Below are 72,089 nucleotides of genomic sequence, written 5' to 3'. Positions count from 1 at the left end.
ATAACTATTTTTTTAAACATATAAAGATTGTTCAGAAAAATTAAAAATTAATATTTTGTTGACAAAATATTAAATATGCATCTCATCTTTATAAGATTTCAAAGTTTGATCAGTGTTTCATAATTATTTTGGTTATTATTGCGACCGTAAATTATTAATTAACAATTGAATTGTTGCTAAAATATTCGTTTAAATTTTACCGGCTTCTGAAACTATAATCTAAACCAAAAAACTTTTATGTCACTGAGTTATTTAATTATTGGTAGATAATTACTTATCTAAAACTTTATTTGAATTTTAAAGATTTTGTTGGGAAAAAACATGTCTTTATGCAGATTTTAATTTCGGTGAATTTTTATTAGGGTGTTTTTGGTGTAAAGTTAAAATGTTCGGAGTTATGGAGCAAAAATTAAAAAAAAAACACGATTTGGGGGCGCAAAATGTAGCACACTATCTGCGGACTTTGCATACCTACCTATATTATTAATACATATATACATATATATATATATATTAATACATATATATATATATATATATATATATATATATATATACATATATATACATATATATATATATATATATATATATATATATATATATATATATATATATATATATATATATATATATATATATATACATCCTACTATCAATTTGGCATCGATACATTATGCATTTACCATCGATTTGGCATCGTCTTGCAAAGTGGCATCTGTATATCGATGCCACTTTACACTACCTTAATAACTTTATTCCTGTACTTGCTACCAGAAGTCTAATCAGCTCGGTAGTTAGAGATTTGATTCCTTGATGTTACTTTAATATATCAGCTTTCCTTGTTTACCTCTTACTAAGTTATATAAGTTTATTCCATAAAATGTTTGAGTCCAAAATGATCGTACAGTGAAAATATTATATACATTTAGTTCAGTGTTTTACCGTTTTGTCGCTGCCGTTATATACATGAAAACGTATATCCCACTTTCATTATCAATCATTTTGGCATCAGAAATTTGGCATCACTGTTGAATACAATATTATTCACAACGAAAAATAGACAATTTGAGAATGTATATATTATTTTCATAAAGAAATCAGTCTGGCATCATGTTTTATTGTTTTCACCCAATTTTGAAAAAATGTGAAAACTTTGTATTATCCACGTCCGTCTGTCCGTCTGTCTGTAACCACAACTCCTCCGTCAATATACCAGCTAGAATGACAAATGAGGTATCAAATGAAAGCTGATAATCCAAGGATGGTACTAAAGGTGAGATATTTGACCTTGGCGGTCTCTCCGTCGGTCTTTACGACCGCGAATATAACTCCTCCATCATTATACCAGGTAGAATGACAAATGAGGTGTCAAATGAAAGCATATAATGCAAGGATGGTACTAACGGTGAGATATTTGACCTAGGCTGTCTTTCCGTCGGTCCCTCCGACCGCAAATATAACTCCTCCGTCATTATACCAGGTAGAATGACAAATGAGGTGTCAAAAGAAAGCTTATAATACAAGGATGGTACTAAAGGTGAGATATTTGACTTAGGCGGTCTGTGACTCGGTCCCTCCGACCGCGAATATAACTTATCCGTCATTATACCAGGTAGAATGACAAATGAGGTGTCAAATGAAAGCTGATAATCCTAGGATGGTACTAAAGGTGAGATATTTGACCTAGGCTGTCTTTCCGTCGGTCCCTCCGACCGCGAATATAACTCCTCCGTCATTATACCAGGTAGAATGACAAATGAGGTGTCAAAAGAAAGCTTATAATACAAGGATGGTACTAAAGGTGAGATATTTAACTTAGGCGATCTGTGCGCCGGTCCCTCCGACCGCCAATATAACTCCTCCATCATTATACCAGGTAGAATGACAAATGAGGTGTCAAATGAAAGCTTATATTCCAAGGATGGTAATAAAGGTGAGATATTTGACCTAGGCTGTCTTTCCGACGGTCCGTACGACCGGGAATATAACTCCTCCGTCATTATACCATGTAGAATGAGAAATGAGGTGTCAAATGAAGGCTGATATTCCAAGGATGGTACTAAAGGTGAGATATTTGACCTACATGGTCTGTCCGTCGGTCCGTCCGACCGCGAGTATAACTCCTTAATCATTATACCAGGTAGAATGATAAATGAGGTGTCAAATGAAAGCTTATAATCCAAGGATGGTACTAAAGGTGAGATATTTGGCCTAGGCAATCTTTCTGTCGGTCCGTACGACCGCGAATATAACTTCTCCGTCATTATACCAGGTAGAATGACAAATGAGGTGTCAAATGAAAGCTTATATTCCAAGGATGGTACTAAAGGTGAGATATTTGACCCAGGCTGTCTTTCCGTCGGTCCGTACGACCGCGCATATAACCCCTCCGTCGTTATACCAGGTAGAATGACAAATGAGGTGTCAAATGAAAGCTGATAATCCAATGATAGTACTACAGGTGAGCGATTTGACCTAGGCTGTCTTTCCACCGGTCCGTACGACCGCGACTATAACTTCTGCGTCTTTATACCAAGTAGAATGACAAATGAGGTGTCAAATGAAAGCTGATAATCCAATGATGGTACTACAGGTGAGCGATTTGACCTAAGCTGTCTTTCCGCCGGTCCGTACGACCGCGACTATAACTTCTGCGTCTTTATACCAACTAGAATGATAAATAAGGTGTCAAATGAAAGCTTATAATCCAAGGATGGTACTAAGTGAGATATTTGGCCTAGACAATCTTTCTGTCGGTCCGTACGACCGCGAATATAACTTCTCCGTCATTATACCAGGTAGAACGACAAATAAGGTGTCAAATGTAAGCTGGTAATACAAGGATGGTACTAAAGGTGAGATATTTGACCTAGGCGGTCTGTCGGTGGGTCCGTCCGACCGCGAATGTAACTCCTCTATCATTATACCAGCTATAATAATAAATGAGGTGTCAAATGAAAGCTTATAATCCAAGGATGGTACTAAAGGTGAGATATTTGAGCTGGGTACTCTTTCTGTCTGTCCGTACGACCGCCAATATAACTCCTCCGCCATTATACCGGGTAGAATGACAAATGAGGTGTCAAATAAAAGCTTGTGGGTGAAAACCTAGGACTTACGAAGTCCAATTTAAAAATAGGGCATATCAGAGATATGCCTTAGACATCATAGAAGACAATGACACAGAAAAATCAAACAAGCAATATGTCAAAAGGGCCTTAGTTATGTATCTTCGGTCCTGTTGGTCCAATCGTGATGTATAGCACCTCAAATGATAGGATTTGACAAACAGAATACAATGAGAGAAAAATCAAATGCAACCTCATGTCAAAAGGGCCTTAGTCGCGTATCTTCAGTCCTATAAGACCAATCGTGACGTACGGCATCTCAAATAATAGGACTTGACAAATAAAATACAATGACACAGAAAAATCAAATACAGCAACAAGTCAAAAGGGCCCTAGTTATGTATATCTAGTCCTATTGGTCCAATTGTGACGTACAGCAGCTGAAATGGTAGGGTTTAATGAACAGAATACAATGACACAGAAAAATCAAATACAGCAATATGTCAAAAGGGCCTTATTTACGTATCTTCGCTCCTATTGGTCCAATCGTGGCGTACAGCACCTAAAATAACTGGATTTGACTAATATAATACAATGACGTATGAAAATCAATTACAGCATCATGTCAAAAGGGCCTTAGTCTTGTATCTACGGTTCTATTGGTTCAACCGTGACGTACAGCGTCTGAAATGATGGGATTTAACTGGCAGAATAAGATGGTGTAGACAAATGAAAATGACGGCATGTAATAACACTTTAAAATCGTAGAAATAAAATGGATTAACACACATGGTATGACATATTAGGTGAGAGTATTTAACAAATAGAATACGATTACATAAGTCCAGTTTTTGACAAGCGACTTCTCTACATATGATAAACGCGAAAGGGCCCCAACGTTCACTGCTCGACATAGGTCTCCCGTTCACTGCATATACCCACTGCTTTCTGACGCTGTGACTTGAGAGGATAGGATGTAACGAATAGAACGACAAAGAAGACTAAACAAGGCAGCTCACGGGAAAAACACAACTGTCCGTTTTATACTCTACAGGGAAGCATCAAATATTCAACGTAAGAATATATTAGAGTATAACGGTATGATAAATCTTTTTCTTCTTTTTTTCATTTAGTGCATTCCATACGTTTTTTAAACATAATCAGGAGAAGTTGTTGAATTTCTGAAGTCTATAAAAGAATTTCTTAACAAACTTTTTTTAATTGTGTTATGGATTATTTTTAAGAATGTGTTTAAAAGGCAGTTCGCAGGCTTATTGTTCAATGGTCTTATCACTTTCAAGCGCCTGTCTTTTTTGTAGGACTATTAATTGTTACTTGTGATTTCAACCATTCTAGCGGGGCAATGCCTTTTCTATAACTGAAATGAATATTGTTATCCATTTAATTTTTTTCCTCAATTAATTGAATGCCTCCTACTGGTGTTTGGTCTAAGCTTACCGCTTTTCCCCATTTAAGCTAAACTGCTCGTCAAAAGTTAGGGATATAGAAAATTATGCTCATTTTCATAGCTAATTTTTTCGAGAACAGATTAACGGATTCCACTATTTTTTTTTAATATTTTAGATTTTTCTTTAGTATTTACACAGTTGTGCAAAGGTTTACACAAACTTCTTTTTTGTACTTATACCGAGTGGTAGGTATAAGTACAGAAAAGAAGTTTGAGTAAACCTCTTGATAGGTATTAGTTACGTATCTTCACTCCAATTGGTCCCAACGTGTCGTACGGCGGCTCAAATCATTGGAATCAGCCAACAGAATACAATGACTAGGGAGCGGATTTATATGCGATCAATTTTGATGAAATATTCGCATATATATGCGGTAAAAAATTACAAAATATGCGCAAGATATGCACAAAAATTCAAAAAATGCGCATTTCGGGAAACCACAAATTTTCTGTCTTATTTAGTAATCTTATTTATTATTTTTCAAATAAAATCATTTTTTATATATGCAATTTATTCACAGTTTTTACAAAAACTGCTACCAATAGTTACCTATTTAAAATAAAACAACAATATCACTATAAATATATCTTCGATTATAATTCACTACAATGTGTTTTTCCAAATTCTTTACGAGGAAACATATTCTTTGATCAGACAAAATATTTTTATAACTTGAAAAACTCCTTTCAACATCGATAATTGGTGCGTATTTAAAATAACTTGTTAATTTCCGTTAGAAAATCGTAAAACTTTGGCTAAAGGTGTAAATTCTCTTAACAATAGAGGATTTAAAAAATCACCAGAATTATAGGTAGGTACCTACCCTAATAGCACAAGGACGTCCAATGGACGTCCTTCACGGACTTTAGGGACGTCCATTGGACGTCCGTTTTCGTCCGAGGAACGTCCTTTATACGTCCTATTTTGGTCCAAATGTCGCGCTACCGAACGTCCATTGGACGTCCATCTAATGTCCGAGGGGACATATATTGGATCTTAATCGGACGTAAATTGGACCTTAATCGGACGTCCTAGGGGACGTAAATTGGACCCTAATCGGACGTAAATTGGACCTTAATCGGACGTAAATTGAACCTTAATCGGACGTAAATTGGACCTTAATCGGACGTAAATTGAACCTTAATCGGACGTAAATTGGACTTTAATCGGACGTAAATTGGACCTTAATCGGACGTAAATGGGACCTTAATTGGACGTAAATTGGACCTTAATCGGAGTAAATTGGATCTTAATCGGACGTCTTAGGGGACGTGAATTGGACCTTAACAGGACGTCCAATTTTGGTCCAAATTCCACGTTGCCAAACGCCCAATGGAGGTCCACCTAACGTCCGAAGGGACGTTCGGTGGACGTCAATTGGGCCTTCATAGGACGTCCCAGTTTGGTCCAATGTATTGCTGCCGATCATCCATCTAACGTCCTGGGAGGACGTTCGGTGGACGTCTAGAGACGATATTTATACCTGTGGAGAATGTATTGTGGGAAATAAAAAATATATTTTTTAAGGAACTTATATTACATCTTATATTAATTTACAATTATTGGATATTAGATTATTTACATTAAATTATAATTACATTTCTCCTAGAAATTAACGCACCACCTTAAAAATGGGCCATTTTTGATGTCTCGAATTTCCTAAAGCCATTGTCCCATCTAAGTGATTTTTTTAATAATATTATAGCCTAGGCTATATGGGCTACCTCCATAAGCTTGTCATGCACGGGGAGCTATACTGTAATAATATTATATCACATCGCTGAGGGAACTCTACATTACATATACTTTTCGAATCAAAACTTTTATTCTCTTAATATTATTACTTAAAAAATATATACTACACTCGTCTCGCTAAACTCGAAAAATAACTTAAACAAAATTAACATAAACCATAAAAATCTCCAAAAATATAAATGACATAAATGAGAATTGGCACAATTATTATTATGGTTTTAAGTTGATTTTTCGGATTTAACTACAATATTATGCAAAAAATTATGTTATATCGCAGATTTAAAATGGGTTTATCTCGAAAACAGTTATATTAAGTTTAGCGAGATGATTGTAGTACACTTTTTTTAAGTAAAAATATTAAGAGAATAAAAGTAGACTGGTACGCAGTCTGATTTTTGCATAAGAGTTTAATGAAATGGTAACAAATCAATTGGAAGTTCTGTCCGACAAAATACATGGAACGTTTTCGGTAGTCTGATGTTCCAAGTTTTTAACCTGTTCCACAATTAAAACTTCCCCGGTTCCAGTATTCCCGTACATCAAAGTTTGTCCGACTAGACACCGTGAAGCTATTAACAAATTTTCAGCTTGCTGTTAATCAACTTTTTTTATTACGCGGGATCCAGGTCTATAAATGAATACAATAAATAAGTAGGTAGGTACATATTATACACTTATTTATACGAGTACAATTAATAGTAGAGCTGGTTTTTGGGATGTTACAAGCAGCATTTGCATTTCCACAGAGATACTTATGACAGAAATAATAAAATACCGAGACGGACTATTATTATAATAATTTACAATAGGACCCGACGGCCGACGCTATAGGCACAGGTAAAATTTATGACTGAACAATGCACCGAGCATCGATACAAGCAATATGTACCGGTCGAAGGTTATTTTTTATTGTGCCAAATGGACGTATATAGTACCTACCTTTAAAAATCGAATACACAAATTAAAAGATATTTAACAACCATAAAGATTTGTCAAACTCTATCACCGACTTCATGAAAACAAGTATTACTACATTCTTTGATGGTTTTTGCTGTAAATTTTAAAGGATTGACATGAAATTTGGCATACGCATAGCTAACATGCCAAAGAAAAAAAGTGATATTGTGCCAATGTGTGCTATTGCCCTGGGGTGAGTTTCACTCTTTCTCTGGGGTGAAAAACGTTCAAAATAAGTCCGGACTTCGATAAACTGATTAATATTAAGCAACCTTTATTCCATACTTACAAAGTATGTGTACTTACAAATTAGTATGTGAATTTGGGGGGTGAGTTTCACCCCGAGGAGGGGTGATATACAAAATATAGATAGATACACAAAAGATATACAAAAATGTTTCAAAACATCGAAAAAATGTGGTAAAATGCAAATATACATATCATATTATGATAAAATTGCGATTTTGGCGATTTGCCTTTTTGGATAGAATGATGATGATGTTGATTAGGATAAAACTGCGAAGAATTTTTTTATCGAAATATAGTAAAAAATATGAAAAATATACCAAAAAGCTTGAAAAAATATGTAAGTATGTAAGGAAAAACATAAATAATTAAATAAACTTTTGACAACACAACACAAAAGTTTGAAACACTCACTATTTGGATTGGTTGTCCTGGCTTGTGATTTTCTTCTTTGCAGATGACGCTCACGGATCGATGTCAATGTCCAACGGACGTCCGAGCACGGACGTCCAATGGACGTCCAAAGGACGTTCATATTTATTCAACACGTAAGTACGTCTAACGTCGGACGTCCGAAGGACGTTCATTTATAGTCCATCCGCATTAGGACTAAAACTGGACCTATTTTGGGCACACGTACGCTCAACTTCAAAAATATGCTCTCAATATTCATCTGTAGTAAGGATACATTGATAAAAATTATATTTTTGCTTATTAGAATTAACCACCAAACTTCTATCATCTTGGTAACGGGAATAATAAAACATTATAAAGTCCACTTTACATCAACAATAATTGAACAAGAAATTGACGACAAGTTATTCAAGGTCAAATTTGGCTTATACAAAACACAATTCTACTTCCAATTTTGCCGTGAATAAACAGAAAATAAAGAAATTTGACAAAATAAAACATATCCAATTGTTCTATTTCATCAAATTCCTTCATTTTCTTTTACAAATCATACATTTTGTACTCGTCAAATTTGGCCTTGAATAACTTAGTCAATTTCTTGTTCAATTTATTGTTGATGTAGAGTGGACATAACGAATAATTTACCGATCAGATTTTCACACTTTACATAAAAACAAAAACATGTATTAGATATTAAACTACATATACAGTTTTGAATTAAATATGATTTATAATCTTTTCCATTTAAACTATTTTATTAACATAATTAAGTTAATATTTTATTAAATAATTTTGCTGTTTAATCCCCTTATTGGTAGAATATGTCCAATATGGACGATTGGAAAAGATCCGTATTTCGTCCGAGTACGGACGTCCAAAGGACGTTCATATTTATTCCACCCGAAGGACGTCCAACACCGGACGTTCGAAGGACGTACATATTTAGTCCACCCGAAGGACGTCCAACGCCGGACGTCCAAAGGACGTACATATTTAGTCCACCTGAAGGACGTCCAACGCCGGACGTCCAAAGGACGTACATATTTAGTACACCCGAAGTACGTCCAGCGTCGGACGTCCAAAGGACGTCCGTTTATGGTCCATGGACGTTAGGACCAAAAATTGACCTATTTTGGACGTCCAAAGGACGTCGTGTGCTATTAGGGTATTAAATATAACAAAAGTATATAAAATTCGGATTTCCGGGTAAAACATCCTTCGTCATTTTAACATCCTACAATCATTTCATAACGGCGGCGTATTATCCTATAAGTACTTTGTGTAGAGATCGTTTATTTTCTAAGAAAAAATGAAAGGCGGTTAATGAGCTGTCTCTCTTGGTTCTCGAATTAATACAGACCACAGCCTGTGCGTGGAAATATTTTGTCGAATTAAAAAATTTAAATTTTGTTTTGGACTAATGAAATAAAACATTTTAGTAGTTCCAAAATGACACAAAATCTAGGCATCGGATAAAAAAGTTTATTTGAAGAAAGTGTATTTTTTTGTTCTTCTTAATGGCGGTACAGGCTCGTTTTTTTAATATTGTATTTAATTACAGAATAATTTTCCAATATTACCTAATATATTTTTCAAATTGGGCTCTGTACCGCCATTCTTTATTATATTACGGATACGTGTGCCAAATATCTTGAAAAAATATTCAAAATTACAGCCGCAATCTTGGAACGCGTTTTGGCTACCTGTTGATCGCTACTGTATCACCTTAAACAATTTTTTAAACAAATTCACAAAAATAATTTTTTCATTACGAACGATTTTTTAGATAAGTTGGGTTATTCTGAGCAAAAAAGGTATCTTGAGATTTTTCTCTAAAATTGATTTTTGTCGAGTTATATGGCCATTTTCGCATTTTTCAGGTTTTAAATCGCGTATAACTCGACAACAATCAATTTTAGAGAAAATTGACAAGAGACCTTTTTTGTTCAGAATGTCCAAAATTATCTAAAAAAATTGTTCAAAGTGAAAAAATTATTTTTGTGGATTTGTTTAAAAAATTGTTTAAACAATTTTTCGACCACGGCACCTTGTGAATATGTTATAAGGACCTCTTTTTGAGTAAGTTTGTGCAAAAAAATCGAATCAGAATAATTTCACTAACAGGGGCGACGATAAATCCGGGACTATAGCGCTAATTATTAATAATTAAAAATAACAGCTTTGTAATAAAATAATGACAAAAATCTCTTAAGGACCTTGAAGCAAGGGTTTGAAACTTGATCTGCTCACTTTTTAATTTCATAATAATAACTTTTAATCGAGTTATTAAGACTTAAAAATGGCCATTTTCGCATTTTTCAAATTTTTAATCGCATATAACTCGACAACAATCAATTTTAAACAAAAATGGCAAGACACCTTTTTTGCCCAGAATGACACAAGTTATCTAAAAAAAATTGTTCGAAATGAAAAAATTGTTTTTGTGAATTTGTTTCAAAAAAATTTTTTAAACAATTTTTCGACCAATGCACCGCCCGGCACCCTTTGGATATGTTATAAGGACCTCTTTTTGAGTAAGTTTGTGCAAAAAAATCGAATCGGAATAATTTCGCTAGCGGGGGCGACGATACTGCCCGGTCTACTTTTGATGCTGATGGTGATAGAATAGATACTTTTTATATAACAAAAATAAAACTTTTTTTAAACTCTTTAAAAAAATTGTGGCGGGTTTTCCCCGAAAAGTGCGTTATTTTTTGGACATTTTACGTTGAACTAGTCGATTTGGAATTTGACGAATAAGAACCAACTTTTGATTAGCTCCAACTCTGTTTTTATTGTGTGTCCAGACTTCATACATACATCATTTTTTTTACTGTTTTATAAGCTTTATATTTGCTAGGAATAGTTTTTCGATCAAATACTTACTTTTTGGTTTATTTGCGAAAAACCATCTAAAAACAAAAGTTACAAGGAATTTAATTAGTTTATCCACTTACGGACTTATTTGGACCTATATTTTTTCACACTCGAGAAAGGGGTGGTACTCATCCCCAGAAAAAAAGCACACACTGGCACTCTGATGTTCATTTCGCGAAATATCGCAGGGTTCGTATTTAAAATTTTTAATTTACTCCTCACCCCTTTCCGTGGGGGTTCGTTTTTGGTATCATTCGATAGACTTTTGAAAAATATTGAACACGCATTTTTTAGTTTTTCGATCTGACGTTCATTTCGCGAAATATTCGCTTTTTTGTGAAACTTTGTGACTCGCCCATCATTTCTTCAGATTTGGGAACACTTAATAATCGGAGGGGGCCAAGTCAGGAGAGTAAGCCGCATGAGAAAGTAATTAGAACCCCAACTCGAATTTTTGCTACTGTCACAACGCTCTTGTGAGTCGATGTATTGTCTTAGGTCTTGAGAACACTTTTTTCTTCTGCTTATGGAGTCGTTTTTCATTCATCACATACCGGAACTCACCACATAAATTTTGAAGACCCTGACATCAAAACTGTATTAAATTATATGTGATCTAAGTAAGTTAATAAAAAGTCAGAATAGATAGAGTAGAACACTTATAAAAAAAATTGTAACAAGCAATTGGACATCGTAAGTTCTAATTTTTCACAAAAAGTGACCGGAAGTTGAACCGGCAGTCGATATTTGAACCCTTCGTGTAACTTTTTGTCAGCTGATATGACGGATGAATTTTGTTCACCTACAGATATGGACGAACAGACAGGCATGAAACCGGAAGTATGTATTTGTTCTGGTCTTTCTTAGTCGTGTTGACCAATAGTTTGTACTATTTCGACGAATTTAAAACAGTACTTTCGGTTGCAACTCTGGAACAGGCAGTCCGAGGTCAAACTTCTCACATGTAATATCATATTTTGGTTATAGGCTTTCATTTGACACCTTATTTGTCATTCTTTCTGTCCTACTAATAGACGAGTTGTGTTTATTGACGGACAGACATGGATAATTCTAGGTTTTCACATTTAATGATAAAAACAATAATTATACAATTCAGTTAACCTGACTATATCATTGTGATAATGACTTCTTATCTAAAAGTGACAACGGCAATAATTGCCGTTGTAATAATTATTATTCCATTCACTCACGATAAAATATCGCAAAACCTCCAGATTTTAAAGAACCGCTTGGATTGACATAAAATTTGGCACACACGTAGCTAAAATGCCAAAGAAAAAAGTGAGATTATGCCGATATGTTCTCTTGTCCTGGATGTGACTTTCACCCATTCTTGGAGGTGAAAAAACATACGTGCAAAATAAGTCCGGAAGTGGATAAACTGACTAATTCTAATTCTAAGCAAATTTTGTTCTATAAAAGTTTTAGGTCAATACTTTTCGAGGTATGTGCGAGTGAATATGTTTATTTTTCATAGAAAAACACGTTTTGGACGGATTTTCGCAAATAACTCAAAAAGTAAGTATGTACATATTTTATCGAAGAAAATATTCCTAGCAATAATATAGCTTATGAAAAAGAGGTGTCAGTATAAGGTCTGTAGACCCAGTAGAAGCAGGGTTGCAGCTAATGAAAAATAGGTTCTTATTCGTCAAATACCAAATCGAATATTTCAACGTAAAATAACCAAAAAAATAAAGCACTTTTCGGGAAACACTCATCATAACTCTTTTAAAGTGTTTAAAAAAAATTTTTTTTGGTGTTTTTAAAACAGTTTCTAGCGTGAAAAGTAAGCAAGTTACGCTGAAAATAAAATCGTTCCCTTTTTTTTTGGCAAAAGAAAGTCATGAAAATTAATTGTTACCGCTTCACACGTTACTTTAGATAAATGTATTGTTTATACAGGGTGTCTCCGAAAATAGTGCGTTCCTTTAAGGTGTGGATATAATACACAATTTAGAACAAAAAGGTGTTGTAACATTTTTTCCTAAAGTTAACCGTTTCAACAAAAATTACGTTGTTCTCCATAAGAGTAAATTTTTATTTTCATAAATTTATATGACCTGGCAACATGGCGTAGAAGAACCTGTGACTGTGAAATTTAATCTAATGGGACCCCTTGTTTATTTACTAATTGAGTATCAATTTGCATATCAAAATGTCTTTTCGTTTTTTGGTCAAACGGCTGAATTTAGAATAAAATGTTATAAGACTTTTTTGCTCTACATTGTGCTTTCTATCTATACCTTTAAGGAACGCACTATTTTCGGGGAAACCCTGTATATGATCTGTAAGTTGCATTGGTTCAAAATGCTTATTTTTGAAAGGGGTTTTGTTGAAAGGCCTCGAACGAATCACTAGTCACGAGTATGTATATGCAAATTTTGAACAGCCATATCTTAACCAATTTTTGTCTTCCAGAAAATCAAAAAATTCCAAATATTTAAAAAAGCAACACCTACATTTTTTACCCTTTAAGATATTTGGTATCACTAATAATTTTTAAGTTATTTTGACAAAAGTCTTTTTTTCAAAATTAAAGATTTAAAAAAATTTACTTTAAAACCAAATTTTTCCACAAATAAGCACTTTGAACTGATGAAACTTACAAACACAAACAATACATAAAGTTACTTGTGAAGTGGTAACGATTAATTCCATTTGGGCTGTTAATTAGAGGGAGTTTTTAGAATATTTTTAACCAAAAAAAAAGGAACAACTGTATTTTGAGCGTAACCTGCTTACTCTTGCTGCTGGAAACTTAAAAAAAAAAATAAAAATAAACGTTTTCTTAAACACTTTAAGAAAGTTGTAATAAGTTTTCCCAGAAAAGTGTTTCATTTTTTTTATTTCACGTTAAAATATTCGATTTGGAATTTGAGATATAAGAGCTTATTTTTCACTATAGTCTGTTTTTAAACAAGAGGAGTCATTCAAATTTCCCGCGCCGTACACCTTGTTTGTAATTGGTACAACCTCAGGCAATTTTACTCATATCAAATTTTGACACTATTGGCATTTCATAGGTCAGTTTATTTATTTTATCAGCAATTTTTGTATTTTCTGCGTTCTTCCTTTTATTTTTAGATTTTTAGTCAAGATTACCGTCAAAGGCCGATATGATCAACCAAAAAAGAAGATTTATCTGATGATATTTCTAGTGACTTTCTTGGGTGTGAATCTGCCATTTAGTTTACCTACTCCTCTTGGTTTTAAAACAAAGCTTAGCAATAACTCTGCTTCTACTGGGTCTACAGACCTGACACATATACCATTTTTTCACTTTTTTATAAGCTATATTTACTATTTGCTAATTTTTTTTCAATAAAGTACCTACTTTTTGAGTTATTTGCGAAAAACCGTATAAAAACGTTTTTTTTTTTTGTTGAAAAATGAACATATTCACTCGCAAATATCTCTAAAAGTATTGACTTAGTGAAAAACGCTATAAAATAGAAGTTGCTTAGAATTAGTCAGTTTATCCAATTCCGGACTTATTTGAACGTATTTGTTTTCATACCCTATAACCGACGAAACTCACCTCCAGATCAAAAGCACATATCGGCACAATATCACTTTTTTTCTTTAACATATTAGCTATAGGTACGTGTCCCAAATTTTATGTCAAACCAAGCGTTTCTTCAAAATTCTGACCAAAAACCCTAAGTAAATTAAACGAAAATATAAAATGAATTTTTCAAACAAATATTTAAGTCGGTATGAGAAATTTTAATTTAACAGATGAAATCAAATAAACACAATTCAACTCGTAAAATATTTAGACCCTTGCTTGGTAATCCAGCTGAACAGGTAAAGAACCTACCTTTTATGTAGTTTATAATCTGAGAGGATGGAATATTTTACCAAAATATTCCATCCTCTAAGTTTACAATAGACCTTTTCTACCTGTCCTCAAAAGATCGGTATTTTTAACTCGTGGCAACGTCGAAAAGCGGCAAAATGATGGGAAATACACATTTTTATGTGGTGGAAGTCAAAATGGTTATGAAGTGTAAAAATTTTTGTATATAATTTAAATTTTTAAAATTAAAATTTTAGAAAACTGAGAACGATACAGGGCGTTAAAAAATGCGCTCAACAAACATACACGAATTAAAATTCGAAAATGATAGTATTTCTTGGTGATGCCAAATGATTGCAACATGAAAAGATGACATAATGATAGCGGGATGTATATATATATATATATATATATATATATATATATATATATATATATATATATATATATATAATCATAAACTTCGATTCCAGCAATAAAATTGCTGGTAAATAACTTTTCCCAAAAATGGCCTATTATCCGATAACCAGCCCAGACTAAAAATACTAATATGCAATTAAATTCATATCTTAGGATCCAACTGTCAAAATTCCTAACAAATTGAAATGCGTGGGTACAATATTACAGTTTTTCATGCCACATTTCGATGCATTCAGCAACAGGTTTACACATCATTCCAATTAGTGTTTGTAAAAACTTCTAGACTGGGACGTCCTCCAATAAGATGGTTGGACGATATCAAGCGCATCCTGTACAACTGGATTCAGAGTGCTCAAGATTGGATACAATGGAATTATTTACGGGAGGCATATGTCCGACAATGGACTTAAAACCGCTAATGATGATGATTTTGTACTTCTAATAAGAAAAACTACTACATACTCGATGACAATCATATATATTTACTTTAATGAAATTTTAAAAAAAGTGTCTAAAAAATAGTTAGTTTTTAACCAAAAATTTAACGTTTACTATGTATAAAGTACATAATTGAAAATTATAGTTTATTTATCATTTTACAGCTGATCAATGTTGAGTGAATTATTTTAACAGGAAGAAATAATAATTTATCAAAACTACCTATACTTTTAACCCACATAGTAACAATATAAGATAAGAATATTTGTGTGTTTACGAGGGTAATAGTTACCAAAACATTTTCGATGAATAATAATTAAAGGTTAGTAAATTTAATGTGGCTGAAAATAATTTTAATAAATAATCAGTAGTAATTGCACAAGAGCTCTAAAATTATTGAATTTTTTCCGAGTGACACTTTGACAATTTTTAATTTTACCCGAAGGGGAGTGAAATTATGTCAAAGTGTCACGAGGGCAAAAATTCTATATTAATTTTAGAGATCGAATGAAATTTGTTGCGATTATTTCATGAATAAAACTGTTTAAAACCAAAATTTTATTGTAATTTATTTATGTAAGTACAAATTAGTACAATGAAACACACAGTTGTAATAAAAATTTGACGGTTGAAAGTCATCACTTTTAAAAATTTTAAAACATTAATTGTCATTAATGGCACTGAATGTATTTTTTCGTAGCAACGAAGGGCATCTGACGTAATATACTTGAGGCCGGGGAATTATCAAAAATTATCAGTTTAAGTTTGATTTCTATAGCTTTCTATTGGTCAGAATCTCCAATGAATGAAATAATCGATGCAATATAAGTTTAATCAAATTATTAATTAAATTGGGTCTAGTCTGAAAATGTTTATGTTGTGATTCTCATCTTTTTTTCATCCAGGTTCTATCATATTTAATTTTTTTAATCTCCCTTAATACGGTCGTCAAAATTGTAGTTTTATTATTTTTCGCTTTTAATTTCCGATTTTAATAACCTTATCTGTTTTGTTTTATTGTTGTTTTCTATCTACGGATGATATACCATAATTTATAGGTATATTTTTCGTTGTTATTATTGTGCACCTAAATATTTCTAGTTGTATTTTCATTTTTGTTACACATATGAAAGACCTACACAAAAAAAAATGAGCGCGAAAATTGCGGAGTACCGGCAGAAATGAATACTTCTTAAGCTGCACCTACATTGGATCCGTATTTCTCCGATCCGATGTCGGCCGACGTCAAACTGTTCTCTGCTGTATTGTATCTCCTATCAATCGCCCGATATCGGATCGGAGAAATACGGATCAAATGTAGGTGCAGCCATTTAATACCATAAGTTTATTTTAGGGGGATTCCTTGAGTCCTTTATTATTCAACCTGATCATGGACGAAATAATAAAAAAAGTAGGAACCAAAAAAGGATACCAAATGGAAGAAAAACAACTTAAAATAATCTGCTATGCGGAAGATGCAATACTAATCTCTCAAAGTGAAGATGATTTACAACGTATGCTGCACCAATTCAACATAATCGTCAGAAAATTTAACATGTTAGTTTCCTCCCAAAAGATAAAATGCATGGTTATAACAGCAGATCCAATAAGATGTAAATTGGAGCTGTAAGGTCAGATAATAGAACAAGTGATGGAGTTTAAATACCTAGGCATCACACTATCTAGTTACGGAAAGCTCGAAACAGAAGTGGAAGATGAAGTGAATAGAGCAAACAGAGCCGCAGGTTGCCTTAGTGACTCAATACGGAGAAATAAAAATATCGGAAAAGAAGTGAAAGGCAGAATTTACAAAAGAGTCATCAGACCAATAATGACATACGCGGCAGAAACACGACCCGACACAGAGAGGACAAAGAGATTGCTCGAAACAGCGGAGATAAAAACCATTCGAAAAATCGATGGTAAGACTCTACGGGACAGAGCTAGAAGTACAAATATACGAGGGAGATGCAAGGTGTATAACATTAATACCTGGGTAAGAAACAGAAGAATAGAATGGAATGATCATATAAGCCGAATGACAACAAATAGGATAGTCAGGACAGCGAGAGACGGTTCCCCAGTAGGAAGACGATCAGTGGGAAGAGCACGAAAACGATGGAACGACAACTTACTAGAGGCACATTGAAAAAACAGACAGAGTCATGCCTATACAAAAAGAAGAAGAAGAAGTTTATTTTAAAATCGACGTCGGATCGGATCGAATAGGATCAGTTCGGATCGGATTAAAAAAATACGGATCCAATGTAGGTGCAGCGCTAACACAGACGGGGCTGCGTACGTCGATTGAACCCCCGCTGAGATGTAGAAAGCGACGCATCCCTTACTATAATTTGATGCAGCGACACACACCAGACGCTCTTAAAATTTTCATTGCATCGACGTTCCCGCGACCCATCCTAGAATCCATATGTTGCCAATCGGTTTTACGACTTCGACGGCATATCATATATGCGTGTATCGTGGTACAACACAGACGTTTGAGCTGTTTTCTAGCAAATTTTGTTGTGAGTGTTGCCAAATCTTGTTAAATGATGGAAATTACAGACTCGAACTATATTTTGACTTGAATTTTTTACTCCCATATCAAATTATTTTTAGATGGGACCCACTGTATTTTTAATTTTTTTATCTTATAGCTTAAAGGGCAACTTAATTAGATACATTTTTATCTGGAAAAAAGTAATCTACTAAATAAATTATTTTTCAAACTCTTTGAAACTAATTTCAGAAACAGCTTAACAGAATTTTCAAATCTGTAACCATTGACCAGTTTGACTTGACTTGAGTGATTTGTCAGAAGGATTGACTTTAATAAAAATAAAATTATTGACTCCATAAAAATAAAGAAAAAACAGGTACCTTACTTATTTATTATTTTATTTATTAAACTCTACAGGCCTTGTATTTACAATTTTACATAATACGGTTTATACTAATAACTTATATATAATTTTATTTAATGTCTATGTAAACATTGCTGAACTATAGTTCTCCACTATATCCCATTTTTCGCCTTCTCTTTCCAGTGTGTCCTTCGATAACTAGATATTACTGAAACTTTCTTGCATTCTTTTTCTTGGTCTACCTCGTCTCCTATTCCCAATTGGTCTTCTTAGCAGTACCATCTTTGGCATTCTTTATTTACCCATTCTCTCGACATGACTTGCGCACCTGATTCTTTATGACTTTGTGTGTCTTGTTAGACTTGGTTCTTTGTAAAGCATCCTTAATTCTTGATTGGTGCTTCTATGCCAGCCGTCTTCTGTATCTGTATTCTTTCCCCTGAAAATATATCTCAGTACGTTCCATTCTCAACTCTCTCTCATTTCTTCTTCTGTTTTATTTAGCACCCATGTCTCACGTCCGTAGGTGACTGTTGCTCTTATTACGGTTTTGTATATTATTCTGGTTTTCGTCTTTCTGGATACGTCCTTTGACTTTAATTTGAATAATTTTTTTGTTAATAATAATTTGTGAAACATCACTATTTCCCAATTAATGGGGTATAATAGAGGGGCATCAATTTAACACCTGTATTTGCTCAGTGGCGTACTATAGAACGGATAGCCTCTTAGCGTTATAAATAGTTTTTCTTAGGTGATATGCTTTCACTCATAACGGTGTTATTTCTTGAACATGGCTCTTTAATACTACCTTATTACTCCTGAAAAATTTTTTAGACATTCTTGTAAAATTAAAAAACTTCTCTGGTTATATTATATTAATTGGTTCTTTATTATATTAATTTCGTTATGTAATGTGTAAAAAAATGCCTTATACTTTCGTACCTTTATGATGGGATGTATCCAATATCTGCGTTTCTTTTCTTCTTTAATCTAAGATAAAGTAAACTTGTATTTATTAGAAAAGACAAATCGTCATAACTTTCAGACATCGTATCGTACAGCAGCCAACGCGCGACTAAATTTGGCAACAACGAAATACAAATACTTTAAATTGTAGCATCGCTGCCACTGTTACACCGTGCCATGTGTTTTAAGCTGCCTCGACGTCGACTCGACGCGCGCCGCCTGATGTGTCCTTATAGATCTAAGGTTTCCATTCGATTCGATTCGAGTTACTTTATTTTATTTTATTTGATTGTATTGAATTTATATAATGTTATTAATGTTTTTTTCAATTTTATTTCTTTTTCTTTAAGTTTATTCAATTTTATGTAATTCTATTTAGTTCGATTTTATTTTATTTTATTCTGCTTTATTTAATTTTAATTTAAATTAATTTTATTTAATCAACACATATAGGGTTGAAAACATAGATTTTAGAAATTCTACCAAGTTAGCTGATAAATGGTATTGGTAAAAAACATTTATTAATCTCTTATTGGTCTCTTATTTTCTTAAACAGAATTGTTTAAAAAATACTTAAACTCCCATATGTTCTGAAATAGATCAATACAATCATGCAAAAAATTGGAAGTTGTTCATAAAAAAATGTACGGTTATTAAAATATTCTCATTATATATCAATAACAGCACATGACAACATAGGTATAATTTTGTTTGAAACAAACAAGTAACTAAAATGAAACAAAAAAGCAACTTCATACTTGCTTTATAACACATATGATCCGAAGGTCCCTACCGACACATGAGAAGAAGGGACAGCTTTCAAATAAAAAGGGGACATACATGTATTTTGCCTCAAATGAATTCCATTTTTACTCATCGATTATATTGGATTAGAGTGAAATATAATAAGACAACAAACTATATGTATTTATGTTAAAATCAAAGACAAATTTTTTAATTATATTAATTTGAAATTAATTTTCTATTTTGCGATACATAATAATCGGAATAATCAATAAAAATTTCGCTTTAAAAAAGGTTTATAAATTTTACCTTTTCTACATTTTACGGATTAATAAAAACAATAGATCTAGAGGGTAAACAAGACGTAATATATTAGTTTTTACGAAGTAATCTTGATTTACTTGACCTAATCACGGTGTCCCTCGTATATCTTTTTGGAATTTAATTATGATAATTAATGACACCATTGGACTATCGAACAGGTTACATTATAACGATAAACATTTTTATTAACTACTTTTTGTTTCGTTTATTAAGTGACGAGAAGTGTTGACCATGGCTGCTCTATCATATCTGTTGATTTATGGTAAGTAAAACAATTTTTTTACTATTAAAGTATCTGTACTATTTTGTTTTAGGTACTTTTAAGGGTCTGATAAATATAAATTTTTTAATTTTAAAACTATTTGTTTTATGGTATTCAGTACTTTTTTTTCTGTTTTAAATATGTTCTTTTAATTTTGTGATAAACAATAACGGAAAGGAAATAACATAGATTCTTTTTTTTTCTCTAGTTTATCTCTCTTTAGCCTTATACTACATATATTTTCTTAACTCATTTTGCATCAGGAGTTTAGATCTCAATAAGTTTTTCTTTGATATAGTCATATATATGTATTTGTTTTATTTTTTATTAAATGGTAGATAATATTAAATTGGTAAAGTTTAAAATATCATGTTTTTATAGTACACCAAAACCATTTTAGGGAAAATAAGAAATATTTTTTATTTCGATTAGAGAATTCACATACATATTTTATATAAAATAAGTGATCTCTAGAAATAATCCATTTACTCATGTTTTTGCTCAGACTTGAGCCCCTTGGATTAATTGATTGAAATGTGGCTTACATAGATATAGCTAACATGTCAGAGAAAGAAAATTATATTGTACCCGTGTGCTTTTACCATGGGTGTGAGTACCACCCCTTCTCGGGGTTGAAATATTTAACCCCAAAATAACCTAGGAAATCTATTACCCCAGGCCGAAAAAACGTGATATAATTCAGGAATTTTTGAAACCTATCAGGCATTGTAAAAGACGATGGCAGGAATAACTTGTAAAATGTAACCAAAAATTTCAGGAGAAATACGTTATTGCAAAACAGCCTGCAAAAGGTCCAAAATGGCCGTTTTTTTGCAATGTCATTATTTATTGTAAAAATAACTTTTATTTATTTTTTTAAGGCTTTAAAATCAAGATCTTTCAATACCAAACATAAAAAAAAATTTAGAGCCCGATTGGTAAACTTGTTGCCTAGATATTATAACTTATTTATCCCAAGGGGTCAAATGTCGAAGGCTATAACTTTAAAAAAATCGTAGAAAGTTATTCCAAGATGCACTCTCCTTCTAAAGACTTATATTTTCATATTCTGATGTAAATAAATGCGTAAAACATTTTTCAACCTCTTATTTCGGGTTTGAAAATAAGGGGGCAAATTTCTTTATAAACATTTAGAACTGAAGCCGCCCCTGTATATTCTATGAGTTTCTAACTTGCAGATTATTGTTGTTGAAGACAAAATAAAGATTCAAAACAAAATAAAAAATCTTTACGACCAATTGAAGCCGAGATAATTGCTTTTGTTTTCTTAAATCGTAGTGACTTTATTTATAACACTTAAGAAATTATTTCGCAGTCATCAACTAAAGAAGTACTTATGTTATCTCAAAATAAAAATTATTTTAATCGAAAATTACATTTAATTAATAAAATTATTTTTAAAATGTAGTGGAGATTTATTTTTATGTACGAATGTGATTTATTGTGTCGGTTGCCCTTAGCAACGGTTAGCTAAACGAAAGCTAAACTGAAAAATATAGAGGAAAGCTACAAAAATAATCAAATTAGGAACTTGCACCAAGGGATAAAAAATGAGAAACGAGGACAGCAACCGAAAACTGTACATTATAAAGACAAAAATGGAGAAAGGATTATGAGTGAACCAGAGATATTAGAACGTTGAAAGCAGTACTTTGATGAGCTTCTAAATGGACCTGAACAGACAGACGATAATAACGAGGAAACAGAGTAAGTAAGTAAAGTAAATGAAATACAAAATCAATAGAGTAAAGAGCGGGCTCTGACTATAAGTGAAATTCAGAATATCATCGATAAATTTAAAATGAACAAAAGCCCAGGAAACGACTGCATAACGGCTGAAATAATTAAATTTGGAGGAAATCAGTTAGTAGATAAAATCCGTAAACTAATTAATATAAAATCAATGGGAAAATCTCAATAGTTGGTTGTATACCATAGTTTAAAAAACTCACGCTTTAAAAGAAGTTTTTATTCTGTATGAGTGTTTTTAATTAATGATATAATATGGGAACAAGAAATACTACCTGAGGAATGGACAGAAGCAACACTGTGTCCCATTCACAAAATAGGAAATATGGCTGATTGTCAGAATTATCGAGGCATAGCGCTGCTAAACATAACGTATAAAATATTGGTTATGCATATTAAAAATAGATTAACAACGAAGGTTGATAAAAGCATAGGAGAATATCAATGTGGGTTCAGAAAAGGCAGAAGTACTGTGGATCAGGTCTTCACACTACGAGGCATACCGGCTGAAAGTTACGAATATAATAAAGACACCATGGTTCTTTTCATTGACTTTAAACAGGCTTTCGATCGAGTCAAAAGAAGCGAATTATTCACAGCATTGCAAGACATGGACGTTTGTCCAAAGCTTATTAGAATTATAAAATAAACTCTCCAAAGAACAATGAATAAAGTCAAGATAAACAATACTATAACAGAAAGCTTTGAGGTCAAACAAGGAGTGCAGCAGGGCGATCCATTTTCGTCTGTAACGGTTAGCATATTACTAGAATAGGTTATACAGGAAGCAAACATTAATAGAACGGATCTGATCTACCACAAAAAAAAATCAGTGCTTGGCATTCGCGGACGATTTGGTAATCTTGGCTAGGAGCAAAATAGAACTTACAGAAACAGTCATGAAACTCGAGGAGAGGGCAGCAACCATAGGATTGTATATAAATGAAGCAAAACAAAGTATATGGAATGGACAAATAAGCAATTTGCTCGGGGGCAATACATAACAATGACAAAAGCGAAGGAAACACAGTATAAATTAGAAGAAGTTGAAAGATTTGAGTACTTAGGAACTTTCGTCACAAGAGATCCTAACTGTGAAGAAGAAATACAAAAAAAAAATATGTCGGGCAAACCGCGCTATATATGCTCTTAATGGGTTGTTAAGAAGTAAAAATATATCACGAAGAGCAAAACTAAGAACTTCTTCTTCTTCTTCTTCAGCCTGTGTTCGTCCACTGCTGGACTTAGGCCTCTTCCATGTGCTTCCATCGATTTCTACACTTGGCAATTCTCATCCACTGATATCACTGACTTGTTTGATAAAGAAAATTTCAATCAATTTGAAACTAATGCTCATCGACATGATTACCATACAAGAAATTGTAATAAGCTCCGAATACCCCAGTTTAAAACATCAAGATTAGAAAATAGTTTTAAATTTATGGGAATGAAATTGTACAATAAACTTCCCGATGAAATGCAGGAGATTGCTAGTTTTAATAGTTACAAAAATAAAATCAAAAATTTATTATTAGCCAAATGCTACATTTTGCTTCAGTCAAAGAATTCCTTGATGATAGCCTATAAACTATTTTAAACTATTTTATTTTTTATGTATAAATTGTTTTGTATATACAAAGTCTAAAATGTCTAAAAATGTTAGTCTAAATATGTTATTTTATAATATGTGTTAGGTGTTAGGTACCTATAAAAAATTGTGTAGCTGAACAATGTTAGCATGTAACAGTTATAATACTGTATATGACCTGTCCTATACATTTGTAAAAATGTCTTGAAAGGATGAATAAATATTTCTATTTCTATTTCTATTTCTATTTCTATTTCTATCAGCTGCCCACCTCTTCTGCGGTCTGCCTACTCCTCGCCTGTTCTCTCTTGGTCTCCAGTTTGTTAGTCTCTGTGTCCATTTTTCGGGATTATCTCGGGCAACATGTCCGACCCATTGCCACTTGAGCCTTGCTATACGTTCTACGACATCAGTAATCTTTGTTCTTTCACGAATGTCGATATTTCGAATTTTGTCTCTCAAACTAATCCCTAGCATGGCCCTCTCCATCGCTCTTTGAGTTGTACTGAGCTGCTCTAAGGTTTTATTTGTAAAGGTCATGGTCTCCAGTCCATATGTAGTTACAGGCAAGATAAATTTGTCATAAACTCTACGTTTTAGACACATTGGTATATCTCTATTCTTCAAGATAAAGCTTAACTTGCCGAAAGCTACCCAAGACAATTGTATGCGTCTTTTAATTTCGGCTATTTGGTTTTCTGTGCCTATTTTAATGGTATGTCCAAGATATATATCGCACACCTAGTTCAATAGTGCCACAAGTGCAAAACACAATATTCTCGAGAAATGAGCAAAACGTTCTGTAGTAAATGCGTTATGCCCTGTAAATAATTTATTTTGAAAGTGACTGGCTTCAAAATTACACTTTAGGTAGTAAATTATACACTTATTGGCTGGATCTTATTATAGGTCTGGATCCCGCGTATGAAAAAAAAGTTGATTAATAGCAAGCTGAAAATTTGTTAAAAGCTTATGGGTGTCTAGTCGGATAAACTGTGATTTATGGGAACACTGGAACAGGGGCAGTTTTAATTGTGGAACAGGTTAAAAATTTGGAACGGTCAGACCACGAAAACGGCACATTTATTTTGTCCGACAGAACAGACTTAAACTCTCCGAACAGAGATTAAACTCTCATGCAAAAAGCAGGCTTTATTTATCACCTGTCATAATTCCTGTCATTTGACATATTCTACATGTTCCACTCATTAAAACGCGCATTTGGTGATAAATAGCAGTCTGATTTTTGCATGAGAGTTTAATCTCTGTTCGGAGAGTTTAAGTCTGTTCTGTCGGACAAAATAAATGTGCCGTTTTCGTGGTCTGACCGTTCCAAATTTTTAACATGTTCCACAATTAAGACTGCCCCTGTTTCAGTGTTCCCATATATCAAAGTTTATCCGACTAGACACCCTTAAGCTATTAACAAATTTTCAGCTTTCTATTAATTAACTTTTTTTTCATACGCGGGATCCAGACCTATTACAATTTATTAAAAATAAAACGTTATTATTGTTTTGATAGTTATGGCGATATTGCATTGTGAAGAAAGTCATTTATAAAACAATACTTAGGAGATACGGCGGCAATATAATGAAAATTCAATTGATTTTTGCAGTTGTGGCCGTATTGAATTATACCGGTTGTATTGTGGCAGTGTATATTATCGCCACATCTCTCTTGATTTTTGCAGTTGTGGCCGTATTGAACGTATTGAATTACATCGGTTGTATTGTGGCAGTGTATATTATCGCCACATCTCCCAGTTATCGCCACATCTCCAAAAACACTAGAGTGAAATACCGAAGTAACTTACTTTATACTTATCCAAAACAATATTTTAGTTCAGGCTGTATTGCATTAGATGGGCCAATATTTTACAGCCTTAACTCAAAATTCGAATTTTTTGCAGTTGTGGCACAATTGAACTAGATGTGCGATATAGTGATCTACATTTTCAAGACTGACGTTGTCAATAACAAGATTAGTTTGTACAAAACTCATTATTTTTGTTTTCCGAATAATTTGTTAATGTTTTCCATTAATTTTGAGACCTAATTTATTTGACTGCTAGTTTAGTTCCTTCATCATTTGCTCCAGTTCTTTGATATCTGTACTGAATAATACTATGTCGTCCGCAAACCTCAAATGACTCAAACCTACAACATCAATGTTTGGACCTTTTTCTCCCAGTCGGGCTCTTTGAATACATTTTACAATGCTAAGGTAAAAAGTTTTGGTGAAATAATATCACCTTGTCTATTAATACCTTTACCCAGGCGTATTTTTTCGGTTTTTTTGGTCTTCATTGATTTCGATGTGGAATGTGGCCTGTTCATAAATGTTTTTAATGAGTGTAGTGTACCGTGAGTCTATTCGAGCATCCCTTAGTGCTGACAAAAAGGACCAGGTTTCGATACAATCGAAAGCCTTGTGAAAATCATGTAAGGGTACATTATATTCTGTGGTTTTTTCTACCAGTGTTCTGATGGTTTGCAAGTGATCGTTAGTACCAAACCCTTTTCGAAATTCCGCCTGTTCAACCGGTTGATATAAATCAAGTTTTTGTGTTATGCGGTTCGTTATTATTCTTGTTAGCAATTTGTATAAATGTGACAACAAACTTATAAGCCGGTAGTTTTCAATATTAGTAGTGTCTCCTTTCTTGTGTAAAAGTATTATTTCGGCGTTTTCCCACAGATTGGGTATTCTTTTCTCTATTAGACACCTATTCATCAATACTTCCACAACCTCTACAACGGTGTTGCCACCCATTTTTAACATTTCAGACGTTATATGATCCTCACCAGGAGCTTTTTTATTCTTCATTTGCTGTAAGGCATGTCTAATTTCCGAAGAAGTTATTTTAGGGAGAGTTTCCGAGCCGACGTTTAGAATTGTTCTATGGTCTGTTCCGGGGTTCTGTATAGCGGATGTATAAAGATTCTTGTAGAACGTTTGTATTTCCTTGATTATTTGAGTTTTTTCCGTCACCGTATTCCCCTGTTGGTTTTTCATTTTAGTTATCTTCGATTTTCCTTTAGATAAATTTGATTTCAATACTCTCATGTTTCTATTGTTTTCGATGGTTTGCAATATTTGTTTTGTTTTATAAGCCCGCAAGTCTGACATTATGCTCTTTTTAACTTTATTGTTGATAGCCTTATACTCTGGTAATTCTTTAGATGTTCTTCTTCTTTCTTCCATTAAATCCAGTGTTGTTTGTTCAAGTTTCGTTTTTCTCGGATTTTTATTTTTATCACAGATCTTTTTTGTAGTTGATGTTATGTCATTCGTTAATTTTTGTGTTATTTCATTTATATCTTTCGTGTTGAATACTGGTAAAGGTCCTAGTTTCTTTTTTAGTTTATTTTGATATTCCTCTTGATTCATTTCGAGTGCTTCTATGTTTGGTAATTTATCCTGTGTTAATAATTTTCTTCTATCGAATTTCGTATTTATTTCTATTCGCACCCTAACTAATCGATGGTCACTACCAGTGTCGACAGAATTTAGTACAGTAATATCTTTAGCAATGTTTTTGAAGTTAGAGAGTATAAAGTCAATTTCATTTTTTACTTTGCCGTCTGGGCTCTGCCACGTCCATTTTCTCTGCATCTTTTTCTTGTAGAATGTGTTTAAGCAGAATAGCTTTTCTTTGCTAAGGAAATTTGCGAGCATATCTCCCCTGTGATTTCTAATTCCCAGTCCAAAATTTCCAAGATATTCGTTGTCGTTGTTATTTTCGTTCTTTCCTATTTTAGCGCTGAAATCTCCCGTAATTATTACGTAATATATTTTCTCTAGGTTTCTGGCTCTTGAAATGTCTTCATAAAGTTGTTCTACCTCTTCATCATCTGCAGAAGAAGTTGGCGCATAACAATGAATTATTTGAATGCTGTATCTACAATTTAGTTTTATTACCAGATAGATAACTCTATTAGAAATCGCTTGGAATTTAGTTACCAAGTTTTCAATTCTTTTATGTACCAAAAAGCCTACGCCTCCTACACCTTGGTTATTTCTTGAATTGTATTGGTACAAAGTGTGCCCTGATTTTAGTAGAGTCGTTACTTCGCCTTTAAGTCTTGTCTCGCAAAAGCCTACTACGTCACATTTTATGGTCTTAAGTTCTTCTTGCAACTCTTCTAGTTTATCTTCTGTCCTCATCGTTCTGATGTTATATGTTCCGATGTGCATTTTGTGTTCACTAAGCGAATTCTTGCCTCCTCCAGATTCCACGAGGCAGGCCCTTTTCTGGGTGTGGGACTTGGCGTAACATACCATACCCACCTGGGGACCATATCCGTTCGTTTTAGTATTCGCCATTTCTATGTAGTTGGAAGGATGAGTAGCCTTAAAACACCACGCTGGCTAGACGGGTTGGTGAGTTTTTTATCAGCCGCCCACTCTGGGTCAGACGCTGTTCGTAGCCGTCCATTCTGGATCAGACGCTACGGTTTTGATTCTATATTACCCCTATAATCGAGGGTTGCCACTTCCGCCATCCAAACCGTACCGAAGCTCCGCTTCTCCGCCATGTCTGCCGTTGTGGACTTCATCCGTAACCCTGGACAAGGGACCCTAAACAGAAACCCCCGGAATCTGCGAGGGGCAGGGATTGATTCATTTTCCCTGATAGGACTATCTTCAATAATTTAAAGAGTTCCTACTCGTTACCAAACTAAGAACTTACCGGACCGTAATAAGGCCGACATGACAGTAACGTATGTTTCTGAAACATGGGTCACATCAAAAAAACACCAAGATTTGTTACTAGTTTGGGAGAGGAAAATACTGCGAAAAATCTTCGGTAAGAAAAACTTAACTGGACAATGGATAAGAAGAACAAATAAGGAACTAACTGAGCTCTATCAGATCCTAACATATTAGCAATAATTAAGGCGCAAAGACTTAGATGGTTGGTGCATGTGTAGAGGATGATTCCATCTAGAATTCCCAGAATGGTACTATCCAGTGCATTGGCGAGGAAAAGGCGAAGAGGAACACCGAGGTCACGATGGAGTAAGGGAGTTAGAGAAGATATGAGAAGACTTAACGTAAGGAACTGGGAAAGAAAAGCGACTGACAAAAGGGAGTGGAAAAGAATAGTACATCAAGCCATGGGCATACTAGGCTCGTAGTGCTTACATATTATTATTATTATTATTAAGTGGACTAGAAGACATGCCAGAATAAAAAAAATCAAAGTAAACATTTGCTCTAATTTAAACTTAAAAGATTAAATAACACAATTTTTTTAATTATATGTAAAGCTTTGTCTCATGACTGGTCATGACCTTTTTAAGTTAATAAATATGGCCCCTATGGATATTCAGCTATTCGGTAGAGCGCATGTAATAAAAATTTATACCAAAATTATTTTATAATACAAGACTTTTATGCAGCCTACCTTTTACTGATTGATTTGGGTGGAAAATCTGAAATTAGTAGATCATGTAAAGGTGCCAAATTAAGAGTTTTAGAGTATTTTTTAATACATACAAAACCTGTTTGCTAAATATTGAATAAATAATTTATATCATTATATCGCATATAATAAAATAAATGACGAAATCTTCAGAAAACTCACGAAAGCAGACAAGGTTATATTTTGTACCCAGATATTGGACGTTATTTAAAGACACTTTAGATATAGCCATATCGACGAAATATTAACTGGAACTACTGAATGTAACTAGATACGCGAACGATACAGTAATTCTGTCAGAAAATATTGAAGGTCTCCAAATTATTCTGCTAAATCCTATTCGTATCACGAACGAGAGGAAATGGACATTAAAATACACTCAAACAAAACCTTCAAATGCAAAGCTTTAATTAAATGGGGTCCAAGTCGAAGACATTCATGTTTGGAAACATGTTTGGGAACTGTCATAACGGACCCAATAGATCGACACAAAATTAAAATGCAGAATAGCAATAACCAAATCTACATTTACGAAAATTAAGTCATTTCTTTGCCATAATCATCTCAGTTTAGAACTAAGACAAGAAATTGTTAAGTGCTATGTTTGGTCTCTACTTTTGTATGGTGAAGAGTGGGCTTGGAGATGTGTGGACATTAAAAGTATCGACCACTACCAGCAGTGAAGCATTGGAACTAACGATAAAGAAGTGCGAAAGACTGTTAAACACTGTAAAAATCTGGGATGTAAAGTGAGGGGAAAGCGATATAGAATACTACAACTGACCCTTAACGGCAAAATAGAGGGCCATAGATGTGTAGGAAAAAAACAAGTTCCTTGATTAAAAAAACATGCGTGAACGGAGTCTGATTAGATATCAAATGTAAGACAATTATTTCATATTATTGCAAAAGATCGAGGAGTCTTCTCAATGGTGATTGCCAACGTCAAGATAAATGATATCGAATTTTTTTTGTATTTTGTTTTCGTATGTTAACCATGTAATATTTTTGTTCAATGATTCGGTTGCTTAGTTTTATTCTAAGGTGTATTTTCTTAATTTCGCTTTTAGGCGAGTGGCACACCCCTAATTTGAGGTTTAGAAATAGAAAAAGCGACCATCTTAGGTGAATGGCAAATTTTGGTCATTCTTTGAATTTTCGAGGTCGTTGAATCCGAATATGAAGTTTATTTTTATCTGAAGATGGTGGAACATCTTCAAAAATCAAATTTTATGCAAAAATGCGAAAATTAAATTTTGATGATTTTTCATATTTACCTCGTTGTAATATTTCCTTTTGAAAATTTGACTTTATCATCTCTCGAGTATTTATATGAAAACGAGATTTATCCAAAATGGTTAAACAAATTAAAAGAGCGGTTGTTAATTTTTAAACATTTTGTCGTCAGATATCGTTATTTTCATTTTTACTTAAAAAAGTTGAGTGACAAACTTTTTAGTTTATAATTTTAATCCACACAGCAATAAAACATAAAGCAATGAAGAAGTTTCTTGGAAAATTGCAAGTCAAAATATGCAATAAAAAAAAGTTATGCGACTTTATAGACGAGTGGCACTCTTCCAAAAAACGATTATTTCTCAAGATACAGACCACGGTGTGGCGAATGGCTAGTTTTGTTTTACTTTATATTTTTGATGGCGCTGAAAACGAAAAAAAGTTATTTTGAATTTTAGATGGAGAAACATTGTCAAAATCGCAATTTTACCCTAATAATAAATACAAACGAAATCATTTTTTTCTTAAAACTAAAAGCTGCATTATTTTTTTTCTATAAAACCTTTTATTCTTTGTACTCTGTGTTTTAACAAAGACTTGACTAAAAATCTAAATTTCAAATTTTGTTACTCAACTTTTGCAGTTAAACTTTGAAATTCAGGAATCTGCACCTTTCATTTTAAACAATTCATAACTTTTAATATAATGAGACAGAAATATTCAAACAGGTACCATTGTCTTCAGAAAGGTAAGAAATATAAATTATAACAATTTCAGAAAAAAATATTAAAACGGAACAGAGTTATTAAACGCAGAAAATGTGATTTTATTTTTTATTTTTAGGGTAAAATTGCGATATTGCCAATGTTTTCCAACGTAAAATTCAAAATAAACCTAATTTTCGATTTCAGCACCATCAAAAAGTATGACCAAACTAAGGCATTCACCACACCGTTGTCATCACACCACACAGTATCTCTAGAAATAAGCGTTTTTTTGTGGTGTGCCGCTCGTATATAAAGTCACATAACTTTTTTCATACTGCTTTTTTAACTCAAAATTTTCTAGAAAACTTATGTTTTATTCCTGGTTTGGTTAAACTTATAAGCTAAAAAGTTTATCATTTAACTTTTTAAGTAAACATAAAACTAACGAAATCTGACGACAAAATGTTTAAAAATTAACAACTCCTCTGTTAATTTGTATAAACATTTTGTACAAAGCTGGTTGTTATTTAAATACTTCATAGATGATACAATACAATTTTCAAGAGGAAATATTTACAGCAAGGTAAATTATTTGAAAAATCATCAAAATTGATTTTTCGCATTTTTTCATAAAATTTGATTTTGAACATGTTACACCAATTCTAGATAAATATAAACTTCATATTAAGATTCAGTGACCTCAAAAACATAAAGAACCACCAAAATTGGTAATTCATCTTTAATTTGATTTTCGTGGTCGGTATAACGTAATTTCCGTATAGGGGTTGCTGCCGCTAGAGCTTCACGATACGATACAAATCGATAATTTTTAAGTATTGATAAGATATATTACGATACAAATCGATACGATATCGATACACTACTCGATAAAATATCGACATAAAAAGGATTATAAGTACATCTGAGCTCTGTAGGCTCTTTATGCCCACTTTGGCATGCTTGGCAAATTTTTTTTAAATATCCTTTATTTACTGCAATCTGTTTTTACAATAAAAAAAAACAATAAACAATAGGTTTATCACATTAACATAGTGGAAATCCATCCAGTGATGAAAATCCTTTACGATACATTATCTGGTAAAAATATCTGAGATCTAAATAATAATTTACAAAGACATATTTTACGAACATATAAAAAAAACATCAATAGTTAAAATACACACACATTAAATTATATAGTCTACGTTTCAGTAATTACAGGTACAGAAAGGTCTAATGGGTCACGGCGTTTTAGTCTTCCTCTCCTCGGTCGCTTAAGTAGGTCTTGCGCGAGCGTATTTGGATGCTTCAGTAGTCTATTGTTGTAGGTTCCACTGAGTGAGACAACGGTGTCTTTAATGTTTTGGATCTGAATAATATATATATATATTTTTTTATTATTTATATGTGTATTCAAAGATTGAATATCGCTGAATGCTTCTTTGAAAGTTGACGAATACTTACTAATTCTGTTTTGTTTAAAAACTACTTTTGAAAATATAGGGAAATCCCCGGAAATCCGAAATAAATCGCAATTCAGTATTTGTTAAAAATTATTTTTGCGTCATCATCACTCACTTCCATAATATTGCCACAAATGGCAAGGCAAATGATATAAACAGTGTCATCATAACAGTCATTTACTCACTCTCAAGAATTTCAAGTTGCTGATGCCAACAGCTGATGCTTGGGTGCAGATCACTTACACTTTTATGTAATCAATAATTATGATCTAAATACCTATTCCACAAAATATAATTAAACAACTGTTGCTTTTTATTTTTTTCTCGATATCGATATTTTCAATAATAACGAGGCAAGCGTATCGACAATACAAAAGTATTGTATTGATTTCAGATAATGAGTATCGTATCGACATTAATATTGCTAATGTATGTATTGTATCGGTATCGTATTGGTTTTCGATACGATATCAATACAATATCGGTATTTTTTATCGAGTATTGTGAAACTCTAGCTGCCGCTCGCCTATTTCTTTATATTATATATAAGTTTTATTTCTTTTATATGCAGTATTTGCCAAATTTTTAGTGTTCTATATTGTTTATTTGTATTATTTTAATAATTAATTTCATTTTACATACAAGTTATTAACTTATTAGGTTGTCTTTTAATTTTTTTTGTATATATTTAAATTTACAAATTTACACGTTGTGAATTTTAATACCACGAGGACACTAAGTCCTGAAGCACATATGTATATCAAATAAAATAAAGTAGATTTATGGTGGTATGATTTCTGTTAATTATTAATAGAACACTTTAAATTTTAAACCTATTTTACGTGTTTCTTAATCATACTCATAATTATGATTTTACTCTTCACCTAAAGCAGGGGTGGGCAAAAGCCGGCCGGATCCGGCCCTTTTGCTTACTTTATCCGGCCCATTGAGAAATCTCGCAACCGATTTTTTTAAGAGCGTAATGTAATAATTTTTTTCGAATCCTGAGAAAACTAATAAGTATTTTTGAAAAATTTAAACCCAGAATAAAATATTACATTATTACCGAGGGCCGAAAGTCCCTGAAAACGTCTATAATGTTTATCACAGAGGGGGAAAAAGAGAAAATTTAGTGTGATTTTTAATTTCAAATTATGTCTTTCTCCTTTTAATGATGGTCAAAAACTCTCTGTTCCTTTTCCATTCTGTGCAACACCATTTCGTTCGTAATATGATCGGCCCATGGTATTTTCATAATTCCCCTAAAAAGCCACATCTCAAAAGCTTGCAGCTTTTTCATTAGGTCATCATTAACGATCCAATAAAGAAGAAGAGAGTGGACGTAACATTTTTATTATTATCTCGGTTTTTTATAGCGTTCTCAGTCTTCCGGTTGCCAGTTTCCAGCTTCGTCCATCGTTGTATTCGTCAGGGTGAAGGTTCCTTTCCGACATTGCCTTCTGAATGCCGCCTAGACAGGATTGTTGCGGCGTTCCTCTCTTCCTTCTTTCCCTTGGTGTCCATTTTAAAATTTGTTTTGGCAGCCTGTCGTCGTCCACTGACGTCGTACATGACCATACCAGACCAGATCAGTTGTCTCCTTTGAATTTCGTCTATGATGGTTGACTTGACATAACATTTTACCATCCGATATTAGATTTGCAGAATGAATCTTTGGTTACTCAGAAATTTCCTCATCTTCAAAAAGGCTGCTCTTGATTACTCTATTCTTGATCGAATTTCTGACGTTCATTTTTTATCTGGACCCTTGTTATGGCTTAATACAGTGCGCTGGAATAAGTGCTACCCCTCTCTATTAACTTATTTATTTTTAGCACATAAGCAAAACGCTCGGATAGCTCGATTTTTAAAACAGTCATAGTATATTCTGGCATCAATGTTTCGAACTTTACGTGATCCCTCTTCAGGTGACAGTCATAACTTTGATTTTTTTAAATAGGAAAGTACATCATGTGACACCTCATTTAAAAGGTTTTGAAATACTGATTACAAAAATGTATAATACTTAAATCCTTTTTGAAAGCGTAGGCGCAAAATTTGAGGTCGGATTATTTTTAAATGCATTCATTTTTTTGCGGATCCTGAGAAAACTAATTAAAAAATTTAAACGCAATATGAAATATTACGGTATTACCGAGGGTTTTAAGTCCCTGGGAACTTCTTTAATGATGATTTTAATAAGTTACAGGGGTGAAAAAAATAGACAATTAAGAGTGATTTTTAACTTAAAATATATAATTAAAAGAAACTTTTTGTTTATTTTAAGGGACTTTCAGTACTCGGTAATAATGTAATCTTTCATTCTGCGTTTAAATCTTTCAAAAATACTTATTAGTTTTCTCAGGAACCGCAAAATTTAAAACATTTAAAACTAATTCGACCGAAATTTTACGCTTGCACTCTTAAGAAAGATTCAAGTATTATACATTTTTAAGTAATCAGTATCTCAAAGGCTTTTAAATGAGGTGTCACACGATGTACTTTCCAATTTAAAAAAAAATCAAAGTTATGCCTGTCACCTGAAGACGGTTCACGTAAAGTTCGAAACATTGATGCCAGAAGATACTACGATTGTTTTAAAAATCGACCTCTCCGAGCGTTTTGCTTATGTGCTAAAAATATATAATTTAATAGGGAGGGGTAACACTTATTCCAGCGCACTGTATAACGGACCATATTAAAAATTTCGTAATTTTACTGGGAACAAATTGTTCGCATGTACACACCACAAAGAAAATTTATTACTATTAACAGTCAAATGTCTTTCTCCAAATGCTTTAAAATGATACTTTAGTATCTTCGTCAAAATAATTTCTTGTTCAGAAAAAAATCTCCACCAAAAACACACACACACTACATACTGGGTATAGTCTTCCGGCCCGGGAGACATTTTGTAAATTTCATTTTGGCCCGCCCTTAAAAGTATTTGCCCACCCCTGACCTAAAGTCTGCGGTGAAGTTAGGCGAAGCAAAAATGGACAAGACGGATATTAATACTTAATTCTTTTTGCATGCGATTCGTGAATGCACCAGGTAACTTTGTGACCCAGAGCCATGATATAATATTGAAAAACTGCATACATACAATAAATGCATTCTTAAACTGCATCTCAAACAGAAAATAAAAAAATTCAGAATTCGTCAATAATCGGCGGAAATGAGTTCAATTATGTTACTCGTGGGTTTTTGGGGCCGCTGAAAATGAATATGACGTCGAAAGTGATCTCCGGAGTACCTGGTGCCCAGGGTGTCTACTGTTTACCTCGTCTTGTAGAGTTTTCGGCAAATTCGTTAAAAAATTAGTCAAAAATTATTACTCGGGAGGTTTTTGGGGTCGCTAACGACGAATATGACATCAATAGTGATTTCCGGAGTACCTGGTGCCCAGGGTACCTATTGTTTACCTCGTCTTGTGGAGTTTTCGGCAAAAAATTTATTAAATCATTAGTCAAATTACTACACGGTATCCAGGGTACCTACTGTTTACCTCGTTTTCTAGAGTTTTCGGCAAATTCATTAAAAAATTATTCAAAAATCATTAATCACGAGAGAAACATTAGGTACCCTAGGCACCAGGTATTCCGGAGATCACTTCCGATGTCATGTTCGTCGTCAGAGACCCCAAAAACCCCTGACCCCAAAAACCCCTGTTAATGAATTTTCCGAAAACTAAGAAGCGAGGTAAACAGTAGGTACCCTGGGTACCAGGTACTCCGTAGATCACTTACGACGTCATATTCGTCGTTAGCGATCCAAAAATCCACAAGTAGTGATTTTTGGCTAATTTTTTAATGAATTTGCCGAAAACTCCAAAAGAAGTAGGTCCCCTGGGCACCAGGGTATTCCGGAAATCACTTTTGATATCATAGTCGTTGTTAGCAACCCCAAAAACCCCCGAGTAATTATTGTTGACTCATGTTTTAATAATTTTTTTGCTGAAAACTCTACAAGACCAGGTAAACAGTATGTACTCTGGGCAGCTGGGCACCTGGTATTTCGGAAATCACTTCCGATGTCATATTCGTCCTTAGCGACCCCCAAAACCCCCTAGTAATGATTTTTGATTAATTTTTTAATGAATCGCCGAAAACTCCACAAGACTAGGTAAACAGTAGGTACCCTGGAAACCAGGTACTCCGAAGCTCACTTTCGAGGTCATAATCGTTTTCAGCTACCCCTAAAACCCTAGAGCAACAAAATTGAACGCATTTACGCCGATAATTGACGAGTTCTGTATTGTTTTTAGTGTCTGTTTGCGATGCACTTTAAGAATGCATTTTTTGTATGCAGTTTTTCAATATTATATCATGGCTCTGGGTCACAAAGTTTCCTGGAACATTCACGAATTGAATGCAGAAATAATTATTATTAAGATCCGTCTTGTCGTTTTTTTTCGGAGGTTCAGTGCTTTATTGCTTCGACTAAGTCTAAAGTCTTCTAAAATAATTTTCATAAGAGCAGCTTCAAAACTTTTATTATTAATTTAAAATACTTTGAGGAAAGTCTTCTAGGGTTATTTTATAGATTTTGTGAAACTACAAAATACACTTTTACATTTTGGGATTTACTTATAATTACTTTATTACATACCTAATGGTTTTAATTTTTGTTGCCTTTCAATTTTGGTTATGTTTTAAGATTTTTATTAAACTTATTTTTCAGGCATGATTCACCAATTTGTACTGGATGATTCCATGTATACAGGAAAATGTACTGTTGCTCAATTTGATGTAAGTGCTATTCTCAACGTATGATTTAATTAATAGAATGTTTCCATCCTGCGATTATTTCTTGCAGCTTGAAGCAGCAATCACAGAAAGAACCATGGGAACTACGTTTGAGACAAAATTACATACGAAATTAAAAAAAAATGCTTAAAAAACATTAAATTTTACCAAACAAATGTATCACATTTTGCCAAAAAAACCAAAAGTTGTATAATAGTCACAAATTAAATTAAAAACGAAAACTACCATGTAATAAGTAGTTGATTAAGGTATAACTATTAGACATAAAACTTTTATCTATCTACTTACGGGTACAATTGTACATTAGTTATTCAATTGTTAACAGCATTTTTCCGTATTCCTGAGGCATCCCAAGTCACCCTGTCCGAGGCATCTTCTTCTTGTAAATTGCGGTAATACATCGATCTCCTGACGCTCACATTCCATGATCTTCGCGGTCTACCCCGCTTGTAATATCATTAGGACAATCTGTATAGAATAATATGTTTTAAGTTAATTTTAAATAACCTTATAAGATATGTATTAGTGAAGTGACATTGAACTCAGGTGAACCCATAAGACGTGTTGTTTTGAGTTAAGAATAAAATATAAAATAGACGACAAAACACGAGAGAAGGAATTATATTATTGTACGTAGAATTGCGACATGGTTTGGCTGATATAATGTTATTGTTTATAATACACTTCTATAAGGGTTAATTGTATACCAACCCTTCAACTTTCCTTACATGGCGATCTTTGCGAAATAGGCTTCTGTGAGCAGTAAGATGGTAACAACAAATTGGAAACGGAGACGGCGAAAATGGGCCTGGAACCAGGGATCCAATACTGCCCGTATTGTGAGACGGTCAACCCAGTGAGCGACAGTGCAAAGACAAAGTGGAAATAAAATGTAAGTAAGAAATTTAGTCTATCTTTATTGAAAATGCTTCCCTCGCTTTTTATATACATATTATTATTGAACATTGAATATTTATCTTTGCTGATTTTTGAATAATTTATGAAGTATCGATTTTTTTAAGAATATCTATGAATTTTGAAACATGAAATGATTTTTGAATTGAATATTTTTGTCGAAGTTTATTGTATATGCTATTATTGAATTTTTATTGAATTTTGAATTTTTATTGAAGTTATTTGAAAAATCTCTATCCGATTGCGATTACTAGTACGGTTATTTTTGAATATTTTATGGAACATCGAATTTTTTTTTCAAAAATTTCTATCGAATTTTGAGATATGAACTGATTTTTGAATATTTTTACCTAACTTTTGCATATGCTATTTTTGAATTTCGATTGAATTTTTTTCGAATATATATACTATTATTGAATTTTATTAGCCAGTTGTTTTTGTTATTGATCTTTTAGATACATTTTTATCGATTTTGTGTTAAATTTTGTATGATATGAAACTGAATTAATAATTTTTGTGTGATTAATGGTATATAAATGATTTTTTTAATGAATAATGATTAGTGATGACATACGTTGATATAAGAGCTTTAAGACAAACATTGCTATAAACAAGAGATATATTTTTAACAAGCCGACCTGATGAGTCGAGATAAGGAATTTGGAGAAGAACTATATAGATTAGAAGAAGAACTAACAATATTATAAGCTAAATATTATGAGGCAACTAGAGACAATAAGAAACCCACTGCTCTTGTCAAATTAGGAAGGTACTAAGTGATTTATAGAAGCTTGAAAGCTTATTAGAGACCCACTCTGTGTTTTGAAGGGTACCTATTTTATTCATGATTATTCGTGAATAAACAACGGCCTCAAAGCAAGGGATTGAGGTTGTGATATTTTTAGAAGAACTTGAACCGCATAAAATACCTATTTCGTGTTTTGAGTTAACTATACCACCTCAATGGTGCGTACAGATCAGGGCGAAAATTCGGGTTAATATTGGCGGAGAACTAAGACATCCGAGTGAAACCTCTTTTATTAAGGTAAAACGAAGGTATCGGAGCTAGTATATGAAGTGATGATTATGATGTTATATGAAATGATATATGAGATAAATGATATATGATTGTTATATGAAATATGTATATGAAGATTAATTATGTACACTGTAGAATTGTTAGTATGTGGAGAAAATTGAAGAATTATATGAGTTGTAGTACTAGACAAGAAGAAGAAGAGGAAAATATGTGGGAAAAATGAAAGAAGAGACATAAAACTTGTCAGAAATGTCAAAATAAACAAGCAGAATTAAGAATAATATCAAATAAGTAGCTAATCATTGAATTTTGTCTAAGAATTAAAGTTGTAATTTTTTTTTTTCTCTAAAGTAATGTAAATTTTAAATAACTTATTTTTAAATGTATATAATGAATTCAGGTTAAATTTTCGCGGAAAATGGAAGTGTTTGAATTAAGGATAGACAATATCTTACAATAAGTGTCAGTAGATAGTAAGCAAATGGACACAGAAAGTGAAATTTTTAGACATCCAGCAACATAGATTAAATCTTTATTATAGGTACAAGAGAGTTATTGAAAGTTTTATAGAGACATATTAGAAGTTTTTAGAGAGATTACATTTTTATTATAGGTAACATTATTTTAAAGTTAGTAAGGAGTATATAAATAAATCAAAAGAAGACTCAAATAGGAATTATTAATAAAGTAAAGGTTACATTTGTATTAACTGATTCGAGTAATATTAGCTTAGCTTAGGACTTATTAGTTAGATACGAGGTTTTTATAATTATTTAGGTAGATTAGATTATTCCCCTACTTATATGAGATGCTTATAGGCACTAAAAGACTATGTTAAAAATCCGGATAGGTTTAGTCACTGTTTTTATGTGGACACTGTTTTTTTGTGAATGGAAAAAGGCCTAAAAGGCAAGACGGACCAATTTTTTAGTATTAGCAAAAACCGGTTTAGAATAGGGAAAAGAATATACATGTTTAGGGTATTAGGATAGTTAGGAAATTTAATTTTGGAAATAGTATTAGGTAACCATAAACATTTTGTAAAAGGGAAAGAGGAATATATTATCTCATTTTAAAACAGGGAGATGTAATATCATTAGGACAATCTGTATAGAATAATATGTTTTAAGTTAATTTTAAATAACCTTATAAGATATGTATTAATGAAGTGACATTGAACTCAGGTGAACCCATAAGACGTGTTATTTTGAGTTAAGAATAAAATATAAAATAGACGACAAAACACGAGAGAAGGAATTATATCATTGTACGTAGAATTGCGACATGGTTTGGCTGATATAATGTTATTGTTTATAATACACTTCGAAGACTTATAAATAAAGTATGTTGTAGCAGATGAAATAGTAATTATTTAAATAAGGACTATAAGGGTTAATTGTATACCAACCCTTCAACTTTCCTTACACGCTTTCTTCTTCCTGGTGGTCTCCACTGAAATATTTGTTTAGGTCAACGTTCTTCAGGCATATGTAATAGGTGTCCAAGCCATTTCAACGAGCTTCTTTCTATTGTATCTACTATAGTTTCCTCAGCGTTCATTCTTGTTCCTACTTCTTCGTTAGTTTTTCTTTCCCATTTTGAAATTCTTGCACTTCTTCTTATATAGTTTATTTTAACGGCTAGTAGCTTCCTTTTCAGATCTGCGTTGAGAGTCCATACTTCCGAGCCAGAACACAATACCGACTCCACTCTCTGTCTGTTTCCCTGCCCACCCTTTCCTTGTTTTTATTAGAAATATTGTTATTCCGCCAAAATGAATTCAAGCTTCCCACAATTTGCCTGCCTTTCTGTATACTCTGCTTTATCTCTGCTCCCCCCAATGCTGTCTTGTCAGACAATGATCCCAGGTATTTAAATGTTTTCACCTGATTAATGTCATAAAACAGCTGATGTTTCCACTTGATTAAGACATAAAACTTGTACCCAGCAAACATAATATAAATGTCAGCAGCTGTAGCATGATTTTAACATTAACGCTTACAAAATAAAATAAAATTAAAACAATGGTAATAGTTAGTAAAATCGCAAATTTAGTAAATGTTACTTATACCTGCTACTTGATAATGAGTATGTTTCTTGTGGCGTTTAAACTGTAATATCTGCCAAAAATTATAGACTTGGAATGGCTCTCTTGGATACTTGTTACGGTTCACTTTTCAATGTTCTCCTTTTTGTTCTGCCTCTTTATAAACTATTCTGCTTGCTCCTTGATACTTCTATGGAAGTTTGTTACTCCATCTTTCTTACTTACATACTTTTTCTACCGGTTGGTGATTTATCTCTTACTTTTTTGATCACACGTGTCTCCTCCGTTCTGCTTTTATGGTAACTCCATTCTTCTTTTTTTATATATTATTCAGTATCCATTCGATTATACACTGTACGTTACATTGTCTTCTAATGTCTTCACTCCTCTTTCGATATCTCAGCGTATTTCCTATAATTCTTCTCAGTGGTCTCATCTCTGCCGTTTCTAGTAGTATTTGCGATGTGGCTGTGTCAGGTCTTGTTTCTGATGCATATGTCACTATTGCTTATATACTTACTGGCTTTGTAAATTTTTCACTTCATCTGAGTGTTTATATCTCGCTTTCACCACATGGCGTTAACAAAGCATCCTGCCAGTCTATTTGCTTTTTGTACTTGATTTCTCACTTTTTCGTCCAGGTCTGCATAGCGTGAGAATGTATTTATAAGGTTTTTTATTTTCATTACTTATTCAATACCGATACCATCAATTTCTATTTTACATTTGATTGGTTCTTTAGCTTTTCACTGTTAGTAGGTAGATTTCTTGAATGCTTAATAATAATTTCAATATTAATATTAAAATATTTCGGGTATGTGTACTTTAGAGCGCTCAATCTTTTGCTCAGTCTTCTCCTTTTGAATATTCAGTCAACCACTCTGACCATGACCCGAATTGTTTAAAAGTAAAAGATCGGTTCCTTGATCTTTCAATGCCGTTAACAATGGCGACTACTGGAAGGTATCTCCATCTTGGTATTTCTCGTTTTACCGGTAGGTCCTTAAGTTCACATGGTTAAAACATTAAATTTGTTACCATCATTTTTAGTGGACTTGTAACCTTAAGAGAGACAAATCAGGGATTTCTTGTAGAATATTTTCTAAGGTTCATGGAATCTAAACCCACATAAAAGTCACCAACCATCTACGGTAAGTCATTCGGTAATTATTTATCGTAAAATTGTAACATCTCCCGGTAATAAAGACAGAGTGAATAAATTATTACCTACTTCTTTTTAGACCTTTCGTTACTATAATCTACGCTTTTTCGATACCATCTACGACTTTTTTGATATCAACTACGATATTTGGACACCACATACGATTTTACAATATTATCTACGACTGTTCGATACCATCTTTAGCTACAATGGATGATTTGGTTATTTTAAAAGGAGATTATAATGGTTCAATCATATGAATAAAAACAGAAACACAAGTAGGTACGATCTTTCCTGTTTTCTTGGTTTTTATTGAGTTACGAGATCTAGAGTGTGTTGTGGATTAAATGGTGCACATTTGTACATACATACATTATATTAATCTGACTTACCTGGCATGTCACTTATTTATGGAACATTATTTATTTTTATTAATTTGGGAATTTATTAAATTATCAGCAGCTAAGTGTTATCACAAAAATATATTTGCGAAACATTCAAATCTTAAATTACTTGTGATACTTAACCTCTGTTCATAAATAAACACTATTAATCTTCTTAATAGTTGGGTCAGTGGGTAGCCGCCATGGTACAATAAATTCCGCACGTAATGTTCCAAAATCGGTCGCTTTCGCGCATGACGTAGTAAAGATCCTTCTTCACGCAATATTTGAATGTAGTTTTATATTAAAAACTTAATTTTAAATTTTTAATATAATTTGGCTAATTTAATTATAGTAATTATAGAGAAACGATAAAGATATGTTTATTATACATACAGGTTCATTAAGTGGTACTCCAGAGTTCGATATTTCAGTTGGTTAAAGATACAAAAAAGTAATATCCACATAAAAATGGGTTGAGTATAGCTACAAATTTTAAAATGACTTTCAAATATACAGGGTACCCCACTTCTTAATTTGTTAATGATCACTTTGTAATTAAGGTACTCAAAATTTGCAGCTATATACTAAACTAAACACAAAATCGAGATAAATAATAATTATAAAGTAAACTTTATTCAGATCGGATGAGCTAGCTGGCCATCGAATATGAGCACAGCGAGGCCACGCAATATAACACAATGTTTTATATGACATCTTTTATAATTTTCACACGTAAAATTATCTTGGTTTTGTTTAAATATACGTTAGTAGGAAAATTAAAAACTAGATAGATAGATTTATTCATTTAAATTTCTACATTATTATATTCATTAAACATATAATACAACTATATAAAAATAAATAAAAATGAATAGATAGTAAAATTTCCATTCATTATTCAACTAACTATCCTCTAACAATCATAGAGAATTACAACTCAATTCTTGGCATTTACAACTAGTTATCTTTATTGTCACTATTGCAACAAGCAACTAATGCACAGCGCATTTTGCAATAGATACAAACACCAAACACAAAAACAAATAAATACACGACAGTAAATAAAACTAAACACTAACGAGTAAATGTTCTTAAAATAGTCTATACAAACTATAACAAATGCAGGATGTCCCGGAAAATAGTGCGTTCCTTAAAGGTATAGGTAAAAGGCACCATGTAGAACAAAAAACTCTTATAACATTTTTTTCTAAATGCAACCGTTTGACCAAAAAATTAAAATACATTTTGGTATGCAAATTTAAATCTGACAACTATGTGGGGTACGCAAATTTAAGCATAGAGAGTCCCATGTAAATAAATAGAAGATAGATAGTAAACAGATAGTTTTAAAGAATCCTGTTTAGTGTCAATGCCGAAAATGTTTTCGAACCGTGAGTGTATTACCTATTATGTTATTACGTTGATTATTTATGGCAGATAACTAAATGGAGAGGCATACTATAATTAATTTCTTTCAAAATGTTTTGATGTTTGTGAAAGGTTACTTGAAACATCTATTCGGTATAATAATGATTTTCAAGTAAGTACAACTTAGTTATTTCAGTTCACAAGTAAACAAATTACTGAGACATTATCTGGTGTATTTAAGTTCCACTGTAAACTATTAAAACTATGTAATCCAGTTAAAGCCCTCAGCCAGCAATACTCAGCATTCAACCCATTTAAACCTTACTAAATACATAATACTAGTTCAGTTAAAAGATGTGTTTTTATGTTAAAAGATTTGTAATTCGTTTAAAATTATGCAATAGGTATTTCAATACATTTCAAAAGAAAATAATTTTAATAAACAAATAGTAAATACATAATTAATTATTACCTACTATTAAGTTGGATTATTTTAAATAATGTAAATCACAATCACAAACGAGTTCTTATTATCTGTTATTAGTCCGTAGTGCGTACGATGTTGCCAGTTTATTAAAATTTCCAAACATTAAAATACAGGTATATAGGTATATGGAAAACAATGTTAACTTTTTTTTGGAAACGGTTAACTTTAGAAAAGAATGGTATTGGACTTTTTGGTTCCAAATTGTGTATTCTCTCCATACCTTAAAGGAACGCACTATTTTCCGGGACACCCTGTATTTATGTAATATCCAAAAAAACGGAAAAAATCGATAAAAACGAATTAATTATAAGAGTTTTGCAAAATAATCCACTATACTAATAGTAACTACCATTACAAATAATGGTTCACAGGGATCTTTGCTACGTCACACGCTTGACTTCAGCTGTCAAATATCGTGCGCAAAATAATTGTACCATAAAACTTTATTGTACCATTGGTAGTCCCAATGTTCTTAAGGCTAACCATATATTGTCTCTCCATCGCATTCGTGGGCATGCTAAGGGCCTTCTTCCTGTGGGGGCTTCCTCCCAGATCAGGAGGCGGTTATTAGAGAGTCTATAGACATGGCCAGCCCTCTTAGACGCTGAGATTTAATTTCTTGGACTACGTCGCTCGTTCTATACAACTGCGTGACCCCAGCATTTGTTTTCGTTCCAAAAATTATTCTGAGGCTTTTTCTCTCAAAACATCTTAATATGTGGCTTATTCCCAATTAAAACAGTAAATTTAACAGTCATATTTTAACATATTATGTCATCACTAATTTTAATAATTTAAAGTCAGCAGTAATTTATTTATTTCAAGGAAGCATCAAAGGTTAGAGAAGAATGCTTGAAATCTATAACTGGTGCTGCGGATCTAGTTAACACTAAAGAAATTCCAGTAGCATCACCAATCAGTTTTGCCAGGAAACAATGTCTGCTTAAAACTCAAATAAATGGTTGTGTAGAGAAGGCCAATGAAGTAGTTAAGGATTGTTTTGATGCCACTCAAAATCATGCGATTGATGTCTGGAAGAAAATAGATACCGAAATATACGACTACTTGTGTGGTAACAAGGGACGTGTGTCCTTTAGTAAGTATACTCAGTAATACTAGCCAGTACCATAATAGTTATTTATATATCAACGGCATTAAATAGATGTTTATACCCTAAGGGCGACAAGCTTAAAAATTCGAGGGCCTCTGGCCCGAGAGTTTATAGGTCGCCCGAAGATATAAACATGTAATAATGCACGTGGTGCATACAAAACTCTGTCACACCGGTTCATTGCATCAATTAAAGTTTTAGTTTTATTTTATATTAAATAGAAATAATATTGTTCCGCAGCGCAGGTATTTATAGTAAGGGATCCGAATATAGGTCGATTTGTACCCATCTGTTTTCACGATGAAACAGTTTTTTATTAAAATTCATACATGGACAAAGACAAATATTTTCAGCATGGGTTTCCTATCAAAATCGTGTCATAGCTATCCTTAGGCCCGGCGCAAATTTAACCTAAGCGAGACACAACCTGCTCCGGCGGGACGGGTGACCCGTGCACTTATTTTTCTAGCGTGCCGCATATTGAACACAACCCAACCCAACCGTTGGCTATCGACGTGGCGAATAGAGATGGGCAAAATCAGTGCGGACATGTAACGGTTACTTTTGATACCGGTTCTCAGTCGTACTGGGTACAAATAATGATTACAAAATACTGATGTACCTTATCCTTGTACTGAATTGAGTAGGCAACTTAGAATCGGTATTTCCGTACTTGTAACTAGTAACGTTTTAAAAATATCTTACACGTCCCTAGGAGTCGTAGCGGTTTGACATTCGAAAATATCGAGTTTGATCATCAGCGGTTGCACAAAAAGATATCTTACACTGAGTATTTTGTTTCTGCACATAATACCTATATATTTAAAATAATCTCTCCCCTACTGCTCGGTCATAACTCATATTCCTCAATTTACTGCTCGGATCACAATCATTTACAATTACTGCAGGATCGCAATCATTTACAATTACTTCAGGTCATAATTCATAATCCCTCCGCTACTGATCGGTCATAAAAAATAACACTAGCTGTATATTTCGTTTTTAATTTTTAAGAATAAACAAAAATGTAATATGTAATTAGCAAAAATGTAATATGCCGACAAGTTGAATTTGAGGGTAATACGATATTTTTATTGATCACGGTTTTAAGTAACATGAATATTTTCTAATAATGTGTTTTTGTGAAGGCAAAACTTTGATTATTAATTTCGTATCGCCGCTTACTTAGTTTACCAAAAGTTATCAGCATTTAATGACCAAGACAACGCAGTTTTCACTCGGGGTATTGACTATGCTAATAGTTTTATTTATCATAATAAATTGTACTTAGGACCCATCCGTATTCATTTCCTATACTTCCATCTCGCAAACAAAAACAAGTAAAAATAAACATCTGGCGGTGAGTCACGCGTCCCACGGCCCAAGAAAACTGTACGCCGATGACAAACGTTCCCAAACGAGACCTGTGAACGAATGCACTGATAGTAGGATGCGCAAAACTATCTACGCAGTTAGCCGGCGCAGGTTGTGTCTCGCTTAGGTTCCATTTTTCGCCGGGCCTTAAGGGGGGCCGTAGGGGTTGAAATCAATATTTTAAGCACATTTTTTAAAATATAGTAGAATTATTTTATTTTTAAATTAAATAGGTATATTCAGTAGGTACAATTCATAGATTATTCAAGAAAAAATTCAAGGAAAAATATTGAAAAACGTGGACAATGGATAATGGATAAAACAACATTATGGACAATGAATCGACATTCAACACAAGTGGCATTGCTTTAACAGGATCTTTTTAAAGTTGTAATTTTTATATTAATCCGTCTAATAATAAATATAATGTTTACCTTAATAAATAAAGGGATTAATAGTTAAGTATTAAGGTACCAAGGGTATTATAAGGATAATAAGGCTTGAGGTCAATGGTGTATATATCGAGGCCCTTTGGCCCGAGGGATATACGTTGACCGAAAGCGTTATTATCTATGTATAATACCCGTGGCGCCTTCAACGTTTAATGTCCGACTAAATTATTCTTTATATGCAAAAAATTTGAATAAATTTTGAATTAATTGGCTTTCAAATAAGTACATTGACCAGCAATAGTCGTAACGTAATTGTGGTAACCATAGTTTTGCCTAGGTTGTTATTTGTCAACTTGACAGTATTTAACTAGTTATTTAAATTTAATACCCTAGGGCCTTATTTTTCAAAATAACGCCCTAGGACATTATATAATACTTAACTGACTTCGAAATCATGTCATTATTTGTCAAATAATATAGGTACCAGTCCGATATTAATGAAATGTTTGATTTTTGTTGTTTGCTATTGCAATAATTTCGTTTAGCCCGCGCGGGGATAAAGTATATCATTATGTGGTTCGTAACTAAGTAATAAATACACAATATTAAACCGGTATGAAATAATACACACACCGGCAAAATTAAAGGAACACCTAAAAGAGCCCTAAAACTCTGTTGATTTTTGATCAGATAAGAATTTCTGGCATCATTCTTTTGCGAAGTAATACGGTCTTTTATACGTCTTGATGAGTGGTCAGTATATTGCAAATTACAATTTGTGCATATCATATTATTTTTTATTAATTTATTTTTTATTTAATATGCTCTACAGGCCTTGTAGGCCTAGGGCTTACATATCATATTATAGACTGTATTTGACATATCTATATTATATTATATTGGAAATTTTATCTTTGAAAATCCCTCTATTGGGACCTGACAAAATAAAACCTCTATTGCGATCAAGTTTCTGATTACGCCTATTCGAGTTTACTATTACTTGCAAACCAAACAAACGATTAATTAAAGGAGATAAAGGGAAGTCTAGAATTTGCACTTAACTACCTTTGTATTGAGGGGACACGTAATATGCATATTGACACGTAATGAGGGGACCGCGATATGAAATGCTAAGACTGATAATACAGAGAAAGATAAGAGGCGGAAGGAGTATAGGAAGAAGGAGAGTGTCATGGTTAAAGAATTTAAGGGACTGGTTTAGATGCAGTTCTATAGAACTCTTTAGAGCAGCGGTGGATAGAGTAAAGATAGTGATGATGATATCCAACCTCCGATTAGGAGACGGCACTTGAAGAAGAAGACCTTTGTATTCATCATGGCCAAATTCCAACGAAAACTTGATTCCGATACTCAGTTAGGAACAGGCCCGCCGTAAGCGGGCGTGCAAGGGGTGCACCGCACAAGGGCGGCATGTCCTGGGGGCGGCAAATCAAAACCCAAACAAACAGAACAAGTAAGGACGGAGATCAATTACTATTTTTCTTTTATACGAAATATAGCGTCAGCGTAATCACCAACTGGAAATGTAGTAGTTTATTTTTTATAAAAGTCTGTCAATGTGTCGATGTAACTGATTTCATTATAGCTGAATACGTACGTTTGAAAATGTAACTATTTTCAGAACCTGGGATAGCAAAATAACACTTAGCTTATCCATTCGAATTTTTTAGGTCAAAAATTTCAAGAATATTATATTTGCCTCTGTTTCATTTACTATTAAACACTTTTTTATCGCCTTATTAACTGATGCTGAGCTTCTGCTTTTGTCCCTAAACCCTTTTTCTGTAAGTCATCAAGTTGATGTATGATGATGATACGAATATGAGTGTGGATTATAAATTTCTAAAAAAGTCAAAATATTTTGTGATTGTGAATGTATTGTGAGTGTTTTAAAAATAAGACAATAATTGAATATTAATGTTCGTGGTGGATTTACATATGAGCTGAATAAGCTATAGCCCAAGGCGGTAGATTTCAGAGGGTGGAAAATTTTGGTAAAGTAAAAAATACTTAAAATCTTACTGTGGTAAGTGTGTCGTGAAATCATTAATGTAGTTTTAAATTTTTTTATTACAAAATCTAATTCCTTACATTCCTTAATTATTATATTAACCGAAATAAAATACATTTTGAAAACAGGTAGCAAATTATTTGCGTTAAACCTAATAGCCCAGTACCTAATCGACTTCCAAGTTGGACTGGTACCGTAGGCATTGGTTGCTTTTAGTTGGGAAGTGAAAGTCACCTCTTCTCGGGGATGAAACCACAAACATTTAAAATAAGCCCGGAAGTGGATAAATTGGCTAATTCTAAGCAAATTTGTTTTATAGGTAGAGTTTTTAAATATGTCAATACCTTTCGAGTTATTTGCGAGGGAAAATGTTTATTTTTCACCAAAAAAATAAAACATAACTCAAAAAGTAAGTATTTTTTATAATTTTTATATATTTTATGTAGTAGCATATAAAAAAAAAGGAAAAAAATGGTATATTCGTAAAGTCTGTAGAACCAGTTAAAGCGTAAAAGCAAATTTGTAGCTCATGAAAAAGACGTTCTTATTCGTCAAATTCTAAATCGAATATTTTTACGTGAAATAACCAAAAAATTAAGCACTTTTCGGGGAAAATCAATTAAAACTTTTTTAAAGTGTTTAAGAAAAGGTTTGTTTTTGTCCAATTATGCTCAAAATAAAGTTTTTCCCTTTTTTTTTCGGTAAAAAGAAACTGTGAAAATCCTCCTTACTTTAACACCCTAAATGAAATTAATCGTTACCGCTTTAACATTTACTTTACAAGTATAATGGTTCATATTATGATCTGTAAGTTTGACCAGTTCGAAGTGCATATTTAAAAAAAATTATTTTATATTAAAATAAAAGTTTTTAAACTTTTGGAAAAATGTCGTTTTTTAACGTAAAAAGTATTAGCGGTACAAAAAATCTCAGAGTAAAAAAATGTAGTTTTGGCTTTTATAAATATTTTAGTTTTATTTTGTTTTTCCGTAAGACAAAAATTGGTTAAGATATGGCTGTTTCGTTAAAGTCCTTTTAACTAAAACCCTTTCAAAAATAAGCACTTTAAACCGGTGAAACTTACAGATCATATCGCACCTTGGGAAGAAGAGTGTGCCAACTCAAAAAATGGCAATTTTGAGTTAAGTTGACTAAACGATAGTTTTTAATGTACTCTTTTGGGTAGAAGAGTGTTCCAACTCTAAAACCTCTCATAGTTCATTCAGTTTTTAAAAGTTCAGTATTCCTTTGGCTAAATCTTTCATATATTGGCAAGAATACTGTGCCAAGTAGAATGGAACAGTCTTCTTGTAAAATATGCAGTCAGAATTATTATTATAATTTGCTGGAAGAGTGTTCCTTTTGAATTGGTACACTCTTCTCCCAATAATAACACAGCTGATCGTGGGTTGGCACCATTAAAAGTTAGGTTATGTTATGCATACTTAACATTATGACTGACAATTACTAATTTTGACAGGAGATTTTGGTTAAAACATTAGTACTTTTCGGTTTTCGTTCATATCAGAATGGAAAATAGATTATCTGTAGAAAAATCCAATCAAAAAATGTCAAGAGCCCAAAGAATAATTGAGTCGGCTTTAAAACAAATATCTCAAGGTAAGTTGTAATTTTGCATATTATATAACCTAATTTTTGTTGTTTCTATAAGCATCTAAATTAGTTTCTGAAAAGAATTTTATGTAGATACATACTTACCTACTATTTCGAAGTGAAATAGTAAGCTAATATTTGTTTATGTATTCATTTCAATTTAGTTGAGGGTTTCATTTAACTTTACAAAGTAAGCCTACCTACCAGTTTAAGTAATTATTATGATTATAATTCATCACTTTTTCTTTCCAGATGATGTATCACAATCTTATAATGAGACAGCTGTTAATAACAAAATAGAAATTTATGATGATGCTACACAAACAAGTGGGTCTACTGAATTGGCTGCACCTGATTTAACTGCTGAATCTCAAAATGATATGTCTTCTAATTCAGCCATGCAGGAGGAAATAATTACATCATGTGATGATGACTATGTTGATAATACTTCCGAGGATGAAAATTGGGAACCATTGTCAAAAAAAAGCAAGCAACGGTATTATAATAGAGTATATTCAAGTGATTCAGAGGACACAGATACTTCATCAGACAGGTTTAGTAGTAATATTAATAAAAATTGTAATGCTAGTACTCATAATGTAGTTATAAGTAGTTCTGATAGTGACATAGCAGAGACGCCTAAGAAGCGTGTACGGAAAAGGTTTCGTAACGAATTAAATTGGAAAAAAACTGCAGCAAAAATCAAACGCAATTCAGGAAGTTCGTATATTAATTCAAGTGGTAAAACGATTGAAGCAAAATCATTAAAGCCTCCATGCAGTATAAACTGTCGTCTAAAATGCACTGAGAAGATTAATAATCAAGAACGTCAAATAATTTTCAACAACTTCTATGCTTTACAAGACCTAACACGTCAGAGAGACTGGATTGTAAGGAATATAAAGAAGGTCCAACCAAAATATCGGTATACTAAAGAAGGAAGCAAACGATCTTATAATAACAATTATTTTTTTGAATGTAATGGTAGTAAAATACAGGTATGTAGGCACTTTTTCTTGAACACATTAGACATTAGTAAAAGAACTGTTAGTACTGCTTTAGAAAAATGCAACAATGAGGGATTTATTGAAGGTGAGCGACGTGGTAAGCATGGGAAACACATAAAACTTGATGACAATTTATTACAAGGCATGTTCAATTTTATCAATGCAATTCCTAGGATAGAATCCCATTATTTGAGGAATCAAACTACAAGGGAATACATAGATGGTTGCAAAACCCTTTCTGATTTACATAGAGATTATAAACTTGAATGCCAACAAAATAAAAAATTGTTTGGTAATTATACAGCTTTCAGAAAAACATTTTTAGAAAAATTTAACATAAGTTTTTTTATTCCGAAAAAAGACAATTGCAGTACATGTGAACAATATAAAAATTGTCCAGAAAATGAAGAATTTAAATTAATTTATGATGCACATTTAGAAGTAAAGGAACAAGCTAGGGAAGAGAAAAGAATAGATTCATTAAGGGCAAAAAATAAAGAGTGTGTCACAGCTGCTTTTGACCTACAAGCTGTGCTACCAACTCCATGTGGAGATGCATCCTTATTCTATTATAAAAGACGACTTTCCACCTTAAATTTTACGGTATATGATATAGGAAATGCCACTGGATTTTGCTATGTATGGAACGAAGCTCAGGCAAGACGAGGCAGTAACGAAATTGGTTCTTGTCTTCTATATTTTCTACAGAACAATTGCCAAAATAGAGATGTCATATTCTATTCTGACAATTGTCCTGGGCAAAATAAAAAACAGACAATCCCGTTAGCCTTTCTCTATGCAGTAGAAAAATTTAATGTTAATTCTATTACTCACAAGTTTTTGCCGACTGGACATACCCAAAACGAAGGTGACATGGTCCACTCATTGATCGAAAAACAAAAAAAATTAGCGTTACGTTCTGGCACTATTTCTGTTCCAGCGCAATGGATCACTGTTATTCAGACAGCTAAAAAAAATGGTAATCCACTAAAGGTTCAAGAGCTGAGTACAGAGGATGTTAAGGACATAAAGCAAATGATGGGAAATAAATCAAATTTCTCAAAAAATACCTTAGGCGAGACTGTGAAATGGAAAGAAATTAGTGTCGTTCGAGTTGAAAGAGGAAGCCCATTCCATATTTTTTATAAGTACAATTTCAAAGATGAATTTAAGGTTTTAGATATAAGAGAAAAAAAGAGAGGACGACAAGCACAATTAAAATTGAAACCAGCGTACAATGACCCTCCTGGCATTTCGTCTGCTAAAAAACAAGATTTGTTGTCCCTTTGTACATCTAATATAATAAATAAACAGTATCACAATTTTTATGAGTCTTTGCCGATTTCAAATTCAGTTGATACAAACAATTGTTAGCTGAAGTCAATGAAAATTGACTAAGATAATTAAGGTAATTAAAGATTTAATATAAGTAATAATTATTTCAGTATGTATTTAAGTGTAACCAACCTTTTTATAATTTGTAATCAGCTCTATGTAACTTAATAAATGTACGTTAGTTCTGCTACTGTGTTTCATTTTACAGTAAAACCTGTGGTAACGGCCACCTGTCAAACCGGACACCTGAACTAGCCGGCCAGTTTCAAAGTTCCCCAAACCAAAATTTGTGGACTACAAAACCTGGTATTAGCCGCCACCTTTTTATATCGGCCAATAGTTCTGTCATTTTTAGTGACCGTTATTGACAGGTTTTACTGTAGTAAAATCTTGATCTCTACGTTTGAAAAATAATAATAATAAACAACTATCATAATGGGAGTAATTTTGAGTATCTGTACCAAAACCAAAAAATAGAACTCTTTTTGGGAAGAAAACAGTACCAAGTCAAAATAATGTGTATAATTATTTATAAGATGTATTTTAATAAAATACTAAAACTTACTTTCATTTATGATGTTGTTTTTTATTTATATCCGCTAAAAGAAATATCTTTTTTCTACTATTAGATTTAACATTTTGCTTCAAACATTAAAATGCCTCTCCTGTAAAATGATATATTTTGAATTGGAGCAGTCTTCTTCTCAAGGTGCGATATAAAACATATACAGTGCTAGTCAAAAGTCCGTACCCCCCTCGTAACTTTTGAACGGTTATACTTATAATAGTGAAATTTGGAGGAAGGAAATGAACTGACGTATGCTTCTTAACTAGTCATGACAGGTGACGTAAAAGTGACAGATGACTTTACAGCGCCACTGTGACAGATAATTTTAAATGGTACCCTATGGTAAGCGATACCTCGTTTGATAGGTATTGAAAATACCCATTCAGCTATACTAATTTTGTTTGAGTTTAAACTCATTTGTATGAATAAATGAAATAATATAAAATTGTAGTTTCGCATTTAATTAATAAAAATTCAAACCTCCGCCTATGGTTACTTGTCAAAAAGGTTGACGTTGACGTAAAAACTACTAGAGAGCTGAAAAATGTCAACTTTTTTGACAAAATAACCATGGGCGGACATTTGAATTTTTAATAATTAAATGCGAAACTACAAAGTTATATTTATTTCATTTATTCACCAAAATCAAAATCAAATTAAACCCAAAAAAATTAGTATGACTGAATAGGTATTATCAATACCTTTCAAATGAGGTGTCACTTGCCATAAGGTCCCATTTAAAACGATCTGTCACAGTGGCGCTGTAAAGTCATCTGTCACTATTACGTCACCTGTCATGACTAGTTAAGAAGCGTACGTCCGTTTATTTCCTCCCTCCAAATTTCACTATTATATGTATAACCGTTCAAAAGATACGAGGGGGGGGGGTACGGACTTTTGACTAGCACTGTATAAGAAAAAAGTACACATTTGTAAAGCGGTAAAACGATTAATTTAATTTGGGGCGCTAAATATGGGGAGATTTTCACGATTTTTTTACCAAAAAAAAGGAGCCAACTTTATTTTGAGGCTAACTCGCTTAGTTTTGATGCTAGAAACTTTTATAAAACATAAAAATAAAGCTTTCTGTAAAAACCTTAAAAAAGATTTAATGGGTTTTTCCCCGAAAAGAGCTTCATTTTTTGGTAATTTCACGTTGAAATATTCGATTTGGCATTTGACGGATAATAGCGTCTTTTTCATGAGCTACAAATTTGCTTTTACTGGTTCTATAGACTACGAATATAATATACCATTTATTCGTTTTTTTATATATTACATTTTTTCTAAGAATATTTTTTTCGACAAAATACTTACTTTTTGAGTATTTCCGAAACACCGCTTGAAAACGTGTTTTTTTTTTGTTGAAAAGTAAACATTTTTAGTCGCAAATGACTCTAGTACTACTAAATTAACCAACTACCTAAGTTAAAAAAAACTCTGTAGAACAAAAGTTGCTTAAATCAGTTTATCTGTTTCCGGACTTATTTTAATGTATATTTTTTCACCCCCGAGAAGGAGTGAATTTCACCCCCCAAGTAAAAGCAACCAACGGCACAAGTTCAACTTTGAAGTGGAGGATGAGTAGAACCTAAATCCAAATTTTCATGCAATTAGGAGTTGACCCTGAAAATTATACGGTATCGCTGTATTTCACGTTCATTTATTGGAGCTTTATTAATAGGCTATTGATTATGTATTTTAGAAAGAAACTACAACGTTAACGGGGTTTTATTGTTACATAGAGTCAATGGAACTCTATATATGAAAAAACCGCGGAGCGCTACCATTTAAAGGGGTGCGTTTTTGATAAAAGGGTGAATTAGTCCCTAGGCACAGGGCAAATTAGAGTGAGTTCTATTCACCTTTGGTACAAACACGTCTACAGAAAAATTGTTTCAGGTTAAATTTACTATCGAAATATCACATTTTAAGTCAAAAATATTTTTTTTTACAAAAATAGAAGAAAAAATAGAAAAAAAAAAAAGAAAAAAACACGAAAGGTAGCATTTTTGTTTCTTGCCCTACAACTTTTTTTCACGGGGATATAGGTATAGGTATTACTTCACAGAAAAAATACTTCCATCTTTCCTCTTTAAACTGGCGTTTGGTATAAGTCTGTGTGATTTACAGTTTCCAAAATATAATTTTTCAAATTTCGAAACTCACAACAATTTTGGGCGATTTTCCTTGTTACTTCGCAAACATTGTTCTGTAACTTCTTTTTACGCAGCTTTAGGTATATGCAATGTTACATTTGGTAGGAAGCAAAGTCAATTACCTTTAAAATGGTCTATCGTATAAGGCTGCATGACTATTTTTAAGTAAAATATGGTTTTTCAAAATTTTATACTTTTAATGATTTTTGATATATTTTACGATTATTTTTAAATTTCTCATTATAACTTTTTATTGTATACTTAGGTATATACACATTGTGCAATAAAAAGGAAAGCTTATTTTCTTTACTTTAAAATAGTGTATTGTAAAAAATTCTAGGTCTATTTTTAAACAAGATATGCTTATGCATAGTTTGACATATACACATGCAATAGGTCCCACTAAGTTGGAACCATATGGAAAACTTTTTATGGAACCATATGGAACCATATGAAAAAAATTATTCTTTATAAAATGCTCTGCATAGTCTAAAACCTAAGATGTAATCATCAGATATAAAATTTTATCAATAGTGTACGAGGTATGTTAAAAAATATGAATTTAGCTCAAGAGTAAAGTACCTTTATATTCCACAATATCGAAAAGTGTTATCAAGAAAAGTTATTTGGAATTAAAAATTATGTTACAATATGCAATTATATTCTTCTAATTGAAAAAATAAAAAAAATTTAAATTTTTTCTCAAATTACGGATCCCCTTGAATATTCCACGGATATCTTGTTTAAAAATAGTCCTAGAGGTGATTGCAATACAACATTTTAAAGTAAGAAGAAAATAAGCTTTTTTTATTCTAAAATGTGTATGTGTATACCTAAATGTACAAGAAAAAAAGTCATAATGAGAAATTAAAAAAAAATAATCATAAAAAATATCAAAAATCATTAAAAGTATAAAAGCTTGAAAAAGCATAACTTGTTTAAAAATAGTCGTACGACCTTACACAGTAGACCATTTTAAAGGCAATTGACTTCTCTTTTTGCTAAATGTACCATTGCATATACCTAGAAATGCGTAGAAAAAAGTTACAGAACAATGTTTGCGAAATAATGGGGAAAATTTCTCAAAAATTCTGTGAGCGGCAAATTTTGAAAAATTCTATTTTGGAAACTATAAATCCTAGAGTCTTCTACCAAACGTCATTTTAAAAAGGAAGGATGGAAGTTATTTTTCGCTGAAGCAATACCTATACTTATATCCATGTGGAAAGAAATTATGGGGCTGAAAACAAAATTATTTTCTTTTTTGTTTTTTTCTTGCTTTTATTTTGAATGTATTTTTGTAAAAAAAAATACTTTTGACTTAAAAATATGATATTTCGATAGTAAATTTATCCTGGAATAATTTTCCTTTAGAAGTGTTTGTACCAAAAGTGAATGGAACTCACCCTAATTCACCCTGTGCCTAGGGACTAATTCACCCCTTTCTTAAAAACGCACCCATTTAAATGGTAGCACTCCGCGGTTTTTTCAAACATAGATGTCCTTTGACCATATGAGACAATAAAATCTCGTTAACGTTGTAGTTCCTTTTAGCTCTCTTATTTTGAACATAATCAATAGCCTATAAATTTTAAAGCTGCGTTTCTTTTTATCCCTTAAATCATTTTGCTAAAACCATTTTTTAATTATAAAATAATTACATATTGAGTTATTTTATTTTTTTAGTTTTAATAATTATAGCAATTTGTACTTTTTTGTAATGTATTTTTAAAACAAGCAATCATTTAAATAATTTTGTAACAATTTTCCCATTGGGATTTTCCCATTGATTCTAATTACATTTTTGTTTTGTAGTAAGTGTATCAGTGTATCTTAAGAATATTAATGTATAGTTTTAAAATATTGTATTGCAAATATATGTTAAATTAATTTAAAGTTTATTATTAAATGGTTATTATTTGTGAAGTATTCTTTTTCCTTTTTCGCACCCTTATGTATGTAAAAAACTAAGGTACTTTCTGAAAGGCCCTAAATGGTTATATTTAAAGAGGGGTCGGCATAATTGGAATTGCACGAGGGGGGCCAAACTGTTAGCGGCGGCTCTGGTTAGGAATACAACGAATATAAAATACTTCTCTGCAAAATAAAACTAAGAGACAATTTATATTTCAGTTCGTTCAGGGAGAACCATTCGCGCCCTTACGTTCTTTCCAGTCTTATTAGAGATCGTCAATTAGAGTTAGCCACATACAGATCTCAGACGATCTCTAATAAGAGTGGAACGTACGTAAAGGCGTTTGTGGTCCTTTCTGATTGAACTGAAAGATATCTCTAAATTTCGTTTCGCAGCGAACTATTGTATTAGAGATTAGTTTGTATTACTTTTACTTCTAACTCAGTATCGGAACCAAGTTTGGAACCAGGTAGGGGGTGCAATTTTTAGACTTCTCCGTTGTCTTTTTTCGTTCATCGTTCATTTGGTTTGCAAGTAATAGAAAGCATGAATAGGCATATTCAGAAACTTGGTTCTAATAGAGGTTTTATTTCTGCGGAAATATACATATAAAAATAAGATACATATAAAATCAGAATTTGATGTTAGTTTTGTGAGTAAACTGAATGTAAGACCAAATACTTACAACGTCGGGATAGTGTCATTAATTTTTTTCCTGGTTTTTCCTAGTGATTTATTATGGAATCACTGACATAAGAATTTTACTATGTATCACCATTGCATGTGGTTGTCTTTTTAAAGACAGATCAAATCCTCTGATTTTTTATGACGGATATTCTTGAGCTAAAGTTGTTTCCATGTAGTAGAATGAACTATCTTTTAATAAAGTTGTCCCAGGGACGCAATAACTTATAAATATTGAAAATATAATTTTAAAGTCTTAAATTTGTCTTTTACTGAGCAACAACATTTTTGATTAATTTAATAATATTTTATACTTTAATAACAAACGTCAATAAAATCATTTTTCAAGTTTACTTTACTTCAGTTTTTCGTGTCTGGATCCGACTACAGTTTTTCTGTCCAGTATCGAGCTACGTCTGCATCCTTTGTATTTGCGAGCCATAAATCATCGACGGTGCACTATGATGGGCAAAGTTTGCATATTCTCAGGTGCTCCACGTTCTGTATTTCCCCACATTCACAAAGAGTGTCGTTATCTGTCTTGATGCCCCATTTAATGAGGTTCCGTTTTACACGGGCAACACCTGTGCATATGCAGTTGAGTGTCCGCCAAGTTCTCCAGTGCAGGTTCATTCCATTAGATCGTTCTGGATGCAGGGGGAACAGTTCGGGTGGCTCGACGCTGACATTTTTCATAAAATTTTTCCTTGACTTAAGTCGGCTGGTTCGTCAAACTCGTATAATTGGTGTCTTTTATCGAAAGTTTACTAGAACTCCACATATTGTGAGGCGCATCTACGGTCGTCTGGTGATGCTAATCCTGCTGCTCGGTACAGTAGAGATAGAGAAGTAGGCTTCATACAACCGGTAGTTATTCTACATGTTTCAGCCGTAGTGACTTATTGGGCGCGTCTAGATCTATTCCAGACAGGACAAGCATATTCCCCTGTTAAGAAACATAAGGCGGCGGCTATTGACTTTAATACCTGGGGGATTGCACCCCACTTGCTCCCTATAAGTTTCCGGAGAAGGTTGTTTCTCGTATAAACCTTTCCTTGTGTCTTGTACTTTTACAGTGGAATGTATATGTTAGTGATGGGTCAAGTATCACTCCAAGGTATCTAGGTTTTCTTTACTTTATTAACTTATATTTTGTATTTATGTATATTTTTTTTATATTGACGATTTATCAAATTTCAGAAAATTGTATTTGTTATTGTTATTGTTAGATATTATTTATTTATTTTTTCTGACTTTAATTAACCTTTGTCCATAAAATTTGTATTTTCAGTGACAATAAAGCATATTTCTATTCTATTCTATAGTATGTTCCAAGAGTTGTTCTTCCCAAGAAACATTCAGTTTACATGCTCCAGATGGTTTTTGAGATGAAATGTTCATACTTGGTATGTGCTTGGTGCGTAGTAGGGTTTGGCTGTAATGAGTTTTGTTTGCAGTAACTTGACGTCATGTTTAAAGCCTGTTCCATTGTCGACTCTACTTGTGTGAGTGTTATCTCCTTTACGGCGATACTAAGGTCGTCAGCGTAAACAAAACTCTCAGTCTGGGGGTGCATTGGTTAGTCGTTGGTGTAAATGTTAAATAGGGGCACCAGAACGCTTCCTTGAGGTAGGCCATTCTTTTGGGTTCTCCATCTGCTCTTCTTTTAATTTAGCACTACGTAGAAGCGTCTATTTTACAACGGTGTTGTAATGATTTAATCTAATTTTTCAAGTTAAATTGTGGTTTATTTTCCAATATGAATAGTAAATTACATAAATGCTACAAAGAATGCTTCAGAACAATAATAATTTTGTTTATTTGGATTACTTTGTGTTAAATTACCATTTTTATTTTATCTAATTCCATGTATGTATGACTTACCTTAAAACATTTTAGCCTACTACAGACGAGAGCCTAGCTGTTGGAGGGACGGTGTAGGTAACGCATCTGAAACTTGTATCAAAAATAGCTTCAAATCTAAAGCACCACTCTATGATATAGCCAAGCTTCAGGATCACTGCAGGTAAGAAAAACAAATTTTTATTTTTATTAGAGGTGAATGTAATAGGTCTTAGTGGCCATATTGTCTAAAATACGGCATCGCATGTTACTCGTACAAAGCTGCCGTTGGTTCAAATGAATATATTATGTTAAACATTCAATTAGTTTTGATATACCTACCAACTAATGGTAGGGGAGCCCAAGTGGAGATTTTTGCAGTTACTCGAACGCGTCAGATTATCATCTGGGGAGAAAACTGGTAACTTGCAGATGTACCTCTAATACGGGGAAGTTCGTTAAGAGGGGCCCGAAAAAATATCTAACCTTAAAAATACTCGAAATTGTCAGATTAAGATAAGGCAAGTTAAGTACATGCAAAAGAGTGTATATTTATGTCAAAAACCTGACGATTTTTGCGGGGTATAAAGAAATGGGGGAGTCAAAAAATTTCACAAAAAAGCGAATATTTCGCGAAATGGTACTAAACATGACCCCCACGGAGAGGGTGGGGGAGTAAATTTAAAATTTTAAATACAAATCCCGCGATATTTCGCAAAATTAACATCAGATCGAAAAACTGCGAAATACACTTTCAAAATGACACTTTCAAATACCAAACATGACCCCCCCCACGGAGGGTGGGGGTATGGGGTTACTTTAAAATCTTAAATGGAACCCCGAATTTTTATTGCAGATTTGAATTCTTCACGTAAAAATAAGCAACTTTTATTCGAAACATTTTTTCGAATTATGGATAGATGGCGCTATAATCGGAAAAGACGATTGTTGTAAATCGAAAATTAAATTAAAAAATGGAAAGTCCTTACGAAAATGGAAAATTTTAGTTAACTTTTTTTGGTTCTACGATCTAATAATAACAACCCAAATGGTCCCCACAACGCTCGAGTGACTGCAAATTTAGCATACTTTGCTCCCCTACCACATCAAAATGTAAATTAATTCACCTTCGCGGATCACGAGTCTATATGAAAAAAAAATAGGGTGTTACATTTGCGGAGTGCCGACATAAGTGAATACTTCTTATAAACTCGACTATATTCGGTTTGATTCCATTCGATTAGATTTAGTTTTATTTGATAAATATTATATAAGGCGTGTAGAAGCCAAGTGATACAAGTGTATTTTTGGTAGTTTTGAGAAAATCAAGTTTGAAGTTTAACACTTTTCCTAAATTCTTCCGCTTGTTTTTTTAAAATAATTAGTGATTTACTGATCTTATTAACTTCAAAAATTTTACATAATTATTCAGATTTAAAAAACTTAGCATTTTATAAGAGAGTTTAGAATAAGAAACAGCACTTATACCCACTGCGTTCCAATTAAATACTTGGACTGTGCTTGTATCTTTATTCTCTTAAATATAACGTGATTAACAGAGCATAGAATTTTTGTATAAAAGTAAAAAATTGGAATATAAAATACAAAAAGTAGGAAACACACTCAAAGTAAAGCAGTTGTCTGGTTAGTCGGGATCTTCCAGAATATGATCCAGAATGCCTTGATCTGTAATTTGTTATCCTTTCCGTTGTGTAAGACAAATTTCTGTAAAAGTGGTGATGGATGGGAGGCACAAACAGCATCTACTTTGCTACTTTGATCGTATCACCTATTCGTCCAAGTACACTTGTATCAACAGGTAAGATCCAAGTTAACTAGGACGCTGGCCAACTTCCATGGACCCAAGTAGTTTCATTAAAATGGCGTCGTTGTTGGAAAATCAAAAACGAGATGTGAGTACGAAAAGAAAATGGTCTGAAAGGAAGAGCGTTAGATTCATGGAGTTATACGATGCTGAGGAAGAATTATGGATTATGATTATGATTATGAATTCCAACTACACTTGGATCGTGTCAATTGGCTTAACTAAAATGTGATGCATTGAATGTCGAACACATTTAGTCGGAGATATAGAAGCGGATTTTGTGCGTGATAAGTAATATGGAAAACTATACTGGGATATGTTGAGTTAGTTGTATATTTTACTTTCCCCAACGGGCGGAAACCAGAGTGGGGGACGAGGGTAGTTATAAGGGGTCAAAGTCGCGGTTTTTATTATTTTTTTGTGACGCTCATGATCTACACAGTGTAACCAAAATTTGAGAATAAGTAGGTCATGACGTAACTAGGTAAAATATCCAGGGGCAGAACGCTGCGTTACCGACAAAGGGTTGGGGACAGGGGTGAATATAAAAATTATAAGGGGTTTTTGTGACGTTCCTGGCCGAGATGGTGCACCAAAATTTGGGAATAATTAGACCATGACATATCTAAGTAAAATCCCCAGAGCCGGAAACCAGGGTGATCGACGAGGGTAGTTATAAGGGGTAAAAGTCGCGGTTTTTATTATTGTCTTTTGTGGTGCTCATGATGGAAATAGTGCACCAAAATTCGGGAAAAAGTAGGTCATGACGTAACTAAGCTCCAGGGGCGAAACGCTGCTTGGAGTGCAAAGGGGTGGTAGGCTGGGGTGAGTATAAAAATATAAGAGGTTTTTTTGCCGTTCGTGATCGACATAGTGCACCAAAATTTGGAAATAAGTAGAACATGACGTAACTAATAAAATCCCCAGAGCCGGAAACTAGAGTTAGAGATGAGGGTAGTTTTAAGGGGTCAAATTCGCGGGAGGTCAAATATTAAGGGATCAGATTCCATTAGAAATCACAATCGACTTACTGAGAAGAAACTCCAAGCATTCGCTGATGCCGAATAAGGTTTATAATAAACAACTAAGTGAATTTTTCAAAAAAAAAATAAACAAAACCGCTGCTTTTAAAAGTATTCTCTTGTGGTGTTTAGAGTACGCCACGCGTGTAAAAGGCATATCAGTAGCATATAGTTAGACCTATCAAATCATACAAACTCTTCAAATTTTAAAAAAATATATACAGTGAGCACGTAAAGGTTGGAATAAATTCATTTTCTCAAGAATGGACGATTTTGGAAAAAATACCAAAATAGGTCCAATTTTATTTTTAAATTGCGACTTTTTGGCATATGTATAATACTAGTAACGTCACCCATCTGGGCGCGATGACGTCATCTTAAAAATTTTTTAAATGAGAATAGGGGTCGTGTGATAACTCATTTGAAAGGAAATTTAATTCTCTATTCAGTAATATAAACATTAACATATTTATTTATACAGAGTGTCCACAAAAATTTTTTTTTATTAAATTTATTGACACAAAAAAAAAGAATGTGTGTAATTTATTTAACTCACAATACATTTTACTGCTATCAGAAAACAGGATATAATGTTTATTTGATAAATAAATATTGTCTTTGCTAAAATTCAATGTCAAAGTCGCCACCCACCTTCCTCTGGACAGTTTGAACATTTAGTTTAAGCGAAAAGCAATGAATATTTTTTAAATAAACATTTTTTTTCTGTTTTCTGAGAGTAGTAAAATGTATTTTGGATTAAATAAATTACATGCATTCTTCTTTTTGTCAATAAATTAAATTAAAAAAACGTTTTCTTGGACACCCTGTATAAAAAATTATGTAAATGTTTATATTAGTGAATAGAGAATTAAATTACCTTTTAAACGAGCTATCACACGACCCCTATTCCCATTTAAAAAAATCATCGATGACGTCATCAGGCCCAGATAGATGACGTCACTAGTATGATATGTATGCCAAAAAGTCGTAATTTAAAAATAAAAATTGACCTGTTTCGGGATTTTTTTCCAAAATTGTCCATTCTCGAGAAAATGAATTTATTCCAACCTTTACGTGCTCACTGTATGTATTCACAAATTAATGCTTTGATATAGAGAACATTCTATTTAAAAAACACGACTTTGGTTCATTCCGTTATTCCGAAGAAAATTATTTTAAATTATAGACGTCGCTCTTTGATAGACATCACTTTTGATAAAGACATTTTATACAGTGAGTTTATAAAGTGTGGAAACGGTCTATTATCTCATGACTTAATTATTTTCAGAGTTAAAGCTCTGACAGGTCGATTTTTATTTTTAAATTATGATTTTTTGACGTATATCCCATAATAGTCACATCATCAATTTGGGCGTAATGACGTCATCGATGATTTTTTAAATGGAAATTGGGGTCGTGTGGTAGGCCATTTGAAAGGTGATTCAATTCTCTATCCAGAAATATAAACATTAACATCATTATTTATACAGGGTAGCCAAAAAATAATTTTTGAATTAAATTAATTGACGCAAAAAAAAGTAATTTATTTAACTCAAAATACATTTTATCGATGCCAGATAATATATAAAAAAAGTTTATTTCATGAATAAACATTGCTTTTCGCTTAAATTAAATGTCAAACAGCCACCCACCTGACTCTTGGCGGTTTAAACATTTAATTTAAGCGAATTTTTTTGTCTTTTCTGACAGCAGCAAAATGTAATTTGAATGAAATACATTGCATATATAACAGGGGCCAAATTGGCCCCTCCGACTTTCTAGTGTAAAAGTTAAAGACAAAAAATTATGTGATAAATTAACCGTTGCCCTACCCAAAACGGACGCCCATAATCGGTACTAGAAATTCGCAATGGATAGAATGGATTTATTTCTGGAAAATAAATGTACGCGCCGATTTTAGTTGTCCTAAATTGAAGCACACTGTATTTAAGGTAGAAAAACTAATTAGAAGACACCTTTTTCAAAGAGCTCTAGCTCCATTAGGAAGCATTTTTGGACTAGGTGAATTGAGCTAAATTGTCTTAAAATTATTTGAAGAATCTGCTGTCTTCATTTGTCGGTAGAGTTCCTGGACACTCTGTATTATAGTGAGGGGCAAAATTATGGAATAATGTCCTTTTCTCTAGAATGGGCAATTTGGGAGATAAATCCCGAAAAAGGTCAATTTTTATTTTTAAATTATAATTTTTTGGCGTATATATCATACTAGTATAACGTCATCCATCTGAGCATGATAACGTAATCGATGATTTTTTTAATGAAAATTATTCCCATTCTATTTCTACTTCCATTCCTATTCCTATTCGTGTGGTTGCTCGACCTGTTTCGGGATACCTCCTAAATCGTCCAATTTAGAGAAAATGAATTTATTCCACGATTTTGCCGCTCTCTGTATATGTATTTATAACAAATAACCAATTTGTATACCTAATTAAGTTGTATATTATGTTTTATGGATTATCTGTAAAATTCTTAGAATTATGTACTTTCTGTTATCTGTATGTACTAAATTTATGTAATTTTTAGTGAATTCAGCGCTTATGAGAAATGCATGACAGAAAACAAACCCAAGAGCTGCCCTCAGGATACTATTGCTATATTACTACCGATTATAAAATCTATAAAGAATGGCATCTGTAACGACATTGTACCAGGTGCAGACGACTACAAACAATTCTTTAAACAAGCCCTGTCTGCCGATTTTATGTTTTAGATGACGTCAAATTCAAAATAAATAAAGGTTTAAAATTAAATAAAAAATTAATTAACTAATGTAGAGTTTAATATTATAATAATAAATGTAGACAGATAATATATGCTCATTGTTATTTGATTAACTTGTATTAACTATAATTCAATGTACATCGGCGATGTAGAATTCAATCGCCATATCTGCAAAATGCATATTTTTCACCAGAGTCTTTAGTTTTCACATTCAATATTTTCCAGTTAACGTCAGTTTGGTTCACCTGCATATTCAGTACAATTCATAGATTATTCAAGAAAAATTATTTCAAGGAAGAATTTTGAAAAATAAGTCAACGGTGGCAAATTTTTAACGAGACCTCAAAATATAATGAATTTTGCGGTGGACATCAGAACTCATCATTTGAATATGGTAAACCAAAAATTACAAAAGATTATTTGTTAAATAATCTACGAACTGTACTGAATATTCCTGTTTAATGTAAAAATAGAATATTTCTACGATACTTAAAAAAATGTGCTTGAAATATTGATTTAAACCCCTATGGCCCCCTTAAGGATAGCTATGACACGATTTTGATAGGCAGCCCATTCTAGAAATATTTGTCTATGCATTAAATGTTTTAGCAGGAAAGCAGATGGGTGCAGATCGACCTATATTCCGATCTTAGACTAACAGTCACTGCACTCAATTTTTTGCAACATCCTCCTATTTTATCGTATCTCCTTCCAATTTTTCTGAAACTTCATTTCTTTTCTGATTCCCTCAATTTTTTCAAGTCCCTCCAATTTTATCTGATACTCTCCATTTTTTTCTGGCTTTTATTTTTTTATATCTAACTCAAGAAGAACTGGATTGAGTTCGCTACTTTTGATTTTGAAATATTTGTAGAAGTCTAAGGAAGAAGGTCTTTACAATATCCCATCAGATCTCAAATTTTATTAGTTGTATATAAAAAATGATCGAGAATATCTCTGTTTTTAACAATATCGAAAATTAATATATATATATACAGAAAATAATATTTAATAAAACATATTATGTTTATAATTAAAAATAATTTTAATGTTTTTAATTATGTTTATAATGCAACATTTAATTTTAAAAAATAAAAACAGTTTTAGTTGGCTCCGGTATGAAAGACATCATCTACTATTAAACAATAACCAGAACTGCTATTTGTGAGAATATTTCATAGGCTACTTGATTATATTTATCAAGTAGCCTATGGAATAATAATAAATTTTTTGTGACAAAAACGTATATAGGTAATTTATTTCAAAACTGTAAGAGATAGGTATAGGAAATGCAAATAGAGATCGACAGTGAGAAACGCATTTTTCTAAAATACTGAATCACATACAGCGTGTGACATTTGAAAAAAAGGTATTCGGTGAAAATTTAGGATGCCGGTTTATGTCATTTTCACAGCATCATGATTAATGAAAACGGCAATTATACAGGGTGTCCCGAAAAGATTGGTCATAAATTATACCACAGATTTTGGGGTCAAAAATAGGTTGATTGAACCTCACTTACCTATATACAATAGTACACACAAAAAAAGTTACAGCCCTTTAAAGTTACAAAATGAAAATCGATTTTTTTTCATATATCGAAAACTCTCAGAGATTTTTTATTGAAAATGGACAAGCGGCATTTTTATGGCAGCAACATCTTAAAAAAATTTAAAGTGAAATTTGTGCACCCCATTAAAATTTTATGGGGGTTTTATTCCGTTAAACCCCCCCCCCCCCAACTTTTGTGTACGTTCCAATTAAATTATTATTGTGGCACCATTAGTTAAACACAAAGTTTTTAAAACTTTTTTGCCTCTTAGTACTTTTTCGATAAGCCAGTGTTGATCGAGATATTTTGAATATTTGTCGAATCCACTACATATTTGTATATGGTTAAGTACGATTATAGAGACCTGTTAATAATGTTACAATTTATTTATAATTTAGATGTTTAGGTATATTTTGAAAAAGAAGCTACATCTCGATAAAAGGTGACTTATGAAAATAAGACTAAGAGACAAAAGTTTTAAAAATACTGTGTTTAACTAATGGTACCACAATAATAGTTTAATTTGAACGTACACAAATATTTGGAGGGTTTAAAGGAACAAAACCCACAAAAAATTTTTACGTAAATATATTGAAAAAGAAGGCGCATCTCGATAAAAACTGGTTTATCGAAAAAATACTAGGAGGCAGAAAAGTTTTAAAAACGTTGTGTTAAACTAATGGTACCACAATATTGAATTAATTGGAACGTACACAAAAGTTTGGGGGGGTATAAATAAGGGAACAAAACCCCCATAAATTTTTTATTGGGGTGGACAAATTTCACTATAATTTTGTTTTAAGATGTTCCTGCCATAAGAATGATACATGTCCATTTTCAATAAAAAACCTCTAATAGTTTTCGATATATTGAAAAAAATCGATTTTCATTTTGTAACTTCAAAGGGCTGTAACTTTTTTTATGAGCACATTTTTACTAAGGTAAGTTAGGTTCAATCGAACTATTTCTGACCCCAGAATGTGTGGTATAATTTATGACCAATCTTTTCGGGACACCCTGTATACTGTAAAAAATAAAGCTGTATATTTTTAATAAGTTTCCAAAAAATCTAAACTTTTATTCCAATTACGTTTGAGGATATTGAACTTCATTATATGTATATTATACATGGTACAAAAGTATAATTTTCATATAAAAATTATTGTAACTCAAAAACAGTTCACAGCAGATATAGGAAAGTATTACCAAAAAATGTTCAGAATAACGTACCTATTTCTAATATTGAAAAATATACAGGGTGTCGTTAAAAAAAACGAATTTATAGGCCACTTCAAATATAACCGGCATAGCAAATAGGTGAAAATGAGCGCTTTTATTAAATAGTTCACTCTTCAAAACTCCTTCATTCCAATTTTCATAATTCAGTTAACTTTATTTCTCGAGATATGTCTAATTTTCCGTTTTTCTGCCGCACCCTGTATAGTATAATTAACTCCTCCTCCTCCTAAGTACCATCACTATTGAGATTGGCGATCAATATGGCAAATTTCTCTCTGTTCTGGACTTGATTAATTAAGTAATTCCTAGTTGTGTGGGTCCAATCTCTGATGTTTCGGAGTCAGGATTTTTGCTTTCTTGGTATACCCCTTTTACCTTCGATTTTGCCTTCTAATATTACCTGGAGCTGCTCAAATTTCCTGACGTCTAGCTAGATATGACGTCTTTCTAATTTTGATTATATTGACCAGATGAGTATGTGTGCTATTTCCAGTACTTCCTCATTTGTAGTTTTGCTGGTCCAGCTTATTTTTAGCATTCGCCGGTACTTTCACCTTTCGAATGAATTCAGTTTTTTGACGTCATATTGTTTTAATATCCAAGTCTCATAACCATAAAGTAATAGAGACCACACGTAACGCTTTAGTGTTCTCAATATTATTGTGACGAGATCTTGGGGTTACCGAGCATTTTACGCATGTTCATGAAACCAAACCTTGCTGTTTCAATGCGTCTTTTAATTTTTTTGAGTGGTCTAGCTGACTATTTAGCTCTTTGTCCAGGTATATGAAGCTTAGGGAACTCTGAATATGGGACGAAGAAGAATATCCTGGCTGCATAACCAGCGAAAATGGTTTAAATTAACCACTACGGGACTTTCCAGGGCAGCAGTTATCAAAGTCAGAATAGCCATTTTAGTGTCCAACATCCGTAAGGGATAGGCACCATAAGAAGGAGAATGGAACTCTGAAGGGTGATACCATTTATTTGTTTGTTGGGTGTAATTTGTTCATGGGGTTTCTTGTGGAATACCATTATTTTGGTTTTGGAAAGGTTAACGTCCAAGCCCAGCCTGTACCTGTGACCTTCATTCTGATAATGTTCATCAATATTTTTAGTTGGTCTTTAAGTCCCAAGTCATCATCATAGTCATTAACATCTTAGTAGATGTGTTGTGGTTCATAATTGGGCTTCAGCAGCTCGGACAGTTTGATTGATAATATTTCTCCACTGGTCGCGGTCATCAGTTACATGTATTGCCTCAGTATACTGTTTGTTGAGAAGCTTTTTAGTAATGCCCGCCCATCGCTGTGGAGATCTTCCGCGTTGGCGTTGAGTCTGAGGCCTTCCTTGGACCACCAACCGCTCCATTTTGTGATCACTCCGATGGATATGACCAAAGAACTTTAAAATTCTAGAGTAAACGGTACTGGAGAGACGCTGATCCGGTTTAATTTCATCCAGAACCGAGACATTTGTACGGCGAGCCGTCCATGGAATTCGAAGCAGGCGTCTCCATGTCCACATTTCAAAGGCGTCTATACGTCGTCTATCTGATTCTTTGACTGTCCATGTCTCGCATGCATAGTAAAATATGGAAAAGACCAGATTTGAAACGAGTCTCTTTTTGTTTGTCATAGTAATGTGACGATCACACCAGACCCCGTTTAGTTCACTCATTGCTGCTCTTGCTAGTTGAATGCGTCTTCTAATTTCGGGTTCACAACTGCCTGTGTTGTTAACTAGAGCTCCAAGATATATCATAGATGAGACTACCTCGCATCCCGCAATAGTTTGGGTTTCAGGAAATTGTTGTTGGAGATCAATAACCATGATTTTGGTTTTGTTGTAGTTAACCATGAGTCCAAATTTAGCACTTTCTTCCTCGAGTTTTTTTAATAATTCAATAATTTCTTCTGGAGTAGAGGCTAGAAGTGTAGTGTCGTCTGCGAAACGCAAGTTAGATATCTTAACACCACCTAGGTTTACTCCTCCCTCCCAACCATCCAAGACTCTGCGCATTATGAACTCCGAATAGATGTTAAATAATAAGGGAGATAAAATGCATCCTTGGCGTACTCCCTTCTCCAAAGTGCATTTGTCAGACAGGTATCCGTCCATTCGAATATATGCCAGGTTATCTTGGTACAGTTTGCTAATAAGGTGAGTCAAGTGTTTAGGTACACCCATTGTCGTCAATATGTTCCATAGTTTGTCCCATCTAACATTATCAAAGGCCTTTGTATAATCGACGAAACATATAAATATCGGGATCTGGTATTCTCTGGCTTTTTCTATGATGTTTCTTACATTAAGGATTTGTTCTCTAGTACCTCTGCCCTTTACAAATCCAGCCTGCTCAGGTGCTATTTGCCAACTTATGAAGTTTTCTAGACGCCGTTGCAGTATGTAGAGGATCACCTTACTGGCGTGTGATATTAGAGCTAATAGCCTGTAGTTGTTACAATTATTTGTTGAACCTTTCTTATGAAGAGGTATGATTATGGTCTTTCTCCAATCCTCAGGCCAAACGCCTGTGTGCCATATTTCATTACACAATCGATGTAATATTTTCACTCCACATTCCGGAAGATGCTTCAAGACGTCTGCAGTAATGAGATCATATCCTGCTGCTTTGTTTAACTTAAGTCTTTTTAAAGCGAATTCCA

The 72,089-nt window shown here is 32.9% G+C and overlaps 2 protein-coding genes across 2 annotated transcripts; both read left to right on the top strand.

Annotated features, from left to right (window-relative positions):
- The first annotated feature begins 20,523 nt into the window (after positions 1-20,523).
- On the top strand, positions 20,524-66,719 carry LOC114333989 (uncharacterized). The gene is made up of 5 exons (XM_028283988.2): positions 20,524-20,636; positions 37,515-37,582; positions 45,830-46,100; positions 61,095-61,221; positions 66,432-66,719. Exons 1-5 carry the CDS (start codon positions 20,606-20,608, stop codon positions 66,616-66,618), a joined length of 684 nt encoding a protein of 227 aa, XP_028139789.2. The 5' UTR covers positions 20,524-20,605; the 3' UTR covers positions 66,619-66,719.
- On the top strand, positions 51,002-54,057 carry LOC114349212 (uncharacterized). The gene is made up of 2 exons (XM_028299587.2): positions 51,002-51,533; positions 51,780-54,057. Exons 1-2 carry the CDS (start codon positions 51,443-51,445, stop codon positions 53,906-53,908), a joined length of 2,220 nt encoding a protein of 739 aa, XP_028155388.2. The 5' UTR covers positions 51,002-51,442; the 3' UTR covers positions 53,909-54,057.
- Positions 66,720-72,089: the final 5,370 nt, after the last annotated feature.

Source organism: Diabrotica virgifera, chromosome 4 (assembly GCF_917563875.1).
Source record: "Diabrotica virgifera virgifera chromosome 4, PGI_DIABVI_V3a".
Taxonomy (NCBI): domain Eukaryota; kingdom Metazoa; phylum Arthropoda; class Insecta; order Coleoptera; family Chrysomelidae; genus Diabrotica; species Diabrotica virgifera.
This window is presented reverse-complemented; position numbering and strand designations above follow the sequence as displayed.

What these genes read in the sequence shown, in the direction of transcription:
- LOC114333989 (XM_028283988.2), top strand. Translation starts at nt 20,606, where the DNA reads ATGGCTGCTCTATCATATCTGTTGATTTATG. An exon ending in GTACTGTTGCTCAATTTGAT is followed by an intron (nt 37,583 to 45,829) that starts GTAAGTGCTATT and finishes ATTTATTTCAAG; the next exon opens with GAAGCATCAAAGGTTAGAGA. An exon ending in CAAGGGACGTGTGTCCTTTA is followed by an intron (nt 46,101 to 61,094) that starts GTAAGTATACTC and finishes AAAACATTTTAG; the next exon opens with CCTACTACAGACGAGAGCCT.
- LOC114349212 (XM_028299587.2), top strand. Translation starts at nt 51,443, where the DNA reads ATGGAAAATAGATTATCTGTAGAAAAATCCAATCAAAAAATGTCAAGA. An exon ending in TTTAAAACAAATATCTCAAG is followed by an intron (nt 51,534 to 51,779) that starts GTAAGTTGTAAT and finishes TTTTCTTTCCAG; the next exon opens with ATGATGTATCACAATCTTAT.